The following is a 72,089-nucleotide window of genomic DNA, read 5'->3' as shown; positions in this document are numbered from 1 at the left end:
TCCTGTGGGTCGACGGAATCTTCCCCCTGCAACCGCAGGCACCAAAGAACTGCATTACCGGTACCCTGGGTCTCCTCTCAGCACGACGAGCGAGGTCCCTTGAATCCAGCAACTCTGTCCAAGTGACTTCCACAGTCCAGTGACTCTTCAGTCCAAGTTTGGTGGAGGTAAGTACTTGCCTCCCCACGCCAGACTGCATTGCTGGGAACCACGTCTTTTGCAGCTGCTCCGGCTCCTGTGCACTTTTCCAGGATTTCCTTTGTGCACAGCCAAGCCTGAGTCCACGGCACTCTAACCTGCATTGCATGACCTCCTGAATCATCCTCCGGCGGCGTGGGACTCTCTTGTGCAACTTCCGGTGAGCACCATTTCACTCCTCTTTGTAGTGCCTGTTCCAGCACTTCTCTTGGTGCTGCCTGCTTTTGAGAGGGCTCCTTGTCTTGCTGGATGCCCCTTCTGTTCCCAGACGCAATTGGCGACATCCTGGTCCCTCCTGGGCCACAGCAGCATCCAAAAACCCTTACCACACAATTTGCAGCTAGCAAGGCTTGTTTGCAGTCTTTCTTCAGGAAAACACTTCTGCAGGACTCTTCACGACGTGGGACATCCATCCTCCAAAGGGGAAGTTTCTAGCCCTTGTCGTTCTTGCAGAATCCTCAGCTTCTACTGCCTAGTAGCAGCTTCTTTGCACCCACAGATGGCATTTCCTGGGCATCTGCCCATCTCCGACTTGCTTGTGACTTTTGGACTTGGTCCCCTTGTTCCACAGGTCCTCTCGTCTGGAAATCCATTGTTGTTGCATTGCTGGTGTTGGTCTTTCCTGCAGAATTCCCCTATCAAGACTTCTGTGCTCTTTGGGGAACTTTAGTGCACTTTGCACTCACTTTTCAGGGTCTTGGGTGGGCTATTTTTCTAACCCTCACTGTTTTCTTACAGTCCCAGCGACCCTCTACAAGGACACACAGGTTTGGAGTCCATTCGTGTTTCGCATTCCACTTTTGGAGTATATGGTTTTTGTTGCCCCTATCCCTATGTGTCCCCATTACATCCTATTGTAACTATACATTGTTTGCACTGTTTTCTAAGACTATACTGCATATTTTTGGTATTGTGTACATATATCTTGTGTATATTTGCTATCCTCATACTGAGGGAACTCACTGAGATACTTTAGGCATATTGTCATAAAAATAAAGTACCTTTATTTTTTGTATATCTGTGTATTGTGTTTTCTTATGATATTGTGCAAGTGACACTAGTGGTACTGTAGGAGCTTCACTCGTCTCCTAGTTCAGCCTAAGCTGCTCTGCTAAGCTACCAATATCTATCAGCCTAAGCTGCTAGACACCCTATACACTAATAAGGGATACCTGGGCCTGGTGCAAGGTGTAAGTACCCCTTGGTACTCACTACAAGCCAGTCCAGCCTCCTACACCTGCTCTCTTGGGGGTGAGGGTTGGTTCATGCGTTTGTATGATGTATTCTGAAACTCCATGTCTACACTCTGTAAGTCAAAACATTTTCAGCTTTCTCGCCCCAGAGCACAGATCTGGCCTCCACTGGAGGATTGCTGTGATGAGTCTTTGCTGACAGGTTACTACCTTTCATACACACTTCTACTATGCACTTCACTTTCTAGGCTAGTTAACACTGCACACTCTATAATAACACCATTTAGGCATTTTTCTAAGTGATTTGAATTGAGTAATACTCATTCTTTTGCTGTGTCACAGAGAGCAATCTTTTTCAATACCATGAGAAGGTCTGGTTTTATTTAACCCATCAGATTGGTTCTGGACCGGGAACCTTAGACCCCTTGCATGCCAATCATTAGAGGAGTCCTGCAAAGTATTTAAGTTAGGAACTACCATGGAGTTCCTTATTCAAAAAAATCCTCCTCAGAATATCCTCTGACCACTTGCCCTATAGACTGGCCTGAACTTTTCAAAGACTCATATCTCATTTCCACCCCCATCTCAGAGGCAACAAGTTTTAGTTAGCCTCAGCATTCTACTGTAACTGGGTCATATGATCAGCATTACTGCAATGAAGCACCCCAAACATTCTCATTCAAACACTCCTATTCCTTCAAAACAAAGAGTAGTAAGGAGTGAATCCCCACTGCCTTCAGGGAATGCTTCTTAGTTTATGAAATGTGGGATGTGAGATGAAAGTTATTTAAACTCATAATAGAGCCAAGTCACTTTCAGAAGATTATGTACATGTCTTATTTGAGAGATTTGGTTAATTTTGGAGTTTGGGGATAGTTGTCTGTTCGGGCCTACTGATTAATCTATATTGCTGTGTCTTCTGGTTTAGCTGAAAAGGATTTAGCTTCAAAGGCATGTTGGGAAAGTGGTTAGGATATTTTCCATTATATTATGGTTTCTATAGAATATGGATCTGTGGGCAGACAAATGGGGTAAAACAGGCAACCTTTAGTGTACACACCACAAAGAGGTGCATTTGAAGACACCTAGATCAAGCAGAATGCAAGCCAATTTCTGATATTAGAAGGTTATTGATAAGGTTGTGAAGTGGTAACAAGTCTGGTCCTATACATAGTGAAGCAAGATACAACTGGTTCTGAAGAGCATCTCAGGTGAAGTAGAAGATAATTAGTGGTTGGCTTGCACATTGCCTTCTGACAAGAGAGTTATGATATGTCCTGGTCTGACTAACACCATAATCAATCACAATCAATCAATCACAATATTTTTAAAGCGCGCTATGTACCCGTAAGGGTTTCAAGGCGCTGGGGGGGAGGGGGTTGCTGCTATTGGTCGAAGAGCCAGGTCTTGATGAGTCTCCTGAAGGTGAGAAGGTCCTGGGTCTGTCGTAGGGGGGTCGGGAGGTAGTTCCAGGTATTGGCGGCGAGGTAGGAGAAGGATCTGCCGCCGGATGTCTTGCGTTGGAAGCGGGGAACGATGGCGAGGGAGAGGCTGGCAGGGCGGAGTTGGCGGGAGGGGACGTAGAAGTTGAGTCTCTTGTTCAGGTAGGTGGGTCCGGCGTTGTAGAGTGCCTTGTGAGCGTGGGTGAGGAGCTTGACGGTGATCCTCTTGTCCCCGGGGAGCCAGTGGAGGTCCTTCAGGTGGTGGGAGATGTGGCATCGGCGGGGTACGTCGAGGACCAGTCGGGCGGAGGCGTTTTGGATGCGTTGGAGTCGTCGGAGGTCTTTTGCTTGGATGGCTTTGTAGAGTGCTTTGCCGTAGTCTAGTCTGCTACTGATGAGGGCCTGAGTCACAGTTTTTCTGGTTTCCGTTGGGATCCATTTGTAGATTCTACGGAGCATGCGGAGGGTGTTGTAGCAGGAGGAGGAAACTGCGTTGACCTGTTTGGACATGGCGAGGGCGGAGTCGAGGACGAAACCGAGGTTGCATGCGTGGAGAGAGTGCATAAGGAGAAAAGAGTCATCATGAACACTCATGTTGAAGCTAAAACGATCTGAACAGGGACAGTCTGGTTGTAAATGGCAATAGAACAAACTTAATTGTGACAATGTCATGATCTCCTTGTGAATGTGTCGGTCCTGAGTGGTGATTTTCAATTGTGAACCAGGAAAACCATTTATAAAATGTCTGCGGTTAACACTTTAGAATATGTAGCATGGCCATTTTACTTAGGCTCTCAGCAGTTTCAGTGGGAGGTAAACAACATTGGTACTTCACATCTGCATTGATAAATGGCACCTTCATTATTTGTTATCACATGGTACAATAATTCTGTGGTATGAAATTACTTATCAATCTAATTGTTTTGTACTCAAGAATGCAGAATTGGTGTTTTCCCATCCAAGTTCTGCAGAAATTCCCCCCACTCCCATGCAGGCGGTGCCTGTGTGTAAATTGGCTGGAGGGTAATCAGCCACAAGACCGGGAATGGCGCTGAAGGCTCCCAGGAGCTGGCAGGGCAGAGCAGGAGCTGGAAAATGTAGGCAACTACATCTACAGAAAGCGGTCACTGCCACAAATCAAGTGAGCGCCCCCTAGAGGGCTTTGTTGCGAGAAAGGCTTGTCTCAGACAGAGAACATTCGTTCAGCAGTCAGACCCAGTGAGGCAGCCTCCATGAAGAATGAAGCGCGATCTTCAATAGCAGATATCTTTAAGGCTCTTAGCATGGTGAAAGAAGTACTAGAGCTGCGAAAGAAAGAGCCAGATGGAATGTGTTTTCCCCCTTCAGAGGAACAGCAGAAGAGAGTGACAGTGGAAGGAGAACCTAACCCCCCTAGTGGGGTTACCAAGGATCTAGTTACACAAGACCTACCATCACTGTGGCTATGGGCATCAGTCCTCAGGTCAGTGTGCACAATAGCTCACTTTCAGCCTCAAATGTGTTTTTTTCTGCATGTGGTCATAGCTTGAATACAGAGACTAATGCAGAGACTGAAGCTATTTCAAACCGAGCAACCTATACTTGTGGGGAAACTTAGCTCTTAATTTTAAGTACCAAAGGTATGACATATTGACAAGGGCAATGTGCAGTCTGATCAAAGCCAAGTTTTTGACTTACTTAACATTACTGGGGCTAAAGTGGTTAAATCAGCTGACATTGGACAGATAGAGTCTGGAGAGAACTTTTTTCCCTTGTCGGATCTTGCCAGAGACTCCGATGACTTCCGTTTTCTGGTAGAGGAAGACTCTGACGGCAGCTATTGTACTTCAATCAGGGATTGAGGGATACAGTCTGTGTTAGGAAATCAGAGAAAGCAAGCTCAGAGAAATCTTTGAAGGGGAAAATGGAAAGGAGAAGGACTATGAAGTCCTCTGCTCTAGGATGAAGTGGGACTATTCTTCGACTCAACAAACCTATGTAAACTGTTATAATCCTTCACAAGGTTCTCTTATCCACTTAGCCGGGTCTCCAGAGTTTCCATCTCTAGATTTGATTAATCATACCATGAAGCAACATCATGAACAGACCCGATGTGCCAGTAGGAAAGCTAGGGTTGCCAGCAAGAAACTTAAGACATCAGTGAGGAGAATTGCCAAGGCCTGTACAGATATTAGTGAACAAATAACTGCAATTGAAACTCGAACCACAGCATTAGAGACTGGTGTAAGTGCAGTGTTGAAACAGTCCTCTGTGCAAGAATCGCAGATTACAGATATCCAGTGGAAACTGTAGGATTTCGAAAACTGTCAACGGCGCATCAATCTGCAGATAATAGGGACTAATGAAGGTGTGGAAGGCAACCTTATGAGGACCTTTCTAATTAAAGTATTTAAAGGTACCTTTGCTGAACTGGGAGATGAAGGTACACAGGGCCCATTGGTTTCCGCTACTTATAGAAAGTCAAGGGGAAGGCTGCTAACAGTCAGGCGCATCCCAGGGCCATTATGTGGTCCGGGATTCCTTAAAGGCAGGAATAGGAGGAGAGACATTAAGTTTTAATTTAAATAAGGAGAGAATGCAATCCTTGCAATTGAGAGCTGTCAGGGAGGAGTTGATTTTATTGGAATCTCCGCTAATGAAAACAGCTAAAGATGAATTACTATTATGTGACACATCAGAAAGGAAGTTGGTGGTGAGGGCTAGAATTACCCAATTTTATTTGGAGGAGGTAGGGGGTAAATTCCAGGTATACTGCCAGAAGTGCTATGAATTTAGTGAAAAGGTTGGTAAATCACTAGCTCTTAGAACAAGGAAGAAGATGGCTTACAGTAATATTTAAAAAAATAAGGGACACCCATGGACAATTGGTCAAAGGAACAGCAGCTGTACTGGGGATGTTAAGGGACTTTTATAAGAATCTATATGAGCAGGAGGCTAACCATGTGGACAATGGGTTAAGCCAAAACTTGGGATATGTTTTGGGCGGACAGTTGGAAAAGCTTGCGGCCCCAACGACTTTAGATGAAATCGAGGTAGCTTTTGGCTTGTTGGCTTTAGGGAAGGCTGCTGGACCAGGTAAAATTCCTGTGGAATTTCATAAGGTGTTTTTTCAGGAATTAAGGAATTATCTTTTTGATTTGTTTAAGGGAGTTCAGAGTGGACTCCAGGCCCCGGCATCTTGGTCAACTGCTAATAATATTGTCTTTAGGAAAAAAGAGACAATTCCAATTGAACCAGGGTCATACAGGACTATCTCCCTAATTAATAAGGATAATTAGCTTTAGGTGAAGGTTCTTGCTTCCAGACTCAGTATGGTGATAAGAAATCTGGATTCTCACTGGCAGCACAAGAAGATGGACTACTGGCCATGTTAGACAGATAATAGTGCTATTTGGTAGGATGGAAGTTTCTAGGGCTCTCATGTTCCTGATCTTACTTGATGCTGAACAAGCCTACGACCGGGTGACATGGGACTACCTATGAGCAGTACTTAGGTGGAACAATATAGACAGCGGCTTTATTGGAGCTATTTGTGTTTTATATAAAAATCCTACTGCAAGACTTCAAATTGCAGGGCTAGAATCAGAAGGATTTTCAATTGTAAGGGGCACAAGGCAGGAGTTCCCTTGTTTGCCCCTGCTCTTTGCTCTATATATTGAACCAGAAATAAGAATGTTATTATACAATAAATTAAATGTGCCACTGGAAACGTATGGGTTTAGCACTAAGATACTAGCATATACAGATGATATTGCCTTCGTAACACCAGAGCCTGAGGCTGCATGTAACCGGGCGAACGGAGTAAACGAGGACCTCGGGTCAATAGAACGGTGCCCAGGGGGACCACCAGGGGAATAGCGTGCCGACATAAGCCCGTACCAGGGAATCGCCAGCAAGAAGGCAGGGGCGCACGGACAGGAGGAGAGAAGGAGGACACTGAGGGAGATCGCGTGAGGGAAAAGAAGCGAGAAATGGAGCGAGAGGGGATCTACAGTGCCAGGGAAGATGAGGATCCGAACTGCGACTCTCACGCAAGGGAGGAAAGGGCAGAACACCTCACAGGAGAAACAGAAGAAGCGGACACTTTGGAATACGAGGAAGAAGGTGGAATTCAGAAGCCCCTGATAAAGCCAGCAGCCTGCCATGACCCTGGGGGACGTGGCAAGCCCAGGTACGTGAACATATATGGGGCTCTGCCACCAGGTTATTCAGGAAAAGAAGTGGGGGATGGTAACAGGAAGTAAAGAGAAAGGAGTCCTATAAATAAAAGGAAAACAAATTAAAAACACACAAACAGGAAAAAGGGAAGAAGAATTAAGTGCTTACTGCAATGCATGTGGGAACACCTTCACTTTTATGTATGTTTGAGCACAAATACCTTTTAAAGAAGCACCTAAGGCACTAGACCCTCACTTGACCCCCCTCCCTCCTTTATAGGGAGCAATAAAATATATTATCAGAATAAACCACTTACCTTCCGCCACAATATCGTCTGTTCTTTTTCCTCACGTTCCTCTATGACGGCTGCCTTAAATCGAGTACCATCTGGAAGACACAGACGGGAGATTGATTGGAAAACATTTAAAGACGATTAGGAAAAAGGAGATAAAAGAACAAACAGAGAAAGAAAGACCAATACGAATACAATGTGCTGTTAGGGAGAGAGACATTAACAGGGATTTCTGGAGAAACATAAATAAACAAATTCTGGTTGTGTAGAGCAAACATATGTGACTCAGTCTACTTTATCAAATGACATCTAAAGGAAGACAGGACCCTTACTAGTGACATACTTTCCTAGAAGAACCCATAACACTGCACTAATAGAAATTGAAAAGAAAACTGAAAGATTTGGCAATGTGTCAGGATATTTTTTAAATCAGAAAACATTTCTGATATTTGCTAATGAAATGGTATTCGTTTAGGTCGAATGGAGGACTGAACAAGTGAAATATTTGGGAGTTAAGATAACAAGCAAAATGGACTGTGTAGTTGAAAGAAACTTTGCTCCGGTGTTAGCCAACACTAAGCGAGAACTGCAGAGCATGAAGAATCTACATCTTTCAATAGTAGGGTGATGTAATGTTATTAAAATGGTCTTCCTTCCCAGGGTATTGTACTTTTTTAGGACTTTTCCAATGGAATTTGAACATATTTGTCCGAAACGTATGGAAGAGATTGCTAAGGCTCAAAGGGCTGTTAAGTAGTTAGTGCTGCCAAGGGAGAGGGGTGGATGAGCTGTGCCTTATTTTAAATATTATTATTGGGCTGCCACCTTCCAATTGATGCAAAAGTTAATAATAGCAGATCATTGTGGTAAAGCGCTAGGGGAAGATCTCCCTCCAGTTCAAAGCTTGATCTGAGGAAATGCAGCAGTCGCTGCTTTTTTTTTTAGAATAGTGGAGCCAAGTTAACAAGTGAAGCATGGCATAGGAATTGGTCATTATAACTACTACACACTGCTATGGAATGCTAATATCCTCCCAGATATTTTTCAAGATAATTACTGTAGTAAACGGGCTCAAGTTGGAGCTCAGAAAATTGGTGACTTTTTTTTACAGATAAACAAATTAAGTCCTGGAAAATTGAAAGATGAATTTTCTCTTGATAAAGGGTATTTTTTTACATTTCTTCAATTTAGAGTTTTGTGGATGGAACCTCTTGGGAGAGTCTTTGTGGGGAGAAAATCCCAGTGATGGAGCTGCTTAGGGGATCAGCGGGCTGCAGTATCAGCAACCTTTATCAGCTGCTCATGAAATTATGCAGGATGAGTTGTGAAACAAGCAGAGAATTGGAGTTGATGGGTGAGTTCTAATTAAGCTCTATTTTTAGAATCTTTTGAATTGGGTCAGCTGGTACTCCTCTCTGCTGGACCCCAGCAACAGCACTACTAGGACGCTATTTAATTTACATCATACCCCTGCCAGAATTGCAAAATGGGGATGCAATGTTGGTATCACCTGCCCATGATGTAATACCTCTAATGCAAACTTGGGATATATGTTTTTTAGCTGTGTTAAACTTGATATACTTAAAAAATAAATAGTTAACTATCTGGAAGCCATTTAGGCTCAGAAAATTTGTTCAACACTCCAAATTGTATTACTAGGAATTGATTACTGTGAAAATATCAGCCAATATCAATCAATATCAATATTTTGTATTTTTTGCCATGGCAGTGGTCCAGAAGTGCATTGCATCTGATTGGTTAAAACCCGATCCCCCAACTTATCATCAATGGTTGGCTCGAATACTCTCAAAGTATTATCAAGAGATAAGTGTGTATGTCCATAAAGGCCCGGCTGCTGAACAAAGCGGTTGAAGAGTTAGGAAGTGCTGCTTAAATTATGATATTTGGGAGGAACTATTTTGAATCAAGTATAGAGAAATTACATATCAAATACATTTGGTGGAAAAGGTAATGATGAGCTATGGTGCAATGATTGAAAAGATCATAATCATGAAATATTGTAATTATTTTTTTGTTGCCTTTGTGTATCCTCTTGTGAGCTAAATAATATAAATTAAATTAAAAACAAACACTCCCTATTCTTGCAAATATTTTCAAGGCAAATATAGCTGTAAAAAAATAAATGCTGTTTTTCACAACATCTGTTTTCATTTACTTCTACATAACTCAAAGCAGAACGAATACTGATTTACAAGCAAGTAAAATGTAAAATGATCAGCAAGGACTAAACTATTTGCACAAGCACAAGCTAAAATAGGTAACAAAAAAGTCTAAAAAAAGATTGAGATGAGTATTGTTTTATATTTTTTTCTGAAGGTTAAAGGAAAATGTGCCATAGGGTGGGGATCTCCCAATTATAAAGTAAAAGGACTATTTCAAATGTTTATCAAACCTTATAAAAAAGATTTGTATGCTGCTAGGCCTCCAACCCTCCCTCCCCCAGTGCAGAACCCTTTTTTGTCTATTTGGGGGTAGTTCACACATAGGCCTCCATAACTCTTTCTCCATATAAGCGATCCATGCCAAATGTGTGTCCTTTTTTCCTATTTTACCTATTTTTGGTGTTCTGAACCTAATTCCAGTTTGTGGTGGAAACCAGCTTGAAACCTATGGGTGATTTATAAAACTTAGACAAAATTGTGAATTCAGAAAGGGGTCATAAGTGTAGATCTCTCAAGGTTTTCCCAAGGAAATGAAAAAATTGACATTTGAGACAACATTTTCAGCTGTAACTTTTTGTCACAATGTCCGATTGACAAATGCAATATTCTATTACATCCACTAGACTCCTCTGGTTGGAGGGATATTTAGAGTTTGTGGGTTCTTCAAGGACACAAGTTACCTAGAGCAAACAACTGAGCTACACAATACAATGGTTTTTCAATGAGTACCGAGTATAGACCAATGCTTATAGAAAAATAGGCAAAGTGAAAAATGTGTATCAAAGAAACATATGTATTTCTATAATGGCCACAAGCTATAGAGTGTTGGAGAAGTAGTTACTTCTAGAGCTCCAAATGTCTGGGTACCTGAACTAGAGTATGACTTAAAGGGTATTTTTCAAAATGTCATTTTTCTTATACACTTGCTTACATTTAAAAGGCACAAATGCAGTGAAACACAATTGGTAATAACAAATGCTCTACTATTCTATGTTCCTGCAAGTCTATCAATAAAAATTATACCTCAATTGTATGGGTAGGCCTAGTACTTGCGACAGGAAAAGGCCCAAAATGCAACATAGACGCATCACATTTTTCCACTGAAGACTGCCCCTCTTTTTCCAATCAGTGAGGGGATTTTGAACCCTAGCTCAGCCGGCACCTACAGAAACCTAGTCAACCTGTACATATTTGAAAACTACACACCTATGGGTATCCAGAATGGGCTGACTTGTGTACCTCTCACCACATTTTACATGTCAGATTTTGGCAAAGTTGTGCACTGTAATATTGTTTAGAGCCAAACCTCCCCCCCCCACTCACAAGATGGTACCAGACCTAAAGGCAGCATCCCTGGATACATCTGGACCTGTTGAAGACCGGATGAGCACTGCACCTGTTGTTGAATCTATTGAGAGTTCTCCAAGGGCTGGATATGCTCCCACATGTAACCAGGACAGAAGAGTGGACCCCAAGACTCCAAAGACTAGCTGGCTAGCCTCCTGTAAAGCTACAGGAGCATAGAATCTACAAGAAGACAAAAACTTCAAGAGCCAAGCTGACCATTCCCACTGGCTTTGTTCTCAGTCCTGCTGGTGGCTTATGGGAGAATGAGTCCTAATCCCAGCTGGTGGTCCTGGTAAAATAGCAAAACTGTATATTTAGAAAACTTTTCAGAACTTTTCTCCAAATGAATCAGAGGCTATCACCGGACCTCTGCTGAACCATAATCACTGGTGTTGAACTGGTCAGACTCAACTTACTAGTTTGCCCAGTTGAAAGGATTCTGACTTCCCAATACGATTCTAAGTCTGAACATAAGGGACTTCACCTGGACCAACAAGCAGCACACTGACAGAGACAACACCTTCTCAGGCCCTGATTTTGGAATTCATCTGCACTGACATTTTTTGCTTTGGCCATTAATAGCCTCAAACACCCCTCAGGAGTTGAGGCTCCCCTTGAGGACCTGTGCTTCAGCCAGCTCATTGTATACAGCTTGAAGGATGAACTACCTATGACCTCACAATAGAAAATGTTTCTACAGAAAAACAACTAAATCAGAAGGTAAACTTTCCAATGGGATGAACATTGTTCCTGTATTTGACCTGTGCTCCTTTGCACTTGGCCTCAATGTTTGGCTTTGTTCGGGTCCAGCAATACAGGAAACCCATGGTTTGCGCTTTGCATTTTTTGGTGCTAGAATAATCTAAAAATGTGAAAAATCATATCTCTGGGACACTACAACCGTTTTATCTAAATTTTGGTGTATATTTGTTCATTAACATTTACCCTAATGTTACATATTGAGTGGCATTTCATTGTTGTTTTTATCTACTTTTGATTTTTTCTTTTTACTGATAAATGCTATATACATTTCTCATTAGTTAAGACTGTCTGCTATGTGTTATACCTAAAATGCCTAAAAAGTGTTAAGGTTAGGTTTGAATTATTGAGACCTAATTGGATCTAGTAAGGAATTATACCATTGTTACTCGAAGAGGACTATCATCCACTTCATCTAATAATTGATAATCCACTCTCTCATCATCAAGAACCAGTATTTATATTTAAATTACATACATATAAATATGTATATAGTTAAGACCATGTTTCCATAGGAAAAGCATTTTTTGACTTACCTATATTTGATGGATCTTCAAAAAAAAGTTTAAAAAAAGTGTGCTGGTACTTCTTGTGCATGGAAAGCTTTGGGGTGATCCATCAGCGAGAGCAGAGAAAAAGGGGTGTAAGAAAAGGGTGTTTCCAATGTTAATTCCCATAGGAGTTTAAACCATGACCACAGCCCGAACCGATGGATGGAATTACACCAAATTTGGCAGAAAGGTAGATTTTGTTCCACAGATTACGCGTTTTGTTATTTGGTGTAAATCCATTCAGTAGTTGCTGAGAAATTCAAGGAAATCAAAATTTGTATTTATAGGCCCACAGTTCCTCCCCGACAACTTTGTAAAGAATAACAAGCTTGTGTAGGAAAATGCAGAACTCTGATTGGTTGCCAAACCTTTAACGGGGAAGTGCTGTCAACCATCTTGGGACTCTTCTTCAGCCACATCCCTGAAAAAAAGATGTAAAAAAGTAAAAGGGCCAGAGAAGGGGCACCCTGGACTCTTAGTTCGGGTGCTTGAGTCCTAGAGGGACCCCGCCAGGGCAAAAAAGCACTTTTTCCAAAAGATGTTTGCTGCTAATTTGCAGCAAATAAACATAAAAAATGGGAAACAAACAGGTGTATTCTCCCGTGTTTGTTTATTCTAAAGACTCCGGGTGGGCCATGTCCCGGGGCATATAAAAATAAAGGAGTGGGTGCACAGGGCCCGCCTCCTAGGGCATTTTTATGCCCCGGGGGCCACCACTTCCCTGGGGCGCTTGTAAATTATAAAGAGGGGGCATAGCAGACCATCACTGGTCTCAGGGAGCACCACCTCCCCGGGCCTTACTTAAAAAAAAAAGTTGGGGGCCACATGGACCCTCAGGTCCTGAGGACAAGTACCTCCCAGGGGCTTTAATAATAAAAACTGTGCGGGGAGACCATGCAGTCCCCCCCCCCAGACCCAGTCCCCTTCGGACCCAGAGAACACCAACTGCCTGGGGCTTATTTTCATATGGAGCGGGAAGGCCGTGTGGACTCCCCCGTTCCCCGGGAAACACCACCTCCCAGTGTTTAAGAAGGAGGAGAGCCATGCGGCCTCCCTCCTGGAGCCAATAATGGCTCTGGGGACAGCCATCCCCCAGAACCAGGTCCTGCTATGTCCCAGGGTGCCTGTCCCCAGGACACAGCAGTTTTCTTTGACTCGGCTGGTGCTTTGACAACTGTTGTAAAGTAAGCGGATGTTTCATCTCTATCCCTGCCCGCAGACAAGCAGGCAGTGAAAGAGATTAAACTATTGCTCTTACATGGAGGGAGCTGTATGTTTAGCAGCTGCCTTCTTGTGAAAGCAATGCTGGATCCCACAGGAGGTGGGGAGAAGACCAGAACTGTGGGGGCCTTGAAGCTCCCACTGTGGTCCAGAAAGAAAAAGAAAGAGGCAGAATTAGTGTCAGAAACAAGCAGAAAAAGGCAAGATAAAGGTGAGCAACGAGCAGTGAGAGGCAGAATAAAGTTCAGCAATGAGCAAAGGAGGCATGATAAAGGTGGGAAATGAGCAGAAAGAGGCAGAATAAAGCTTAGCAACAAGCAGAAAGGCAGAATAAAGATGAGCAACAAGCAGAAAGAGGCAAAGTGAACATGAGAAACAAGCAGAAAGAGGCAAAATAGAGGTAAACAACAAGCAGCAAAAGGCAGAATAAAGGTCCAAAACAAGAAGAAAGTGTGAAACAACCAGAAAGAAGCCTAATAAAGGTCAAAAAGTAGCAGAAAGAGGAGGAATAAAGGGCAGAAGCGAGCAGAAAGAGGCAAAATGAAGAAGAGAAGCAAGCAGAAAGAGGCAAAGTAAAGGTGAGAAGTGAGCAGAAAGAGGCAAACTAGAGGTAGGAAAGCACCAACAAGAAGCAAAACTAAGGTGAGAAAAAGCATAAAGGGGAAAATAAAAGTCATCAACAAGCAAAAAGAGACAAAATAAAAGTGAGAAACGGACAGAAAGAGTCACAATAAAGGTGAGACACACGGAGAAAGAGGCAAAATAAAGGTGAGCAACAACAAGAAAGGAGCAGAATAAAGGTCAGAAATGAGCAGAAAAGGGCCAAAAGGGTGAGAAATTAACAAAAAGAGGCAGAATCAAGGTCAGAAAGGAGCAAAAAAGGCAGAATAAAGGTCAGACACAAAAGAAAGAGGCAAAAAAAGATTAGAAATGGGTAGAAAGAAGCAAAATAGAGGTCAGAAACAAGCATCAAGAGGTGGAATAAGGGTCATGAGCAAGAAGAAAGAGGCAAAAGAACAGACAGAACAAGTAGAAAGTGGAAACACAGAGAGTAGGAGTGAGCAGAGAGGAGGCAGAAAACAAGCGGAAAACAAGCAGAGGAGGTACACAAACAAAGGCAGCAGAGTGTAATAGACTATCAGCAAGCTGGACAGAAGAACCATCACAGGGGGCCTGGCAAGGGTTAGTGCTTGAAGACACTTCTTCATTGGGTGAAATGTTTACTCCAATAAGAAAAAGTGTATTTATGCAGAAGACTTCTCTGTTTCCCGAGAAGAGTCCTCTGCTATAAAGAACTCTGTACAAGTGGATTAAAAGCCTTTTGGAAAAGTCGCAAGACAATCCAAAAATACACCTACAGCACAGTTTTCAAACTGGATTCTAGAAATATTGGTGATAAATGCACCCACTCAGAGGCTCACCCACCCACTGACAGACACACTCAGTCACTCATACACCCACTCACAGATCCATTCAAGCACTCAGTCACCTACTCACAGACCCGCTGAGAGACTCACACACACTCACAGAACCACTGAGAGACTCACCTAAAGACTCACACCCTCATGCATCAGCTCAGAGACTCACATACAGACTCACACCCTCATGCACCGACTAACAGACCCACGAAGACACTCCCACACCCACTCAGACACTGAGGCACACACTCACAGATACACTCAGACACTCACTTTAAGATATATATATATATATATATATATATATATATATATATATATATATACATATATATATTATCAAACCATTACCACACCCATTCACAGACCCACACAGCCACTCACACGCCCACTGACACACACACTCACACACTTATACATCCACTTACATTTCTACAAAACCACTAACACACCCATTCACAGACCCACAAAACCACTCACACATCTACTCACAGATCCACACCAATACTCATACATCCACTCACACACCCACTCACACACCCACTCTCAGACCCACACAGCCACTAACACACAGTCACATACCCACACAACCATTCACACACCCACTCACCCACTCATACAACCACTTACACACCCACTCACAAACCCACAAAGTCACTAGTACACCCACAGACAGATCCACACAGCCACTCATACACCCACTCACACACCTGCTTGCATATTCACACACCCAGTTACACACCCATACAACCACTCACACACCCATTTAGACACTCATACACCCACTCCAGACCACAAAACCACTCACACCCACTCACAGACCCACACAGCCACCCACACATGTAATCACACACCCACTCATACACTCACACACCCACACAACCACATACAATTTCACACACCCATGCAGCCACTCACAAACACTCACAAAATAACAGCATGGGATTGGTTGCATACTGGGAGTTGGCAGCAGGCCCTGTGACCAACTAAACACCAGCAATGGCCGAAACCCATGCACAGTAGTGCTTGGATTAATGTATGGTAAGTAAATATTATGCTAAAAAACCCTCAAGAAACTCTATCTTGGGCCCTAAGATAAGTATAACTCTCGTCCTCACCATGCACTTTTGATTACCGCACATATTACATCAGTCATGACATCTTCTATAACATAATTGATAATGACACTGCAGCATTTGAAATGCAATTACTGATGAGAAAACTGCGCATGGTGAGGGCACGAGTTATAGTTACCTTAAGGCATGAGAAAATCACAGTAGCAATTAATATGAAACAGGTAGGAAGTGGGCATTCCTAAGCTCCTCTCCGAATTCTTTCCACCCTGGAAATGGTTGTAGATTTATCCCAGCAACACAAAAAGATGATGGAAAGAATGCTGAACATTGTCAAACATTCACCCCAAGTTACACATCTGGGATTAATACATTGTTTTTTTGCTCACCATGTTACTCCACCTTGGACCCAGACAAAATCAAATCAGTCTTGAACCTGTTCTCCATGGGAATAGTTTAGTATGAACTGCCAAGTCAGGTCCTCCCTGGACTGGAAACGAGAATCCTCGGACCGGTTTTGTGGTATCACCCCTCACCAGCCATGCTTGCTTGAACTCAGTGGCACAGTGAGCACTGGACCCACATCTGGGCATACCCTTCCCACTCAGGACAACAATGGACACATGCCTGTGATTGAGGGCGCATGTTTGAAAAGTTTCAGCACTCTGTCAATCATCTTTTTATGTTGTTACGGAGATTGACCTCATCCAAAGGTTTGAGTAAATCCCCTTCCAGGTTTGGAAGGGGAATGCATCTTATCAAGGGTTAGTGCTTGAAGAGACTTCTTCACTGGGTGAAATGTTTACTCCAATGAGAAAAAGTGTATTTATGCAGAAGACTTCTCTGTTTCCTGAGAAGAGTCTGCTATAAATAACTCTGTAGAAGTGGATTAAGAGCCTTTAGGAAAAGTCACAAGACAATCTAAAAATACACCTACAGCACAGTTTTCAAACTGGATTCTAGAAATATTGGTGATAAATATACAGCAAGCGTTGAAGCTGAAATAGAAACCCCTGCCAGGACTTTTACGTTTTTGGCAAATGGTGATCAGTATGTGTAGTTTGGATAGTTATCAGAATAAAGAAAGGTCACATTTTATTTGTATTTTCCAGATGTGCTGCCAAGTGAGACTGAAACACAGACTCTAGCTAGCTAAAGGGAGCTATTGCACAACACACCGTATTGTTTATTCGATAACTACGTCAAAACTATACATCGTAAAAATGGAGAATGGAGAAAAGAAAAATACCAAAAAAGCGAATTAGGACGTAATCTAAATGTAATGTTTGTAGATGTTTCTTTCACATTTAGAGTTCTACTGTAGAATGTTCAGTAGAGGCTATTGGAAGGCACCTCTTATGACTGTATATGAGTAAAGGTTTAATTGTAATCAAACAAAGATTTGGTGGAGAATAATGTCTCCCAATAATTTAAATTTCACTTGAGGATTTTCCACCAGATGGCTTTGAGCTGCCCTGTGTGTGTATCTGTGGTTGTGTGTCTGTGTGTAGGTGTGCGTGCGTGCCTCTGGAATACTGATTGTGCATTATGTTCTTCGCCCAGCTTGCTGGTGGGTGCCCCTGACTTCAGTAACTTGTTTTTCATCCACTAAATACCCAATGCTACTAGTGCACAATGTATGATACACAAAGTACAACGTTCAGGAGGATGCAAGGCAGAACGGGCTATGCCTGGATTCAGATGTGTGAGCCATCTCCCCAGGGTGCTGATCGTGGTATCAGAGTCACGTCTTGGAAAACAGAGAGACAGGAAAACAGTGAGAAAGGGAGAGAGAGAGAGAGCAGGTAAGAGGGTAGAGAAAGTGTGTGTGTGTGTGTGTGTGTGTGTGAGATACTGATATAGATGTACCGTAAGTAAATAATTTAAAAGAAATGAGTCGAAGGCGTTGTGAAGAATGTAATTTCTGCCATTTTAGTCAGCTTTGTTGCAACCACATGGCAGGATGGCTATGAGAGTTAATTTATATTTATTAGACATCAAGAGATACTAGAACAGATCGCAAAAAAAACACAGCTCTTCAGTGCTTATCACAGGCTGTACCATCTCACACTTCACAAAATATTTAAAAACTACCAGGTATAAGGAGAGATGCAGCAGAAGTCTCTAGATTGATAGACACAGGCCGTGGCATTTAAGATCAGCTAATATACATGAAATAGAAAGCAGAAAATAAGTGTTGAAAAGAGAAGATAGTGTTAAATATTACAGTAATGCACTACACTAGGGTTCATCATTTACTATGTATGACCCTTGCTTAGTTAACTATTTCACAGCTTGGGCTCCAGCTGGTGTAACCGCCCAGATACACCAGAGGCGAAAATGACAACACTGCACTGAAGGTGGGTTCATTTACTTCTGCAAACATATGAACTGCTACTGTTGTTTTTGGACTGGTAAGTCCTTAGAAACGTCGGTGAAAAGTTTTAGTTACACCTTTGCAGTATATAGAATCTGGAGATGTTGGTAATAATCTCCAAATCAGCAAAAACAATGTACATGTCCCTCTGGTGTGGTGCACTATCAACACAGGGCTTAACTGGGACCCAAATCAGCTCTGTAAAGATATCAATTCTGTCCGTAAACAGCAGCTAGGAAGCCACTCATTACAAGGAGTTTGATGAGGTCCTTCTCTCAAACAATGACCTCAAATGATTGGCCAAGAGGGGGGAATTTACAGAATATTATTGCTTTAAGTATTTGCCAAAAGGGATGTTCTTCTACAGTGGTTTGTTACATCAACCTACAACATTTTTAATCCAGGATATTGACTAGGTCTGTATTGTCTAAGTAATTTTACTAATTTTACTAATTATATATATTATTATTAAAGTGTGATACCTTCCGTCAAATTCAAATGTAGAGGTGGTTTGCCTAATGGGACACATGGCAAGGTCCCATAAGTCCCTCCCAGTAGTGACATCACTTCTCCCCCATGTGGCCAGAAAGCAATGACACATGCAACTCCTGACCCGGTAGTTAGGTAGCCGGTAGTCCCACCCCAGAAATGAAGTCATCAATGGCTTCTGAGCCATAAATTATGTTGCATCATGCCGCCCACTCCAAAATGAATGTAATTTCCAGCACAGGTGACAAGGAGGGTGTAGGAAAGTACTATCTTGCCTGGCATGTTACCCCCATATTTCACTGTATATATGTTGTTTTAGTCTATGTGTCACTGGGACGCTGCCAGGCAGGGCCCCAGTGCTCATAAGTTTGTGCCCTGTATGTGTTCCCTGTGTGATGCCTAACTATCTCACTGAGGCTCTGCTAACCAGAACCTCAGTGGTTATGCTCTCTCATTTCTTTCCAAATTTGTCACTAACAGGCTAGTGACTAAATTTATAAATTCACATTGGCATACTGGTACACCCATATGATTCCCTAGTATATGGTACTGAGGTACCCAGGGTATTGGGGTTCCAGGAGATCCCTATGGGCTGCAGCATTTCTTTTTCCACCCATAGGGAGCTCTGACAATTCTTACACAGGCCTGCCACTGCAGCCTGAGTGAAATAATGTCCACGTTATTTCACAGCCATTTACTACTGCACTTAAGTAACTTATAAGTCACCTATGTGTCTAACCTTCACCTGCTGAAGGTTGGGTGCAAAGTTACTCAGTGTGTGGGCACCCTGGCACTAGCCAAGGTGCCCCCACACCGTTCAGGGCAAATTCCCCGGACTTTGTGAGTGCGGGGACACCATTACACGGGTGCACTGTACATAGGTCACTAACTATGAACAGCGTCACAATGGTAACTCGGAACATGGCCATGTAACATGTCTAAGATCATGGAATTGTCACCCCAATGCCATTATGGCATAGGGGGCACAATTCCATGATCCCCCGGGTCTCTAGCATAGTACCCGGGTACTGCCAAACAGCCTTTCCGGGGTCTCCACTGCAGCTGCTGCTGCTGCCAACCCCTCAGACAGGTTTCTGCCCTCCTGGGGTCCAGGCAGCCTTGGCCCAGGAAGGCAGAACAAAGGATTTCCTCTGAGAGAGGGTGTCACACCCTCTCCCTTTGGAAATAGGTGTGAAGGCTGGGGAGGAGTAGCCTCCCCCAGCCTCTGGAAATGCTTTGATGGAGCCCAAAGCTCCTCCAGTGTGCCCCAGACCTCTGCCATCTTGGAAACAGAGGTGTTTGTGGCACACTGGACTGCTCTGAGTGGCCAGTGCCAGCAGGTGACGTCAGAGGCTCCTTCTGATAGGCTCTTACCTCTCTTGGTAGCCAATCCTCCTTCCTTGGTAGCCAAACCTCCTTTTCTGGCTATTTAGGGTCTCTGCTTTGGGGAATTCTTTAGATAACAAATGCAAGAGCTCATCAGAGTTCCTCTACATCTCCCTCTTCACCTTCTACCAAAGGATCGACCGCTGACTGCTCCAGGACGCCTGCAAAACAACCAAAAAATTGGCAAGACGACTACAAGCAACCTTGTATCGCTTCATCCTGCTGGCTTTCTCGACTGTTTCCAAGGGGTGCATTCTCTGGGGGTAGACTGCCTCCTTTCTGCACCAGGAGCTCTGAAGAAATCTCCCGTGGGTTGACGGAATCTTCCCCCTGCAACCGCAGGCACCAAAAGACTGCATCATTGGTCCTCTGGGTCCCCTCTCAGCACGACGAGCGTGGTCCCTGGAACTCAGCAACTCTGTCCAAGTGACTCCCACAGTCCAGTGACTCTTCAGTCCAAGTTTGGTGGAGGTAAGTCCTTGCCTCCCCACGCTAGACTGCATTGCTGAGTACCGGGTGATTTGCAGCTGCTCCGGCTCCTGTGCACTCTTCCAGGATTTCCTTCATGCAAATCCAAGCCTGGGTCCCCAACACTCTAACCTGCAGTGCACATCATTCTAAGTTGTCCTCTGGCATCGTGGGACTCCCTTTTGTGACTTCGCATGGACTCCGGTTCACTCTTCTTCCAAGTACCTATTCAGGTTCTTCTGTGGGTGCTGCCTGCTTCTGTGAGGGCTCCCTGACTTGCTGGGTGCTCCCTCTGTATTCTCCTCTAAGTGGCGACATCCTGGTCCTTCCTGGGCCACAGCAGCACCCAAAAACCTCCACCGCGACCCTTGCAGCTAGCAAGGCTTGTTTGCGGTCTTTCTGCGTGGGAACACCTCTGCAAGCTTCACCGCGATGTGGGACATCCATCCTCCAAAGGGGAAGTTCCTAGTCCTCTTCTTTCTTGCAGAACCCCAAGCTTCTTCCATCTGGTGGCAGCTTCCTTGCACCCTCAGCTGGCATTTCCTGGGCCCCTGCCCACTCTCGACACTGTCGCAACTATTGGACTTGGTCCCCTTGTCTTACAGATACTCAGGTCCAGAAATCCACTGTTGCTGCATTGCTGTTGTTTGTTCTTCCTGCAGAATCCCCCTATCACGACTATTGTGCTCTCTGGGGGTAGTAGGTGCACTTTACACCTACCTTTCAGGGTCTTGGGGTGGGCTATTTTTCTAACCCTCACTGTTTTCTTACAGTCCCAGCGACCCTCTACAAGCTCACATAGGTTTGGGGTCCATTCGTGGTTCGCATTCCACTTTTGGAGTATATGGTTTGTGTTGCCCCTATACCTATATGCTTCTATTGCAATCTACAGTAATTTTACACTGCTTGCATTACTTTTCTTTATATTACCTGAATAATTTTGGTTTGTGTACATATATCTTGTGTATATAACTTATCCTCATCCTGAGGATACTCACTGAGATACTTTTGGCATATTGTCATAAAAATAAAGTACCTTTATTTTTAGTACTTCTGTGTATTTTGTTTTCTTATGATATTGTGCATGTGACACCAGTGGTATAGTAGGAGCTTTGCAACTCTCCTAGTTCAGCCTAAGCTGCTTTGCCATAGCTACCTTCTATCAGGCTAAGCTGCTAGAAACACCTCTTCTACACTAATAAGGGATAACTGGACCTAGCACAAAGTGTAAGTACCTCTGGTACCCACTACAAGCCAGGCCAACCTCCTACCCATGACCCCTGACCCAGAAGTCACACTGTCATCACCCATGGCTCCTGACCCAGTAGTCCCACCCTGGAAATCACACTTCCTATAAGGTTTAACCAAAAAGCAATGTCCTTGAAATCACCTCACCTTCCGTCATACAATTTGAAGGAAGTGACATCTGGTGACCACAAAGGTTCTAAAAGTTCCAAACTAACTCTGCTCTTTGACATCAACCCACACTGTAATGTACAGAAATTACATAGTTGGTGGCCACCAAGCATTACCCCCCCCCCAACTTTTAACAATACCCCACCGTAAAATGCATGGGAATTGCAGGAACTAGTGAATTTCAACATAAGGGTTCCAAAGCCCAGACCGGCAAAGGCAATACATTTTCCAACTATGTTTTTTGAAAAAGTGAGGGCTCACCTAGAGCTATTTTTTTTTACTATGTGGAATAGGCACAACGTCTTTAATGACAAGAGCTGCATTGCAGACATGATCAATTTCCTTTATGAAAAGAAAGACAAATGTGAATATGCAAGAATGTGAAAATGTGATATCTGTGTGTATGTGTGTGTGTGTGTATCACTTAGGAAAGCTTTCTATTTGAGTGTTAATGAATTTTTGCATGCCCATTTGTGTATGTGCATGTATGCCTGTGTTTTTTTCATGCAGGTGCACTTTTGTATTTGTTAATTTGTGCTTGCACCTCTGTGTGTGTGTGTTTTGTGTGCGCACCTGTGTGTGTTTAAGCAAGCATGCAGGCATGCATTTGTGTGTTGGACAATTTGTGCATATAATATGTGAGGGTGTATGTGTGTGTGTGTCTTCATATGTCTTGGTATGCAGTGCACCTGTAAAGAGGCTCTTGTTATAGTGTCTTATAAAAACATAATTTTTTTCCGTAGTAGTGTAGCTAACAGGAAAAATGCATCTTAACCCTTTCAAATGTGCACGTAAAATAAATTAATTCAGGGCACTTTCAATAGTGCAAGAATCAGAAGTGATCTCAGGCCTTTTCTTATTTTTTGGACATGAATCTGTCTCGGATGATCTCATTGTAAAACCCTAAGTATGAGTAAACATAAAAAACAAGACTCTTTTGTACTCAAATCTCTCTTGGATGGCCTTCTTGCTCACAAAAATGAAAAAAAACAAGTAACTGTTGAACATAACAAATGCTCACTTATGGTTCAGTTTTAAACAGGTCTATTTTTAAGGCTTCACAAAAGCAGCAGAAAACACAAAAACATTTACTTTTGCTTTGGGCACAAGTCTCTGGAATCACAATTTAAAATCCACATTTATGGTTAAGTCAGCTTTTAAATTACAATTCTGAAAAAAACACTTTTAGAAAGCTTTTTCGTACTTTAGCCATTTGATACCTGCTGCCTGTCTCTCAGTGATCTCATCCCTGGGTTGGGTGATGGCTGGGCTTTGTGTATTCCCCCTAGACAGCCACAACCAATAGAAGCTTATATATGACTTAATGGGCCATCCTGGCAGGATGGGAGGGAGGAGCTGGGCCTAGCCTTAGTAACACCTGAATCGGCAATGTCTTGTCCCAACAAAAAGGGCTGCATACCCCCTGTAGTGAATCTAGAGCCAGAGATCGAAGTTCAGGCCCTCTCTGCACTTAAAAGGCCTGTCTTTGAAGTTGCCTCCACGCCAGACACCACCTCTTTAATACACTACGGGACCTATGAACACTCTGCCAGGAAGAGGGACGGCTGTGCTGCTGAAGGACTGCCACTCTGATAGACTGCTGCTTTGCATTTCTGTGCCATCTGCTGCCTGATGTTCCCCTGCCTAGATGAGAAGGACTGTATCACTTTAGCCCAGAGTGACTCCAAGGGCTAGCTGACTACCCTTCAGATCTGATGTCTCAAGGACATACAATTTTTTCCAATTAATCTACTTCAACACCTGGACTCTGGCATCTATGAGTCTGTCCTGCAAAATTATGCCACCCCAGTCCTGGATCCTTGGAAGTGGACCTAAGGTGTGAAACCATTGCATCTTCTGCTGAATGACGCAGCTCTGAGCCAAACCAACGCATCATCTCAGCTGAGAGGTGCATCTTTGAAGAGAACCGATGCACTGCTGCTGTTGCGTGGACTGGACCCAGCGTATCGCCTCTGAAACTGCCAGTGCATGATGCTTTTCCCAGTGCAAGGTGCACATATCCCTGTCGACGACAGCCTCGATGACTATACCAAAACTTTGCATCGCAGCTTACCCACTCATCTTAACCAAAACTTTGCCATGACTCTGCAAAAACTCCATGACACTGGTCTTCAAATTGTATGCCCTGTCAATAGGATCCTCAACATTGACACATCAGTATCTCACATCACAGCCTTGCTGCTTTTCAGAACCAACGCATCGCCTCTGCTGCGCAACACATCTTTGACTCAAAGCCACACAATCCTCTGCGACCTCAGAATAAGGTACTTTTGTTCAAAAGGCCTAAATGGCTCCCTGTAGCCAGTCCATGCACCATCACAGTAGGCCTGAACTTTTGACTTTGTCTCGGTCTTGAGCAATGAGATAGACACTTTTAACACTTTACGCTTCTTAGCCTTATTTTTTACTACAACTTTTAAAAATCAATATCTCAAGTTCTAGTTATTGGATTTTTTTTCATTTTTTTCTTGCTTTGATTTATTAAAGTCCTGTCTTTCTTTCTAACTTGGTGTGGTTTCTTTTTTTGTGGTGTCCTCACTGTTTTACTGTTTGAAGTGTTGAACAAATACTTTTGAATATCCAAAAACAATCAGTCCTTTTCAAGCTCCATTCTTTGCTGTTGGTCAGACGTCAAAACCCTGTCCAGTCCAAACTGGATTGGTAATTAAAATCCAATGTATTACATAATTAGCCATTCTCACAGTTTTAAACATTTGTTGTATCTTAAAGTTCAAAACAAATTCTTTCATAATCTAAACCTGGCTTTCACACATAAATAAGTGCAGCAGAAAAGCCCAGACCATTGATTCAGCCGATGCTAAAGCCTGAGGGATTCAGTGAAACTGACATTCCAAAACTGAATGAAACAGGAAGAACGTTGAAGAAACTGGCATGCACCTGATAGCGACTCCAACTCCACAAACAGGAGCAACAGCATTGCAAGCATCACATACCTGTGGACCTCCTGCCTCCTGTCATCCCAGCCACTAGCATGCATCATCTTCAGGTTGAAGATTCCCTTTTTTCAAGATGGCTGAGGCTCAATTACTCTTAAATATTCTTTATTACACACAAAGCTGCTCTTTCTTCATCTGCATTATTATTGAAAAAGCAAAATTTCCTTACATAAAAAAACTAAAATAGGAATCGGAAATCTGACAGGAAGCATAGCGGACAAGTTTTCAGGTTGCGTATGTGTGACAGTTACAGGTTTCCAGTGCATTGATGAGTGACATTTTACTGCCATTTTGACTAACACTTCGTACAGATAAGGTTGAATCTGCATCACCTTTCATTGTGTAAATCTGTGTCCTGTGGTGATTAATGAATTTTTACCACAATCCATGACAAGTGATACCCTGTCCCAATACAACACACAAGGTAGCAGTCAGTTTTTTTACCATTTGCAGGTGTGAACCATTCCACTCATACTTTTAGTAGCTCGTTGTTTAGTGTTGTAAGCACCTTGAGAGCCTCATGCTTCCTAAGAGGAGCATGGGAGCGAAGGGGCCTTTTTTTCCTTTGGCCCTGGCTGTCCTAGGGCCTTATTTAGACTTGTTCTTAACACTACTCAGATTTCTAGAAAGTGATAAAACAAGGGTAATCTTCAGGTGGTATTTCCTGGGCAATACTATCCCTAAAGCTAAGTAAAATAAACTGTACGTTTTCCACCAGATTCAGCACTTTGTGGAAATTTTAGATTCTGCATTTGCACAATCCAGTATTTCATTTTTGTTACCTCCCAGGACTCTCTTGACATCACCTCCTCTTCCTCTCTGTCTCCACCTTGCAATTTCCAATTGATTCCTCTGTTCTGTTTTAATTGTTGTCTTGTTCCTCCTCTTTTTACATCCCACCATTCACCCTTCACTCCTGGGCTGTCAATATCATTCTCCCTCTCCTTCCAACATAGAGACATATTTAAGAGCCCCTAGCGCCATTCCAGCGCCATATTAGCTTCATTTTTTACGCTAATGTGGCGTTAGAAGGCCAAAAATGTGGTGTCATATTTACAAATTGGTGGGCCAAGTACAGTGTATGCTATGGGGGCTTTCCCCTGTTAGGTGGGCTAAAAACTTGGTGCAAGCAAATCTTAAAGATTTCCTTGCACCCTTCTTTTTGGCACTTTTAGCACCTGCTCAGAGTAGGCATTAAAAGGAGGCTACCACTGGGTACGATTGGCCTCTAGGTGGTTTGCAGGAGTAGGATCAGAATTCTTAATGCTAATCCTGCAGAGCACCGGACTAGCATCAACAATTCTTATGCTAGTTCCCTAACTACCACCATTGTGCACCGTAGAGCGCACATATTGTGGTGTTAGGGGGTATTAAGGGGAGCAAGAAAAGTGGCACTGCATTGGGTACAGCACAATTTTTTTTAATTGCACCTCTGTCTTTCTTCTCACTCTATCTTTTACAGCTTGTTGCTTCTTCATTTTCCCTTTTTTCTTCCTCTCTTAATCTTGTTGCTCTTCTAGCTATTGTTTTTTTCTGTCCATCCTAATATCTGTCCCTCTCTGCTCCTCTTAACGATCTTGCCTCCCTTCCTGTTTTTCTGTCTTTCTCCTTAGTATATCTCTCTCCTCCCATCACATCCCTCTCCCTGCTCCTTATGTATCTGAGGGGCATATTTAAACTTTTTGCCAGTTTTGCAGCAAAAATATTAGCACCAGCTTGCTCCATCCCACAGTGCCAGCCGGAAGCCATATTTATGGAATGGAGCAAGCCAGCTAGCTAATATTTTGACGCTAGCGAGGTGGGGGTGGCGGTATGGGGTGAGGAGATTGTGCACCAAAAAATGACGGTAGGCTGGTTAGTGACAAAAAAAATGCTGCTAACCAACCTTGCACCCTTTTCAGACGCACAACCATCCTAATGCGTGACTCCTGCCTTAGAAAAGACTCAAAAGCCAGCACACGGGACCAGTGTCCCCTGGGCATGGCCATTGCACCCAGTGCCATGCAGGGGGGCCCTCATAAGGGCCCCCAATGGAACTTAAAGAAAATCCCCTAATACCTATCCATACTTATCCTACATACCTGGGATAGGGTCCCCCATCCTCTTGTGTCCCTATGGTGTGGGTGGGCGTGTACCTGCGGCTTGAGGTGGGATCCTGTGGGACTATTCCATGGTGTTCGACCATGGAAATGGGTCCACAGGTCCCCTAATGCCTCATCTGACCCAGGCATTAATTATTTTGGGCCTCATCAGGGGAGATAAATATGGCGCTATCTGGATAGACCCATTTTTGGATGAGAAAGTCTTCCTTGCAGCTCATTGACGCAAGGTAGGTTCAAACATCTAGAAAATGGTGCAAATCAAATATGTTGATGATAGACGTGTCTACCGTCAAAATATAAATCTGGAGTTAAGTTTGCATCAAATTTGCTTTGAAAAAATGATGCAAATTTGGTGCAAAGAGAGTATAAATATGGCCCTTATTTTCCTTTCTTATGAATATGGTCTTTTTTTAATCCTTAGCATGTCCATGCAAGTTTCTATTTCTGTAACGTCTTTTAACCAGCTTATCTCCTAACCCAAAGACTTCACAGTAACATGAGAGCCCTTTTCAAAATAGATTCCACCATTTTTCTTTTCCAATGCATAAATGGCAAAAAATTACAAGTTTAAGCAAGTGCTACTGATTAAGAATATAACTTAATTGGGCTAACAGTACCATTCAAAATAATTATTTGGGCAAACAAAAGAAGAATGTACATCAAAACAAATGCACAGTGCTGCTTTTCTAAGGCATTTTTTCTAGACCTGTTCATTACTGTGGCCACAGGGGGTCAGCGGACTGCAGGGCTGCAATGCTGGGGAATGCAATTGGTAGAATCTTATAAGTATGAGGGTGAGACCTCCCAGCTCCTTTGTACAGGGATGCTCAGGCCAAACTGCTTATTTGCATGCCAGGGACAAGCCTTAAGATTTGATTCATGAATTGAGCAGAACTGGGACAACTCTAATGTTGATCAGATGCTATTACAGCCAGGTGGTCCCCGCAGCCCCCCTACTCCGCCACAACACATGTGGAGGGCAGGGGAGTTGTTTTCCAATCTGGGCAGTGGCGATGTCTGCCTGGAGGCTGAGGGGTGGGAAGAGGTAGAAGGGTATCAGAACTTCAAAAACTTCCTGCCTTGAGCCAAACAGGCATGCTGGGCTCTTCTGAAGAGCAACACAACTCTTTTGCGCCTGTACATGAGGAGGTGCCATTCCAGCAAGGAAAAACAAAGGGTCAAACACACCACATTGTGGGATGGTGCCCGGCAAGGCTCTGTCCCCCAGATGCACCTTAAGGCTGTCACTACCACATCCCAATAGTGGATTGTGCATGTTTACCAAACCACCTGCTATGTTAGAGTGAGAGGCGGCTGGGCTCAGCATGATTAAAGCCCTGATACCAATAATAATACAGAGTTGTCCATATCAGATTAGTAATAATTTAGAGCCACAGTGTATTTCTAGATAGCAACACAGCACACTCACTGCCAGCACACTTGCTGCTTAAACAAGCATTTGCAATGCAATAGTTCTTGCATATGCTTGAGTTACAGCTATTGACATTGCAAATGCATAACTGGAATCTAGCCACATACCTTGGTTTACCCTGCTACATAAGTTGGTCCTATCTGCCATATAATTCCAGTGATCCTGCATATAACTAAAGGGCTAGCAAAGCCTATTGCAATATTACTTCAAAAAGGCCCCTTAAAACACAATCTATTCCCATCTGTAAAACAAAAGTGGAAGCCATTAGAGAGCTTAAAAAGACACTAAATGGTGCAAAGGGGTTATTATTTTGGGGTCCCTACTAACCTAGTTTGGGGATCCAGTGATGATCTAGATAGACAAATGTTTTGTAAAAGGAATGTCATGCAAAGGTTTATGGGGTGCAATTCTGAGAGCGTGAATATTGTAGTAGGTTGACTGTAATGCTCAGAGAAGCTCCTAGAGGACAAAACAATAAAAATAGCATTTAAAAAAATTATGTCATGCAACCATAATATCATCCCCTAGAGGGCAATAAGAATCATGATCATGTAACCATATAGTTAGCCCCTAGAAGGCATAACCACATGAAAAGAGAATGGCAGAAAATAAAGCAGTGTAAAACACTATATTTAGCCCCTAGAGGACATAGTGCATTTCAAATTCTCTTGGCTAACAGGCCTACTGCAATGACATAACAAACAAGGCCCTTAAAACACAAACATACTCCCAGCTACAAAACAAAAGTTCTACCTATGAAAGAACTTGAAAAGACACTGAATGGCAGTAGGGGTTATTATTTTGGGGTCCCGATTAACCTAGTGTGGGGACACAGAGATAGGTAATTAGAAAGATCTCCTCATGTTATATGTTTTGAAAGCCGTCCCATTGTCCTCTGACCACAACAGGCCGAGTAAATGTTTTGTAGAAGGAATGCCCTGCAGTACATTATGGGGTGAGTTAATGCGTGCTGCAAATATTGTAGTATGCTGACTGTAATGCTCAGAACCACCCCTAGAGAACACCACAATAAAAAATAGCATTTGTAAGAAACATGGTCATTTAACCATGTAATTAGCCCCTACAATACATAACCACATGAAAAGAGAATAGCAGAAAGCAATGGAGTATAACCACATAGTGAGCCCCTAGAGAGTGTAGTCATTACACTTCTTCAGGACTAACAGGCTTACTGCAATGATATTACAAACAAGGCCCTTAACCCACAAACATCTCCCAGCTGTAGAATACAAGTTTTAACCATGAGAGAGCTTAAAAAGATACTGACTGGTGGGAGGGCTTGTTATTTTGGGGTCCCCACTGACTTAGTGTGTGACCCAGAGACGAGTAACTAAAAAGAGCCCCTCATATTGAACATTTTGAAGGTGGTCCCATTGTCCTAGGACCACTACAGGCTGAGTTACAGGCAAAAATGTTTTGTAAAAGGAATTCCCCCCAGAGAATTATGGGGCGATTTTCCCCAAGTGTAGTGAACATTGTAGTATCAGCTCTCTCGATGTACCAAGAGAGCCGCCTTGATGATTTCTGTGTTTTTAACATAAAGCATTTACCAATTACAAGGAATTTTTTTAAGGCATGGAGCTCGAAGGTGAGAGACAAAAGCAAAATTGAAATGACTCCAATTAGGTAACAGTGTGAACAATTTGATGAGCGCTCCAATACAGCTGATTGAGTTTGCTCGATAGGTGGGAGGTGGTGGTGGGTGCAGCTGTCATACATATAGCTAAAGCATTCTGTGCAACGCTGCAACACTTATGAAAAAAAGAGTTTGCCTCAACAACAGATGAACAATGCAAGCAGAAGGTAAATGTTGTTGAGCGGTTTTCCTCTGCGAAAAACAGAAGTGATGTATTGCTGCATGAACCACTTAGGAGGCAGCAAAGAACAGTGACACTGGACTAAACCAATGGTAAACAGCAGGTGGGAGCAAAGTCCTTTATTCAATACAACAGGTCTTCCTAGCAGCGCCTGCAAGCTGCCTAGACTTGACCATAAAAATGCAACTCCTTGTTCACAGTGCCTAGCAGTATGGTCAGGGCAGTCCTATAAATGCATGACTATTGCTTTTTAGTTCGGTGATGCGCACACCACACTAAAATGTGTTAGTCTAACCCCTGATGTGTAGTACTTGGCAGGACAGAGAAAGGGTATCCACTCCACCCATAGTGTTTTTTTGAGAATGGACTGAGACTTTCTACATGAAACATGGACATATTTATTTAAGGTTTTATTAGACAGGGTCCATACAGTGACTTGGATTCAGATTATTTTGCCTTTATTTAAATGGACCTTAATATGGATTGACTACTTCTTCCTCTAGTAATAGAATATTTTAGCATAGCGGGCAAGTTTCCCAGATTCATGTTGACATGCAACTCCAGCCCAGGAATTTCCCTTTGCATTGTGGGACTCGTAGTTCCATTTTATAATGCAATAAACAAGAATATTAGTCCCTGGATTCATAGAAAACGCCTGGACTGGATCAGCAAATCATGCATGGACCTTGTGTGTAATTACACTTTCACCTTTGAGGTCTAGATATCTCTTTTTTTCTGAAATTAAATACTTTCCTTCATGAATAATGAGTTGCTGCTCAGTTAGAGCATATAGGCCTCAGACTCCATCTTGTCTGTGACGACAGTTGCCAATGTTTTGTATCATGCAGAGGAACGTCAGTATAATAATGACAAATGTACCTTTCCCAGAGAAGAAAAGAATGTCAGCACCATTTGAGCAACATTATGTGCACCCAAGGTCTGACCTAGCTGTCTGAGTAGAATTATGAGAAAATCCTGAACTTATTTGTTGTAGTACAGGTAGAATTCATGCAAAGCTCCATGTCATACAATTATGGGAGACTTTTCAAATGTATTCTGGTGCAACTGGTTCACTATGCTTAATTTTGATCCGTCCTTGAGGTTGGAACCATGTACAACAGTGTTGAATGTGTGAAATCCTTTATTTAGAACCCTATAAAAGCACTGGCATTTTGGAAGATAGAAATATATTTTGTCCCTGGCCCTTGCCTGATCCATGCTTGATTACTCTCCCTTTTTATACTCTATATCTTGGTGTCCTGAACTTTTCTAAGTTCTTAAATTGAATTTGTATTCTGACTGAGATATGCATTCTGTTCTTTTGACTTATTGTTTGGCTATACTATTTGATACATTGCTTGGCTTAAAATTAGAAAATACACCTTTAAGGTTGAAGCTTACTTTGTCACTTCTGTAAGGCCAAATAGATTCCACCTCAAAATTTTCACTGTCATTTAGAATGCCACAAGAGAGACAGGGCCAACAAGGAACATCAAAGTCCTACAGGGACTAACACCACTCCTGGTTCACCAGTCGTACAAACATAACTGAGTAGAGAATGACAACAGTATTTTACAGCTGCAGTAAGCCTGTAGTGAAATGTTTAATATACAGGTCATTTTTCTTTTTTTACGTCTGAGGGTCACTTCTTTCTTCATTGCCATTTGCAGTCTTGTATCGTTTCCCATTTTAACTGGAAAATCAAAGACACAGGTCATTGGCAATACGACATAGTTTTAATCACAATAACAGCCAGGAGACAGTCAACCCTCTGTAGGAGGCTAACCTGGTTTGTTGTGGGTACCAAAGGTCCTTACACCTTACACCAGGTCCAGTTATCCCTTATTAGTGTATGTAGTCAGTGTCTAAAAGCCAGGCTCTCTAGTGGTAGTGCGGATGAGCAGCCAAGGCCTAACTAGGACACATGCAGAGCTCATGCAATATCACTGTAGTCACACAGTACACACACATGAAAGAAAAATACTCAGTGGCACACAAATAAAGGTACTTTATTTTGGTGACACACTTGCCAAATATACCATAGAGAGTATACTCCCTTAGGAGGTAAGTAAAATACACAATATATACATTAGTATCCAAAAACAAGTTAGTTAGAAAACAGTGCATACAGTGAAAATCACAATAGTTAGAAATGGTCATGGGGGAACACAAACCATATACTAGGAAAGTGGAATGTGAATGTCAGTTTCCCACGTAGGCAAGTGTAGTATGTAGAGAGGCGCTGAGAGTATAAGAAAACACCAAAGGAAAGTAATTGAACTCACCCCAGAGCCCAGGAAAGAGGGAGTAATTCACAGGAACGCTCCTACTACACAGAAGAAAACGAGAAAGAAGATAATGGAAGAAACAGAGGAGACTGCAAGATACCAACAGTGGATTCCTGGACCAGAAGGCCAGTAGAAGAAGGGGACTAAGTCCAAGAAGCACAGAATGGTCCAGGAAGAACAGGCCCCCCCCTGCACACTTGGATGAAGGTGCAAAAGTGGAACCACCGGTGGAGAACAACAGTCAGTACTGCATCCAAGAAGACGGATGCAGGTTCCTGGTTAGTGCAGGTGATGTCCTACGCTGGCAGGATGATAGCAGTCTGGTTTCTGTCACTTGATTCTGTCAACAAGCCTTGGTAAATGCAAAGCTTGTAGTTAGCAGAAAATGGTGCTGCCTAGGACCAGGAAGGACCAGGTAGACTCTACCCAGGAGGGAGAGCCAGAGGGGTCTCTCAGCAGTCCAGAGAGCCCACAGAAGACCAGACAGTGAGACTAGGAGTCCCACAGGTCAAGGACAAAGAAGGTGCAAAAGGAGGCTCATGCAGCATTATAACAAAGAGGACCATGCCGCCGGAGAACCACACAGGAAGCTGTGCGTCACAGGAGGGAGTGCTGGGGCCAAGATCTGTGCTGTGAATGAAGAAGGTCTTGGAAGGTCAGACACAAGCCTTGGCAACTGCAAATCATGCGGTGCACTGAGGTATTGTCTTGCATATGGACTCCCACTCTTACCTTCACCAAATTTGGACAGCTGGATGTCAGGACCATCAAGACTCCTTCAGTCCACCACCCCTGATGCTGGATCCATGCACTTCGTCAGGAGAGGGGACCCAAGTCACCAGTCGGTGATGCAGAGGGTGCCTTCAGCAGCAGGGGAGTGATACCTTCACTCCTAAGGAGATTCCTTAAGTCTTCTGGTGCAGGCTGAGGACTGGATGTCCTCTGAAGATGCACAACCAGGAAACAGTTGCGGTTGGTGGCAGGAGCTGAAGATACATTGTTGCAGAAATTGTCCTGGCTTCTTTCTTGCAGTTTTGTAGAGTTCCTGGAGATCCAGATGCAGTGTCTTCGGTGAGAAGGTGAAGTAAAGGATGCAGAGGATTTCTGCTGGAGTCCTGCAATCTGAATCTGAAGAACCACCCAAAGGAGAGACCCTAAATAGCCCTTAAAGAGAGATTGGTCAGCTAAACAGGTAAGCACCTACCAGGGGAGGGCTCTGATATTACCTGCTTGCACTGGCCACTCAGATGTTCACAGATGTTCCCTGCCCATCTTGAAACCAAGATGGCAAAACCCAGGAGAAGGAGATCTGAGCACCACCCCTGAGGTGGTGATGGACAGGGGAGGGGTCACTTCCCTTTCCTTTGTCCAGATTCACGCCAAAGCAGGGACTGGGGGTCCTTTAACTGATGTAGACCGGGTTATGCAAGGAGGGCACCATTTGTGCCCTTCAAAGCATTTCCAGTGGCTCTAGGAGGCTACCCCTCCCATGCCTGTAACACCTATTTCCAAAGGAAGAGGGTGTAACATCCCTCTCCCTAAGGACATCCTTTGTTTCTACCTTCCTGAGCTCAAGTTGTACAAGCAGCAGGAGGGCAGAAATCTGTCTGAGGGATGGCAGCAACTGGGACTGCCTGGAAAACCTCAGAAGGCTGGAATGGCAGTACTGTTGTTTATCTTAGGAGCACCCAGAGTGCAAGGAATCATACAACCAATGCTTGGAAAATGCTTAGGGTATGATTCCAACATGTTTGATACAAACATGGGCATATTCGGAGTTACTGTTATGTAGCTAGACATAGATGGTGTCCTATGTCTAGTACACATATAAAATGGCATCCCCTGCAGTCACGAAGTCCAGGAAAATGGTCCTTGATGATTTGAGGGCACCTCTGCTAGTGCAGGGGTGCCCTGACACACAGGTAATCTGCACCTAGTCTTCAGGGCTGGAAGGCCTGACATATAGATGACTTATAAGTGTATTGTTGCAGTGTAAATGGCAGTGAAAGGGTGCATGCACCATTTCACACAGGCTGCAATGGCAGTCCTGTAGAAGCCTTTGAATGGGCTTCCTATGGGTGGTAAAAGAAATGCTATAGCCCACAGAGATCCCCTAGAACCCCAATGCCCTGGGTACCTAATACCACATACTAGGAACTTATAAGGGGTGACCAGTGTGCCAATTGCGGATGAAATACTGTTTTACCAGTATGCAGTGATACATTTTAGAGGAGAGAGAGCATAATCACTGGGGTCCTGGTTAGCAGGATATCAGTGACACAGTCAAACACACTGACATCAGGTAGAAATTGGGGGTGACATAGCAAAAAGATTGTACTTTCCTACACCCCTTGAGGCTGAAAATTCACTCAATCTTGCAGCACACAGGTAGCTCCTTTTACACAAAAACCACAATGAGTCAGGCATCTTATATTTGCAAGACATACTAAAAACAAGTTTCAAGGATGCGGTCCCTTTCATGCAGCTTACTGGTATATTCCCGGATACCTCATGCCCCATGTATTTTGTGCATTTCTTCCCTAAATTTGCCCCTTTTATCCTCAACACATACTAACCTTGGAGGTTTTCAGTTCTTTACCTTCTCCCGCACTAGGCAAGTTCCTGTCCTTTGGTGGGTAGTGAAGTTATCTTCCTTCCTGTGTTACTGGTTTAAACTGTTTTCTGAACACGTGATGTTCTAAAGCGCCCTGCTATCTTGAGGGTGAGGATCGGTTCATGCGTTTGTATGCTGTATTCTGAAACTCCATTTCTACACTCTGTAAGTCAAAACGTTTTCAGCTTTCTCCCCACCAGAGCACAGATCTGGCCTCCACTGGAGGATTGCTGTGATGAGTCTTTTCTGACAGGTTAATACCTTTCATACACACTTCTACTATGCACTTCACTTTCAAGACTAGTTAACACTGCACACTCTATAATAATACCATTTGGGCATTTTTTCCAAGTGATTTGAATTGAGTAATACTCAAATCATCATTCTTATGCTGTGTCACAGAGAGAAATCTTTTGCAACCCATCTCTGTCTCTTAAATCCATATACTGTTCTCCAGGTTGTCAAGCGCCATTTTCAATACCATGAAAGGGTCTTGTTTTATTTAACCCATCAGATTGGTTCTGGACCGGGAGCCTTAGACCTATTGAATGCCAATCATTAGAGGAGTCCTGCAAAGTATTTAAGTTAGGAACTACCATGGAGTTTCTTATTTTAAAAATTCCTCCTCAGAATATCCTCTGACCACTTACCCCATAGACTGGCCAGGACTTTTCAAAGACTCATGTCTCATGTCGACCTCCTTTCTCAGAGACAATGAGGTCCATATTTATACTTTTTGACGCAAAACTGCGCCGGCAAAAATATTACCACCGGCTAATGACATTTTGGCGTCATATTTATACTTTCACGCACGGCGGCACAAACCACAGGTGGGAGTCATTATTTTTGACGCACACCGCAGCGTCAAGATGTAAAGCAAAACTACATTAAATCGGCGGAAATGACTGTGAGTCGATTTACGACACTGCAAACCGGATATTCACGTTTTTTGACGCAATAGTGTAAAAAAAAACGTGAACACCGCCATTACACCAGAGGAGAGCCAAAATGGATCCCAGATGCCACTACAAACCCCAGGAAGATGACAGCAGACCAGGAACCAGCCAGGACCCAGACAAGAACCAGGACACTTTTAAGAAGAAAAGAAAGTGTCGCTTTAGTGCAGAGGAGCAGGACATTCTGGTTAAAGAGGTGACGGAACACCAGCACCAACTGTTTGTCACCTCAAAGTTACCATTCAGTAGGAGAGAGGCAATATGGCAACAAATTGTCGACAAGATTAACAGTTAGGCTGAAGTACGCAGAATAGTCATTGAGTGCAAGAAAGGCTGGCATGACTGCTAGCGCAGGACAAAGGAAAAGATGGCCAGGAACAGGAAGGCAGCACTGCAGACTGGAGGTGGGAGTTCAGCACACCAGGAGGCCCTGGACCACATGGAGGAGATGGTTGCAGCCGTCATCCCTGAGGAGATCGTCACAGGGATTCAAGGACAGGACAGCGCAGACTACCAGGAGACAACGCACATGCAGGGTAAGTCGCATGGGAAACTAAAATGCACTTATGTCAATGGTGAGCGGGGGGAGATAGCGACTACTAAATGCATGGAAGTCATCTAATACATGGAGTGGCATGGGTAAAGGGGCACGGCATGGGGGCATGGCCCGTTCTGAGAAGACCTGGGGCACACCATTACACAACACCAACAACAGTCCCATGGGGGCATGCTGTCATGCCAACGATGGAGCAAAGGGAAAGCCACGCCAGGAGGGAAGGCCACAACGTCAAACTGACATCCTGGCACATGTCAGCCACCATACCCCCTACATTAACGAGGGCCCTCTTAACAACCTCTAGCCATGCCAACAACTGGAATGTAACTGCGACAACAGTTGCCAATACCACCTCTGCTCTGTGTGCAGCTCAAGTAGCCAACAACAGTAACCTCCCCATGGATCATACACACCTAAATTAAGGGGTGAGGATGACAACTTCAACAATCCCCAGAAACAAGACAAAGGCCCAAGTACTCTCAAATGTCAATGCCCATAGTTGTCGCAAACATCAGCCAATGTAAACAACAATAGGAGCTACACAGCATTAAGGACTGCACCCATGCTGCATATGTCTGAGTCCATCCTGTGCCTGGGTAACAATGCAACATCCCAAATGTCATACTGCTCAGACAACAGCATTGAGTGGGGGGACACATGTAATTGGTCACTGAAATACACCTGCACAGTCAGAGGAAGAAATAGGACACTGATACGATTATCAGGGCAATCCAATGTAACACACATTCCCCAACATCAGCGGGACACATTACCAATGTCAACATCCATATTGGATCATAACATTGCCACACATAGGATATGCCACATGTCAATTACATTTAAGTGGATGTGAAAGATCAGAGATTGGGGCAGGTCCAGATTGTTAAGTGTGCTGCTAGGGCCATAAGTACACCCACAGCCAGTGAAAGGTCTCACCATGAGAATGGATGTTGACGGAGGGTTGAGTAGGAAAAGAAGGTGGCAATTCTCTATTTGGCATAAACCAACACCTAGAGGCAATGAGGCTGACAAGTCTGATAACTCAATAACATACATGTGACACACAGGTGGGCCATAGGCCTGGAAGAATGCCCATCTGAAGGACTGGAGAAATTGCCACAAAACAAGATCAAAAAGTCAATTCATCAAAAGGCAGGCACGTCACATCAAAATTGCCACAACACAGACACACTAATTGTACCCTGTTTCATTGCAGAGGAAGATGGATCTCCTGTGGATATGCCTGTCCCAGATTTCCCTGATGACATGGATGACAAACCGATAAACATTCCCCAGGAGACTATCCAAAAGGTCCTTGACACCCTCCAGACCCCACCTTCAGTCACAAGGAGGAGCACAGAACAAGCAGCCATCGCAGAGGATCCGCCCACCACCCCAATTGTAAGATCTGCCAGCTCCAATACAGCTGAGGACAAAGACAACACAGGCACCAGCTTTGAGAGAACTGTAGTTGGATTACAGCAGGAGCTGGCCAAGGAGGTGCGGGTGGGGATGCAAACTATGGCAGCCAGCCTTGAGGGGATGCGTTTGTGCATGATGTCATCTGCAGATCGGGGAGCAGCTGTGCAAGCCCTCACATCCATACTGCAAGGACTACAAGAAACTGTCAAGGAATTCACCACTGCAGTAAGGGAGTTGCCACAACACCTCGCACCCCAAACCTTCCTCAAGAACCAGCAGACCCTCCTTGCTGCCGGACTGCCCTTAAGACCTTCACAGGGAGCAGCGACCGGGATGTCTGACTCTACGTCTTCTAACACTGAGGTGTGTGTTGCCCCTTCACAACCAACAAGGACAGAGAAGGCAACACACACATCAGAAGAAGAAGACATGGAACAGATAACATTCACAAGGAAAATGACCCGGAAGCACTACGCTTCGTAACTTGCCGGTCTTGCAACAACTTTACTCAAGCACTGTTCTGCAAACCACTGTATATCTTGTCACCCAGCCCAGTGATTGTCTCTCTCCTACTCATTGGCAAATCCGGTCCCTCTGCACTGTCTGAAACATCATCCCCAGCATGTCAAAAGCATTTCCGTAACCCCTTGTGTAGGATCAGAATGTAAGATATCACTAAAATGGACTCACAATCATGGACAATGTGCAGATAGCACTACAGCACTTTTCAATAAATAGCACTTACACAACAAATCTGTCTCTGGGTAATGTGACATATCAACTGTGCAGTAGATATCTGAAATGTGCCTACTGTCAAATTACGTGGCTTGTCAATACAACCATCCTGATAATATGTAGTCAGATAAATCTGCACATTGCCCATGATTGCATCATACTCTGCCCATCCTGAGGGACAAATCTGATGAAGTGAGAAACCATACACCACCATGCTGTGTTGGACAGAAGAATGCTTCCTCAGGGGATAACTAAGTCATCAAATAGTGGCCGCAAAATGTTGTCAACATGCAAAAATAACACAATAAACATGCCACACTATTCTAAGTAAACACTACAAAAACTGCATAAATGAAGGTGTCTGAGTTAGCATACAAATAGGTAATCATGCCGAACTGTGTCACAAATGATGTATGAGGGTCATGAAGAGAAGAATACAAGATTGCCAATGAGAACTCATCTTATAAGGGTGTCCATGATCATCACACTGCAGTTAGACCTAAAACTGTTTCCCCAATACCTCAACAAAGTCTGGAAGCACTGTTTGTGACTTTGAAAACACACTTATCAACAGAAACACATTGTCATCCATATTAACTGTGATTGGTGGTTGCAACAAAGGGTCGACACTTTGCAAGGTAGCTCTGGGCTGGCTGCCAATCATACAACTCAGTTGGGATTTGTTTGTAGCATAGGATACAGATGTTATAGTACAAAATTGATGTCCACATCAAAAAGTCTAGAGGTTGGCCCTCCGGAGGGTCCTCTTAATGGACTTAACATGCCGGTTAATGTGGCGCACATCCTGGCTCAGTGTGCTCAACTTGCGCAGCACTTTGTCCATCTTACGGTCCATTTGGTTGAAGGCTGCAGGGTCAACAGATGGAGCAGTGGCAGTCTGTGTACCGGTGGAGGACGTCTGTGTGGGTGTGGTGCAGGCCTAGAGGGTTGTCCTGCACCGGTGGCAATGCTGGGGCCTGGAAGTCCAGCAGATGTTGGACCAACAGTGGCAGCTGTGGGTGGGGCCACCTGGCTCGGATTGGTGGTTGTGCTGGTGGTGGCTGTGGTGGGCAAAGTAGGCCCACCCTGTAGGAAGGCTCTCCATGCCCCGGAGGCCCGTTCATGGCGATAACGCCAGGCCTTCCTCTGGAACCCCGACTCCACCAGCAGGATGTGCTGGTATCGCATGGCCCGGCGCTGAAATTCACGGACCTGGTCTGGAGTAATGTTAGCAGCTGTGTAGACAAATGCAGATATTCTACATTAGTAACTGCATTGTGTGAAATGGCACAGGAGGTTAATCAGACAATACATCTACTGTACTTGTAACAGCTCATATCACAATACAGATCATTGAATGTCCCTGAGGAAGTACATGGCAGGCCATACTACAAAGGTCACATCACACATAGCACATCCATAACCTACAAGATGGGTAACAACTGGCTTTGACTTGCAATCTGAGTTCTGGCAGTTATGAGCTGACAATCATGCTGCATATCCTCCGCCAAGTCCTGTGCTACAAATGTCAGTGTACGGAAAGCAAAACTAAAGCCACATGGTCTGCAAGTTGTAACTGGACTTGCCAGTATAGTACTAAGTGCCAAACCTGAGTGTGTATACTAGTTTGCAACCAAACCGTCACTTATTCACATGTATGTGTAACATACTGGTAGCATGAGTACTAGGTACCCCATTCACAAACCCATGCCCGTGTTTGAGGGGGGGGGTGGATAAAGTACTATAATTTGCCAACAACATGTACACCGAGGAGTGTATAGAAAACTCCATACAAGTTTGTCTCTACAGACACACCACAGGTCAGGTGTATCAACAATTAGGAGTCAGCAAACCCTAAAGCACTCATAGGGCCAAATATGTCAGGAAATGCAGAACTTGGTACACACCATATATTTCCAGTGAGTCCTGACTTACATCAGACACAGAGTTGCCAGAACACCCATGATCATGAATTGCATGCACACCTAGGCCATTGCACTCAAGTTCCACATAGTTGTAGCACTACATGTGGTAGTACATGCTGCTAGGAGGTTCTACCTACTGTTTCAAAATTACGTAGGTAAATAGGGGAGCAGATGTCTATTGAAAAGCAATTTGCTGTACCAATCTTAGAGAATGTCTGACAGGCTGACTAAATCGGAGCTGACTTCCAGTGCGACTCTTTGTGATACAAGTGTCATCCACATGACTGACCCCTGTACCCACAGTGGGGCCTACAGGAATGGCCTTCAATCCCTACATGATACCATTGGATACGCATTGGCCAACTCAAAACATGTGAGAAACTGAATTCCCACTCATGGAACAAGAGAAAAGCTTGCCCAACGCATCATACCTTGCTATGTGTCCCGCTCACACGAGTCCATAACCAGCAAACACAACACATAACAGACATATCAACACTTACTGGAGTGGTCGAGGTCCTCAAATGTCGCCACCTCTCCCACAGTGTAGGGTGGCAGTCCACCTGTAAGGTATGGAAGGAAGAAATGTGCTCAAAATCTGTGCACAGTGCAACAATTTCATAAACATATACAATGTGTAGGCTGAATAAGGAAGTGGCAGCCATTCAGACATGATGGTACTGCATCTGATATATCACGGCCAACTTGTACATAGCATGGGTCTCCTATGACAGTTACACACATATCTGCACACATACATTGGTCCTAACTATCATGTGGTTGCAAACATGCCCCGTAATTGGTGAGCAGAAAAAAATATGGAGTGTAATCGTCTCATCATGTGCATCCAAGAGAGACATCCAAAGCCTGGTTACTTGAGGACTGCATTACCAGTCAAACATGCCTTGTGGCCATGACACATTTATTACACCTAGGTCCAATGTACAGAGGGAGGGGCAGGGACTTTTGAAAGCCATCCTGTTGTTACAGTTTATTCATTTGATGTGGCCCAGCTGTGGTGATTTGCACCAACCATGGAGATGTGAAGCCATGTGCATACACTTGGACTGCCATCCATATTTGGAATGTGGCACAACCAACTCCAACAAACATTCTAAGATGTTAGCTGAGGGCACCTTTCACCTTTTCACAATGTTTTCAAATCCAGAACTGACATGTATCCAAAAAGATCAAGGAACACAATAATCCCACACATTCATAGTACTTCTGTGAATGCTTTCCGTGAAGGCAACACTCATTTTCTGCATAATGTAGTGATTCTAAAGTCAGTCTAGCAATTTTGTCAACAAAGTTGGCCTAAATGTTGGTACATCTGTACTTTTCTGTCAACAGTACCATATATAGACATGATTGGCTCCTATTTTGTTTGCTTTTCTGACAAAAAGGCCGCACCAATTTACTTCATGGAAAAGTAACCTGTAAGTTTGCTGAGCACATGCTACCTGACAGCTAGCAATTGTGATCCTTGCCATACTGCATCAATGATCCCTTTATATTTCCACAGCATTACACACAGTCAGCAAGTTAGCTGGCAGACATTGTACTAATCCCCTTATGTCACTACAGAGCTGTTAATCGTGTCCATTAACATGATTCGTACTCACCAACAGTGCCACCAATCATGATTCACAGGTGGTCCAAGAGATCCTGCTCCCTGGTGAAGAGTTCAGCCCAACGGTGCTTCAGCTGGTGGTCACTCCTATGGCTGGTATACACACGCTGCAGGTGATGCAGCACCTTTCCCTACTGGATTCTGCGTGCCTCTGTTGGATACCCATGCATCACCCTGCACCCTGCCTGGATCATGAGCGGCAAGAAATGCGTCACAAGCCAGATGAACCCCCCATCTCCTCTTCCCCCATCCGACCAAGACGTGGCCTACCAGACATACTTGGAAGTGAAAGGGAATAGGGGTAAAATAAATAGTAAGGGGAAAAGGCGGAAAGTAGGGGCACAAAGACAGATGAAAAGTAAACCTAAGCACTAAAAGAGCCCAACTATCCCCAAATTAACACTACCCACAACAGACTCCCACAAACGAGAAATACACAAGATAAATGGACAAATGTAGACAAAAAACAGTACTACAGTATACACATACAAAATGTATTTCACAAAAGGACTTTACAGATAGCACACAGGACAAATACAGCACAAAATCTCTGGACAACACTCTCTACACAGCCACACAGTCTAGAAGGATCATGGACTGCAAAGTGAAAGTGAAAGTACACCCACTGTACATGATCTGTAAACAGGATATCCTATTACATCACTTCCTGTATGAAAAGTCCCGCCTTTTTTGCGTTATGCGTCATATTTTTTTAACCAAAACTGTATTTGCGTCATTTTTTTTGACGCACAGAAGTGAAAATTAGCCCGCATCCACATAATAGTACATGGCCTGTACAAATATCTGGATGCGGGCTAAATTTCACTCCTATGCGTAAAAAAAAATTACACAAATACAGTTTTGGTAGACAAAAAATGACGCATAACGCTAAGGACGTCAAAATTACAGTGCATTTACTGGTTTTGGGCAATTTTACTTGTTTTTTGGTTATGTTACATTTGGGACACATCAGAGATAGGCTGATTGAAGACAGTATGGTGTTGATGGTGTATGTTCACATGTGTGACATCATACTGCAGCAGACCATGATCTGCTACTTCCTTCACAGTATTTTTACGGTTGGCTGACGCAATAGTTGGTCATAAGTGTGGCCTACATATATGTGTTTCAGAAATGGTGCATGTTTGGCATAAGGAGAGGATAGCAATGTGACGCACATATGTACAATACCTAAATGCCTTGGGCTCAAAGTGTGTGCTTTGGCAACTAATGTATTTGTTGACCAAGTGTGTGTGTATCACATGAAGCATATTTGTACATATGCTTGTATGAATTTGACGTCCATGTGTCCAATCCCTAGAAGCAAGTAATTGTGGAAATGAGCGAGGGCATGTGTTAGTCATACATGTAACAACACCCGTAAAGTGGACTTCCAAGTATTAGGGTCACGTAGACACCACATGTGACATAGCATGCCCCAGATGGATGGCAGATGCTTGTTCATGTCAATGGTCCACATTTTCTAGAACCTATGTCCTAGAGTATTGGTAAGTGCTTCCTAGGCACTAGTTGGTGAATCCCACAGTGAATCATACACATGCATTGAGGAAGTGGGTACCATGTTGTTTGCACAGACAGACAAGGATGAATCTCAAATGTATGATGACACCACAGTTGAGGCCATAGAAGTGAGCCCCAACTATCAAGTGGCTGTGGTGGACAGAATACAAGACAGCATGTGTCCACATATTTCCAGTGATCAATTGCACATAGGTGTCTTGTTCATGTGTGTGGTCCAATGATGATCCTGTACATTGTTTGGGGTGTAGTTTGTCACAGTTCCGCCCAGGACTCATCATGAGTCAGTGGCAGCTATTCCTGTATCTACTGAGTATCCTTGGTTGATCAATGTGAGTAAAGTGGATGTGGACATGTGAACCAACATGTGGATGGTCCCACCCTGTCACTAAAGACGTGTAATGAGACAGTCAACAGGGCAACCTTGGTGTGCTGAGTGAGATAATTTCTCAGGTGTCATGTTCCGGCAGGTGTCATTTCAACATTTGTACACAAGTTGGCCTCTGCACTTCCCACTGCATCTGGGAACATCATGGCCTCTGTGCTGATTGTTCTCGCAGCTATTCACAACACACGGCCCATCACTATGTTGTGAGCACTGTGATTCTGTGTGTGAACTGTCATGGTCCTGACATTTGTGTATTATTCATGGACATTATCAGAGGTTGCTGGTTGTGCTGAAAGCCCCGTACCCAATCCTTGCCTACGGCCCTGGGACACTGTCACACTTTGTCATTCATGCATAAATGCAACCCAGACAAGGGATGGGCCATGAATTTTTCTTTTCCAAGAGGATGTAACTCAAATGGTACAGTTAAAAGGCAGATGATGCTATACAATGTATTTGTGTATGCATTGAAGAAGCCCATGCCCAATACCCCCTGATGAATGAGAGGTTTGCTAATGCAAGTGTGGTACATATGTAGACACAGGGATACTTTAGTGTGATGCACAAACAGTTGCCAGTCAGGCTGACAGAATGCAAGGTGATTCAGGATCAAGCTACTTGACAAGTTACATAATCAGTGGTCTGACTATGACTGTTTGGAGGACAAACTAGAGAGCTGCCATGTCAAACTGTGTATGTCCTGTGTTTTTGAAGGTGACAAATGCACCCAGTGGCTGTGTTACACGGCTTAATTAGTATCAATGCTTAACATTGGATTTGACATAATGGCAACTCCTATGCTGTTCCAGGCATCAGCAGGGGCAGTGTTTTTTTAAATGGGTGGTGTGCATGGAGGTGATCACAGGTGTGGGCTGTATCTGTTTCTCACCAGTCCTGTAGGTGAGACTTGCATTCTAAGGGCCAACAGACGTTTTCACAGGGGAAGCAATCTACATGTGCTAACAGGGCTTTGAAACTAGAAGACAGTGTATAAATTAACCTGAAGTACTTGCAGTCAGGTCAGGTCCATACCATAGGAAAGGGTGTAGCACACTGGTTTGCTAATGTTGGTCTGTGTGTGTAGAGGAGGGAATATCAGGGTACACATCTTAGTATTCCAGGGACCTCTTCCAACAGGTGGGTTGTGGCCAGGTGCATGAGTGTGTCAGGAGTTAGGAAATGGTCTGACATGTAATTGGAATGTTATGTGTGCAATGCTGCTCATATGTGTGGCACTTGTGCTGTCTATGTTCTGCTTCTATGGGACTCTGGTCACAGATATTCCTTGCAAATATTGGATGCAGTTGGACTTACTGCTGTCAAGGGTCTGGTCAGGCATTCTTGTTACTGATGCCAAAGCACATTGACTGCCTCATGTATGAGGCTTGTTATCCCCTTATTGAGTGATGGTGTCTTAGTTGTGTGCCATATGCTGCGTTGGACCTTGATTTCAACATGTATGTGTGAAATAGTTGTGGTCCTCTGCTATTGGTCTTCAAAGGAGAAATGTACATGATATATGTCACTAACAGTGTGTGTGTATGTGACCATTGTATGTTAGGCATCACATTAACTCTGGGATGTTCTGTGTCCTACTCAGTATCTCAGCAATGCTCTATGAGGCAATACTCTTATTCTGATAAGTAGAGATGAAGGTGTGCAAAAATGAATAGCCAGACCATTATATGGTGATTATAATAGGTGTTTATTGAAATTAGTTAACTAAAGTGTTGAAGGTGATTATATTCAAAAGAAATTGTTGACGATCTGTTGCCGCCTGCGTATACCAGCGGCCGTATTCTGTAGTTCCCCCGCATGTTGCAGGCCAGCATCCTCCTCTTCCTCCTCTTCAGGCATGTGTGGCTCTGGTTCCAGGAGGGGAATGTTTCTCTTGATGCAAATGTTGTGCAATATTGCACATGTTAGGATGATCCGACACACCATCTCAGGGGAATATAGGAGGCCACCACCAGTGATGTCGAGGCACCGGAACCTTGACTTGAGGATGCCAAAGGTCCTCTCGACAATGCTGCGTATCCTCCAATGTGCGTCATTGTAGGCACGCTCTGCAGCAGTACTTGGGTTGCCAAATGGTGTCATAATCCATGGCTGGATGCCATACCCCTGATCAGCTGCAAGAGAAAATGTTTGGGATCATGTTGATGTAGCTGGCACTATTGAAATGACCCTTCATGGCAGTAGTTGTCTTGTGTTGTCTGTGACTCTTTTGTGTAATAATGTAGCATCCTAGGCTTGTAGGATGTACCATCTGCATTGTGTTGTTTCCTTGGCTGAACAAGTGTTTGTCTGCTAACCGTGTGTCAGCAGTATGTTTTGGGATTTGCAGTACAGTGTGCCCTCCAGAGCATTGTGACTTGTGATACAGGTGTCCGTATGTCTTCACTGGGGGTGAGATGATAGTTCCATACACAGTTAAATTTGACAGTGTTGTTAACACGTTCATATCAATGTACCCTGGACATCCCATACCTTTAGACTTAGGCAATGGATTAATGTAAAGGTCATTGGGACACTTACATTTTGCAATGTGAAATTTGTGCAACCCACTCCACACGTTGTGATCTTTGACGTCTTAACATTGGGCTATACAATAATTTCCGATGTGTGACAGGTTTAATGGTGACCTAAGAAACATGGCTAGCGATGTCACGTTCTCAGTATGTTCTTGTTCACATGTTGCTGTTGTGGAGTATGTGTTGTGTGTCCTAGAGGGTTGCTGTGCAGTGTGTATATAAGTAGGTTTTTGTACTTACCAACAAGTAGTCCATTGCCATACCGTCCATCCTGGAAGTGTTCAATGATGGTGCAGTGACGGAAGATGTATGAGTCATATACACTCCCAGGATATTTAGCCACGATGTTTGTGATCAATCCCTGGTGATCTACTGAGGCCTGCACGCTGATGGAATGTGTGTGCTTCCTGTTGCGGTAGAGGTGCTCAGTTGCAGCAGGTGGCACAAGGCGTACATGTATGCAGTCGATTGCACCAAGGACGTGTGGGAAGCCACTAATGAGATAGAACCCCTGTTTTGTTTCCTGCTGCTTCTGCAATGTGTTAGGGAAGCAGATGTGGTGGGGTGTCAGTCCAATGATGGCATCCAGTACTTTGGGTAAAAAGGCAGAGAATGATGGTTGTGATATTCCACCACCTAGAGCACCAGATGTTTGGAAAGAGCCACTTGCCAGCATGTGAAGTACGGCAAGCAGCTTTGTTTCTGTTGGGATGGTGCGGGGTGTCACCAAAGTGGGGGCCAACTGCGGGTCAATGTTGCACAGGCAGCTGCTTAATGGCGTGCCAGTTCTACTGGTACCTCTGGATGATGTTGTGTTCCGTGAGGCCCTGAAGGGTGGTTCTGGGGTGGAATATCCTCTCCTGCTTTCTGCGCTGCCTTTGGGATCCCTGCTGGTGTTGTTGAAGCTGCTGTTGTTGCTGCTGGGCTCTGCGTCTGCGTGCACGCTGGATTAGAATCACCTCCATGGCTCCCTGTTGCTGCTCTGCTGTTTTTTCTGTGTGTGCTGATTAAATACAGGTGTGTTTGCCCCATTTTAATGCCTGCCCAGACCCAGGCGTTAACTTTGGACGCAAATCAGGCTGTGCGTCAATTTCTGGCTCCGCCTCCCACCTGTGCGTCATTTTTGCCCGAAAGCATAAATACGATGCACGGCCGCTTCAGCCATTTTTTGGATGGGAACGCCTACCTTGCATATAATTAACGCAAGGCGGGTTGCCGCATCTAAAAATGACGCACACGGTGGAATTCTGTCATCCGCGGGCTCGGGCATCAAAGTTTAAATATAGGGCAATGTTTGCACTGATTGTGCGTCTAAATTTTTGACGCACAATCGGCGCAGAAGGAGTATAAATATGCCCCTTAGTCTTAGTCAGCCTCAGCATTCTACTGTAACTATGTCATATGATCAGCATTACTGTAATGAAGCACCCCAGACATTCTCATTCATACACTCCAATTCCTTTAAATCAAAGAGTAGTAAGGAGTGAATCCCGACTGCCCTCAGGGAATGCTTCTTAGTTTGTGAAAGGTGGATTTTGACAATTGCACACCTTAGATGAAAGAGAGTTATTTGAACTCATAATAGAGCCAAGTCACTTTCAGAAGAGTATGTATATGTTGTCTTATTTGCGAGATTTGGTTAATTTTGGAGTTTGGGGAAAGTTGTCTGTTACAGTCCACTGATTAATCTACACTGCTGTGTCTTCTGGTTTCGCTGAGAAGGTTTAAGCTTCAAAGGATTGTTGGGAAAGTGGTTAGGTTGTTTTCCATTATTTTATGGTTTCTATAGAACATGGATCTGTGGGCAGACAAATGGGGTAGAACAGGCAACTTTTAGTGTGCATACCACAATTGAAGACACCTAGATCAAGCAGAATGCAAGCTAATTTCCGATATTAGAAGGTTATTGATAAGGTTGTGAATTGGTAACAAGTCTGGTCATATACATAGTAATACATGGTCATACTGGCTCAGAAGAGCATCCCAGGTGAAGTAGAAGATTATTGGTGGTTGGCTTGCACATTGCCTTCTGACAGGGGAGTTATGATATGGTCTGGTTTGACTAACACCACAGAGAGAAAAAAGTCACCATTAACACTCATGTTGAAACTATAATGATCTGAACAGGGACAGTCTGGTTGTAAATGGCAATACATCAGACATAATAGTGTCAATGTCATGATCGACTTGTGAATGTGTAGGTCCTGAGTGGTGATTTTCGATTGTGAACCAGGAAAAACATGTATAAAATGTCTGAGGTTATCACTTTAAAATATATAGCATGTCAACTTTACTTAGTCTCTCAGCAGTTTCAGTGGGAGGTAAACAACATTGGTACTTCACATCTGCATTGATAATTGGCACCTTCATTAATTATCACATGGTACAGTAATTCTTTGGTACGAAAGCAATTTTTTTGCACTCAAGAATGCAGAATTGGATTTTTTACCCATCCAAGTTCTGCAGAAATTCCCCCCTACTCCCATGTGGTCCGTGCCTGTGTGCAAATTGGCCGGAGGGTAATCAACCATGAGACCATTAGCTGGGAATGGCGCTGAAGGCTCCCTGGAGCTGGCAGGGCAAAGCAGGAGCAGGAAAATGTAGGCAACCACATGTACAGCAAGCGGACACAGCCACGAATCAAGTGAGCGCCCCCAGAGGGCTTTGTTCTCAGAAAGGTTTGTCTCAGGAAGAGAACGTTCATTCATTGGTCAGACCAAGTGAGGCAGCCTCCATGAAGAATGGAACGCGATCTTCAATAGCAGATATCTTTAAGGCTCTTAGCATGGTGAAAGAACTACCAGAGCTGCGAAAGAAAGAGCCAGATGGAATGTGTTTTCCCCCTTCAGAGGAACAGCAAAAGAGAGTGACAGTGGAAGGGGAACCTAACCCCCCTAGTGGGGTTACCAAGGATCTAGTTACACAAGACCTACCATCGCTGTGGCTATGGGCATCCGTCCTCAGGTCAGTGTTCACAATAGCTCACTTTCAGCCTCAAATGTGGATTTGCCTGCATGTGATCACAAGACCTGGCTCTTCGAGCAGTAGCAGCACCCCCGCCCCCTTCAGCACCTTGAAACCCTCACAGGTATGTATGGCGCTTTATAAACAGATTGATTGATTGATTGATTGATTTCATAAAGGCGGGAATAGTAGAGAAGAGACATTACGTTTCAATTTAAATAAGGAGAGAATGCAATCCTTGCAATTGAGAGCTGTCAGGGAGGAGTTGATTTTATTGGAATCTCCTCTAATGAAAACATCTAAAGATAAATTACTATTATGTGAGACATCGGAAAGGAAGTTGGTGGTGAGGGTTAGAATTACCCAATTATCTTTGGAGAAGGTAGAGGGTAAGTTCCAGGTATGCCAACAGGAGTGCTATGAATTTAGTGAAAAGGTTGGCAAATCACCAGCTTTTAGAACAAGGAAGAAGATGGCTTACAGTAATATTTAAAAAAATAAATAAGGGATACACATGGACAATTGGTCAAAAGAACGGCAGCTGTACTTGGGATGTTAAGGGACTTTTATAAGACTCTATATGATCAGGAGGCTAACCCTGTGGACAATGGGTTAAGCTAATACTTGGGATATGTTTTGGGAGGACATTTGGAAAAGCTTGCGTCTTCAATTACTTTAGATGAAATTGAGGTAGCTTTTGGCTTGTTGGCATTAGGGAAGGCTGCTGGACCAGGTAAAATTCCTGTGGAATTGTATGAGGTGTTTTTCATGAATTAAGGAATTATCTTTTTGATTTGTTTAAGGGTGTTCAGACTGGACTCCAGGCCTGGCATCTTGGTTAACTGCTAATAATATTGTCTTTAGGAAAAAAGAGAAAAATCCAACTGAACCAGGGTCATACAGGACTTTCTCATTAATTCTTAGGGATGCTTAGCTTTAGGTGAAGGTTCTTGTTTCCCACTGTTAGCACAAGAAGAGGGACTACTGGCCATTTTAGACAGATAATAGTGCTATTTGATAAGATGAAAGTTTCTAGGGCTCTCATGTTCCTGATCTTACTTGATGCTGAAAAAGCCTACGATCAGGTGACATGAGACTACCTATGAGCAGTACGTAGGTGGAACAATATAGACAGCGGCTTTATTGGAGCTATTTGTGTTTTATATAAGAATTCTACTTCAAGACTTCCAACTGCGGGGCTAGAATCAGAAGGATTTTCAATTTTAAGGGGCACAAGGCAGGGGTGCCCTTGTTTGCCCCTGCTCATTGCTCTATATATTGATCCAGTACTAAGAATGTTATTAAACAATACATTAAATGTGCCAGTGGAAACGTATGGGTTTAGCACTAAGATACTAGCATATACAGATGATATCGCCTTAGTAACACCAGAGCCTGCATGTAACAGGGTGGGAAACCCTGATGGAGTAAACGAGGCCTCCCAGCCGATAGAACGGTGCCCCAGGGGTACCACCAGGGGAATAGCTTGCCAACATTAGCCCGTACAAGAGGATCGCCTGGAAGAAGGCAGGGGAGCACGGATGGTAGGAAAGAAGGAGGACACCAAGGCAGATCACGCGAGGGAAGAGAAGTGAGAAACGGAGCGAGAGGGGATTCACAGCACCAGGGAAGACGAGGATCCGACCTGCGGCTCGCCCGCCAGGGAGGAGCGGGCATAACACCTCACAGGAGAAGCAGAAGAAGCGGGCACTTCGGAATACGAAGAAGAAGACGGAGTTCAGAAGCCCCTGATAATGTCAGCAGCCTGCCATGACCCTGGGGGACATCGCAAGCCCAGGTAAGTGAACGTATATGGGGCTCTGCCACCAGGTTATTCAGGAAAGGGAAAAGAAAGGGGGGCAGTAACAGGAGGTGAAGAGAAAGGAATAAAATAAAAAAAATTAAAAAACACACACACAGGAAAAGGGAAGAAGAGTTAAGTGCTTACTGTGACGCATGTTTTGTGTGAACTCCTTCACTTTTATGTATGTTTGAGCACAAATACCTATTAAAGAAGCCCCTAAGGCACTAGACCCTCACTTGACCGCCCTCCCCCGTTTATATGGAGCAATTAAATATATTACCAGAATAAGCCACTTACCTTCTGCCACGATATCTTCTGTTCCTATTCCTCACGTTCCTCTATGACGGCTGCCTTAACGCGAGAACCATCTGGAAGACACAGACGGGATACTGATTGGAAAACATATAAAGAAGAAGAGGAAAAAGAAGGAAAAAGAACAAACAGGGATTTCTGGAGAAACATAAATTAACAAATTCTGGTTGTGAAGAGCAAACATATGTGACTCTGTCTACTTTATCATACAACATCTAAAGGAAGACAGGACCCTCCCTAGTGACATACCTTCCTAGAAGAACCCATAACACTGCACTAATATAAATTGAAAAGAAAACTCAAAGAATTGGCAATGAGTCAGGATATTAATTAAATCAGAACAAATGTCAGAAATTTGCTAATGAAATGGTATTCGCTTAGGTCAAATGGAGGACTGATCAAGTGAAATATTTGCTGGACCCCAGGCACAACACTACTAGGACGCTATTTAATTTACATCATACCCCTGCCAAAATTACCAAATGGGGATGCAATGTTGGTATCACCTGCCCATGCTGTAATACCTCAAATGCAAACTTGAGATATATGTTTTTAGCTGTGTTAAAATTGATATACTTAAAAAATAATTTGTTAACTTTCTGGAAGCCATTTTGGCTCAGAAAATATGTTCAACACTCCACATTGTATTACTAGGAATTGATAACTGAGAAAATATCAGTCAACATCAATCAATATCAATATTTTGTATTTCTTGCCATGGCAGTGGTCCAGAGTTGCATTGCATCTGATTGGTTAAAACCAGATCCCCCAACTTATCATCAATGGTTGGCTCGAATACTCTCAATGTATTATCAGGAGATTAGTTTGTATGTCCGTAAGGGCGCGGCTGCTGAAAAAAGCAGGGCGAAAATCTGGGGTCCAATTTCAATGTGGTTGAAGAGTTAGGAAGTGCTGCTTATATTATATTTGTGAGGGACTATTGGGAATGAAGTATAGAGAAATTACATTTCAAATAAATGTGTTCAAATGTAATAATGAGATATGGTGCGATGATTGAAATGATCATAATCATGAAATATTGTCATGATATTTTTGTTGCCTTTGTGTATCCTCTTGTGAGCTAAATAATACAATTAAATTAAAAGCAAACACTCCCTATTCATGCAAGTATTTTCAAGGCAAATATTGCTGTAAAAAAATAAAAAATGTTTTATTTATTTCTACACAACTCAAAGCAGAACGAATACTGATTTACAAGCAAGTACAATGTAAAATGGTCAGCAAGGACTAAACTATTTGCACAAGCGCGAGCTCAACTAGGTAACAAAAAGGTCTAAAAAAGATTGAGATGAGTATTGTTTTATATTTTTTTCTGAAGGTTAAAAGAAACCAATGGTTGGGATCTCCCAATTTTAAAGTAAAAGGACTATTTAAAACGTCTATCAAACTTTATAAAAAATATTTTTATGCTGCTAGGCCTCCAACCCTCCCTCCCCCAGTGCTGAGCCCTTTTTTGTCTATTTGGGGGTAGTTCACACATAGGCCTCCATAACTCTTTCTCCATATAAGCGATCCATGCCAAATGTGTGTTCTTTTTTCCAACATCCTGGGAATTCTAAAGGTGCCCAGTGTTTGTGGATTCCCCTGGAAGGGACTGAGGAAAGAGGCAAAATATAGAAAAATTGTGAGTTGTATTTCAGAAAAAGGTGTCCCCAAAAATGGCATCCACAGATGGTTTGCTGCACTGAAATCATCATCTTCCCAGTTTTCAGGAACATGCAGAGATGAATCAAAAAACCTAATTGTGTACCACAGTTTTGGCATTTTACCTATTTTTGGTGCTCTGAACCCAATTGCAGTTTGTGGTGGAGACCAGCTTGAAACCTATGAGTGATTTATAAAAATTAGACAAAATTGGGAATTCAGAAAGGGGTCATAAGTATAGATCTCTCAAGGATTTCCCAAGGAAATGAAAAAATGGACATTTGTGACAACATTTTCATCTATAACTTTTTGTCACAATGTCCGATTGACAAATGCAATATTCTATTACATCCACTAGACTCCTCTGGTTGGAGGGATATTTAGAGTTTGTGGGTTCTTCAAGGACACAAGTTACCTAGAGCAAACAACTGAGCTACACAATACAATGTTTTTTCAATGAGTACAGAGCATAGACCAATCCTTGAAGAAAAATAGGCAAAGTGAAAAATGGGTATCAAGAGAAACATATGTATTTCTATAATGGCCACAAGCTATAGAGTTTCGGAACTCTAGATCTCCAAATTTCTGGGTACCTGTACTAAAGTATGACTTAGAGGGTATTTTTCATAATGTCATTTTTCTTATATACTGGCTTACATTTAAAAGGCACAAATGCAGTGAACCCCAATTGGTAATAACAAATGCTCTATTATTCAATGTTTCTACAAGTCTATAGATAAATATTATGCCTCAATTGTATGGGTAGGCCTAGTGCTTGCAACAGGAAAAAACCCAAAATGCAACATGGACGCATCACATTGTTCCACTGAAAACTGCCCCTCTTTTTCCAATCAGTGAGGGGATTTTGAACCCTTGCTCAGCTGGTACCTACAGAAACCTAGTCAACCTGTACATGTTTGAAAGATACACACCTATGGGTATCCAGAATGGGCTGACTTGTCGACTGTAAGATCTTTTAGAGCCAAACTTCAAGGAAGTCTTCACAAAGTAGCTTGGGCTGCTCCGGGGAACGTGTTCCTTATTCTTCAGGTTGTTTCCCCCACACACAAGATGGTACCAGACCTAAAGGCAGCACCCCTGGATATATCTGGACCTGCTGAAGACAGGATGAGTACTGTACCTGTTGTTGAATCTATTGAGAGTTTTCCAAGGGCTGGATATGCTCCCACATATAACCAGGACAGACGAGTGGACTCCAAGACTCCAAAGTCTAGCTGACTAGCCTCCTGTAAAGCTACAGGAGCACAAAAGCTACAAGAAGACCAAAACTTCAAGAGCCAAGCTAACCATTCCAACTGGCTTTTTCCTCAGTACTGCTGGTGGCTTCTGGGAGAATGAGTCATAATCCCAGAAGGTGTTCAACAGGTCTTGGTACATTGGTGGTTGTTAGAGTGTACTCTATCACACTCCAAAATAGCAGAACTGTACATTTAGAAATACAATTCTGAACTTTTCTCTAAATGAACCAGAGTCTATCACCGGACCTCTGCTGAACCATAATCACTGTTGTTGAACTGGTCAGACTCAACTTACTGGTTTGCCCAGTTGAAAGGATGACTTCCCAATACGTTTCTACGTCTGAACATAAAGGACTTCACCTAGACCGACATGCAGCACACTGACAAAGACAACATCTTCTCAGGCCCTGATTTTAGAATTCATCTGCACTGAGAATTTTTGCTTTGGCCATCAACAGTCTCAAACACCCCTCCGGAGCTAAGGCTCCCCTTGAGGACCTGTGCTTCAGCCAGCTGCTGTCAACAACCACATCATCGGATAGAGCTTGAAGGATGAACTACCTATGACCTCACCATAGAAAATGTTTCTACAGAAAACCTACTAAATCAGAAGGTAAACTTTCCAATGGGATGAACATTGTTCTTGTATCTGACCTGTGCTCCATTACACTTGGCCTTAATGTTTGACTTTGTTCGGGTCCAGCACTACAGGATACCCATGGTCGGCGCTTTGCATTTTTTGGTGCTAGAATAATCTAAAAATGTGAAAACTCATATCTCTGATACACTACATCCATTTACTCTAGATTCTGGTGTATATTTGTGCATTAACATTTACCCTAATGTTACATTTTGAGTGGAATTTCATTGTGTTGTTTTTATCTACTTTATATTTTTTCTTTTTACTGAAAAATGCTATATACATTTCTCCTTAGTTAAGCCTGCCTGCTATGTGTTATGCCTAAAATGCCTAAAAAGTGTTAAGCTTAGGTTTGAATTATTGAAACCTAAGTGGACCTAGTAAGGAATTACACTATTATTACTCGAAGGGGACTACCACCCACTTCATCTAATAATTAATAATCCACTCTCTCATCATCAAGAAACAGTATTTATATTTAAATTACATACACATAATTATGTATATAGTTAGGACCATGCTTACATAGGAAAAGCATTTTTTGAATTGCCTATATTTGATGGATTCTCCCAAATGTTTTTCAAAAAAAGTGTGCTGGTACTTCTTGTGCATGGGAAGCTTTGGGTGATCCATCAGCGAGAGCAGAGAAAAAGGGGTGTAAGAAAAGTGTGTTTCCAATGTTAATTCCCACAGGAGTTTAAACCGTGACCACAGCCCGACCCGATGGATGGAATTACACCAAATTTGGCAGAAAGGTAGATTTTGTTCCACAGATCATGAGTTTTGTTATTTGGTGTAAATCCATTCATTAGTTGCTGAGAAATTCAAGGAAATCAAAATGTGTAAATATAGAGCCACAGTTCCTCCCCGACAACTTTATAAAGAATAACAAGATCGAGCAGGAAAATGCAGAGCTCTGATTGGTTGCCAAACCTTTAACCAGGAAGTCTTGTCAGCCATCCTGGGACTCTGCTTCAGCCAAGTCTCTGAAAAAAATATATAAAAAAAGGGCCAGAGTAGAGGCACCCTGGACTCTTAGCTCGGGTGCTGGAGTCCTAGAGGAATCCCGCCAGGACAATTGCTAATTTGCAACAAATAGACATACAAAATGGGAAACAAACAGGTGTGTTCTCCCGTGTTTGTTTATTCTAAAGACTCCTGGTGGGCCAGGTACCGGGGCATATAAAAATAAAGGAGACCCAGTCCCCTTCGGACCCAGAGAACACCAACAGCCTGGGGCTTATTTTTATATGGAGCGGGAAGGCCGTGTGGACTCTCCTGTGCCCCGGGAACCACCACCTCCCAGTGTTTAAGAAGGAGGACAGCCATGTGGCCTCCCTCCTGGAGCCAATAATGGCTCTGCAGATAGCCACCCCCCAGCACCAGGTCCTGCTATGTCCCAGGGTGCCTGTCCCTGGGACACAGCTGCTTTCTTTGACTTGGCTGGTGCTTTGACAACTGTTGTAAAGTAAGCAGATGTTTCATCTCTATCCCTGCCCGCAGACATGCAGGCAGGGAAAGAGATTCAGCTATTGCTCTTACATGGAGGGAGCTGTATGTTTAGCAGATCCCTTCATGTGAGAGCAATGCTGGCTCCCACAGGAGGCGGGGAGAAGACCAGGACTGTCGGGCCTTGAAGCTCCCGCCGTGCTCCAGAAGGAAAAAGAAAGAGTCAGAATTAGGGTCAGAAACAAGCAGAAAAAGGCAAGATAGAGGTGAGCAACGAGCAGTGAGAGGCAGAATAAAGTTCAGCAACATGCAAAGGAGGCATGTTAAAGGTGGGAAATGAGCAGAGAGAGGCAGAATAAAGCTTAGCAACAAGCAGAAAGGCAGAATAAAGATGAGCAACAAGCAGAAAGAGGCAAAGTGAACATGAGAAACAAGCAGAAAGAGACAAAATAGAGGTAACAAAAACAAGCAGCAAAAGGCAGAATGAAGGTCCGGAACAAGAAGAAAGAGGGAAAAAAGTGTGGAACAACCAGAAAGAGGTTTAATAAAGGTCAGAAAGTAGCATAAAGAGGAGGAATAAAGGTCAGAAGCGAGCAGAAAGAGGCAAAATGAAGGAGAGAAACAAGCAGAAAGAGGCAAAGTAAAGGTGAGAAATAAACAGAAAGATGCAAACTAGAGGTAGGAAAGCACCAACAAGAAGCAAAATTAAGGTGAGAAACAAGCATAAAGAGACAAAATAAAAGTGAGAAACTGACAGAAAGAGGCACAATAAAGGTGAGACAGATGGAGAAAGAGGCAAAATAAAGGTGAGCAACAAACAGAAAGGAGCAGAATAAAGGTCAGAAACAAGCAGGAAAGGGCCAAAAAGGTGAGAAATGAACAGAAAGATGCAGAATAAAGGTCAGACACAACAGAAAGAGGCAAAAAATAATATTAGAAATGGGTAGAAAGAAGAAAAATAGACATCAGAAACGAGCATCAAGAGGCAGAATAAGGGGCATGAGCAAGAAGAAAGAGGCAAAAGAACAGACAGAACAAGCAGAAAGTGACAACACAGAGAGCAGGAGTGAGCAGAGAGGAGGCAGAAAACAAGCAGAAAACAAGCAGAGGAGGTACAAAAACAGAGGCAGCAGAGGGTAACAGACTATCAGCAAGCTGGACAGAAGAACCATCACTGGGGGCCTGGCAAGGGTTAGTGCTTGAAGAGACTCCTTCACTGGGTGAAATGTTTACTCCAATGAGAAAAAGTGTATTTATGCAGAAGACTTCTCTGTTTCCCGAGAAGAGTCCTCTGCTATAAAGAACTCTACACAAGTGGATTACTAGCCTTTAGGAAAAGTCACAAGACAATCCAAAAATACACCTACAGCACAGTTTTCAATCTGGATTCTAGAAATATTGGTGATAAATGTACCCACTCAGAGGCTCACCCACCCACTGACAGACACACTCAGACACTCATGCACCCACTCACAGATCCATTCAAGCACTCAGTCACCTACTCACAGACCCGCTGAGAGACTCACACACACTCACAGAACCACTGAGAGACTCACCTACTGACTCACACCCTCATGCACCAGCTCAGAGACTCACATACAGACTCACACCCTCATGCATCGACTAACAGACCCACTCAGACACTCCCACACCCACTCACAGACCCACTCAGACACTGAGGCACACACTCACAGATCCACTCAGACACTCACTTTAAGATATATATATATATATATATATATCATCAAACCATTACCACACCCATTCACAGACCCACACAGCCACTCACACGCCCACTGACACACACACTCACACACTTATACACCCACTTACATTTCTACACAACCACTCACACACTCATTCACAGACCCACCAAACCACTCACACATCTAATCACAGATCCACACCAATACTCATACATCCACTCACACACCCACTCACAGACCCACACAGCTACTAACACACACACTCACATACCCACACAGCCACTCACACACCCACTCATACAACCACTTACACACCCAATCACAAACCCACAAATTCACTAGTACACCCACACACAGATCCACACAGCCACTCATACAACGACTCACACACCTGTTTGCATATTCACCCACCCACTTACACACCCATACAACCGCTCACACACCCATTTAGACACTCATACACCCACTCCAGACCACAAAACCACTCACACCCACTCACAGACCCACACAGAAACTCACATATGTAATCACACACCCACTTATACATTCACACACCCACACAACCACACACAATTTCACACACACATGCAGCCACTCATAAACACTCACAAAATAAAAGCATGGGATTGGTTGTATACTGGGAGTTGGTAGCAGGCCCTGTGACCAACTAACCACCAGCAATGGCCGAAACCCATGCACAGTAGTGCTTCGATTAATGTATGGTAAGTAAATATTATGCTAAAAAAGCCCTCAAGAAACTCTATCTTGGGCCCTAAGATAAGTATAACTCTCGTCCTCACCATGCACTTTTGATTACCGCACATATTACATCAGTCATGACATCTTCTATAACATAATTGATAATAACACTGCAGCATTTGAAATGCAATTACTGATGAGAAAACAGCGCATGGTGAGGGCATGAGTTATAGTTACCTTAAGGCATGAGAAAATCACAGTAGTAATTTATATGAAACAGGTAGGAAGTGGGGATTCCTAAGCTCCTCTCCGAATTCTTTCCACCTTGGAAATGGTTGTAGATTGATCCCAGCAATACAAAAAGATGATGGACAGTATGCTGAACATTGTCAAACATTCCCCCCAAGTCACACATCTGGGTTAAATACATTGGGGGTCATTTTGACCTTGGCGGTCTTTTTTAAAGACCTCTGAGGGACCGCCGTGTGGAAGACCACCAGTGGTGGCGGTTTGCCGCTCGGCCTATTATGACCGTTGGCAGCTCTCCGTCCTTTTATGGACGGAGAGCCGCCAACAGCCATACTCGCAGGAGGCGGGGAAGTGGAGGTTGCTCCACCTCCACCGCCACCGCCACGCCACGCCAACAGAACACCGCACAGCGAATCACATCCTGTGATTCGCCGTGGCGGTGTTCTGTTGGCGGTGTGGTGTCGACAGAGCTGCCCCATGGCTCCCGTCCCCTCCCAGAGGATCGTCGGACCAGGTAAGTCGATCGTCCGTGAGGGGAGGGGGTGGGGGGGTGTTGTGTGTTGTGTGGGTGCATGGGGGTGTGAGTGTGTGTATGTAGAGGGGGTGGGTGAGTGCGTGTATGCCTGCGGGGGTGTTGTGTGTATGGGAATGAGTGCGTGTATTTCTGTGGGTATGTCTGTATGGATGTGTGCGTGTATGTTTGAATGTGTGTGTGTGTGGATGACTGTGTGTGTGGATGTAGGCATGTATGTCGGAGTGTGTGCGTGTAAGTATGTAGGTGGTGCCTGCGTGCGTGTCGTGTGGGTATGGGTGAAGTGATGTTGGGGGTCGGGGTGGGGAGAGGGATCCTGCCACCTTTGGGGGGTGGCAGGGGTGGTGGGGGGATAGGATAGGGAGTCGGGGTGGGGGAGATCCCTATCAGTGCCAGAGAAAGGAATTCCCTGGCACTGATAGTGCTTACCGCCATGGATTTCATGGCGGTTCAAACCGCTGGAAATCCACGGCGGTAAGCTGGGTCTAAAAACCGCCGGCAGTATAGTGACGGCTGCCGGGCTGGAGATGCAGGTCTCCAGCCCTGCGGGCGGAACAGAGAACCGGTGGATGACCATGGCTGTAACCGCTATGGTCATAATTCCACAAAGTAAGACCACCAGCCTGTTGGCGGTCTTACCGCCGGTTCTCCGCCTTCCGCCAGGGTCATAATGACCCCCATTGTTTTTTTGCTAACCATCTTACTCCACCTTGGACCCAGACAAAATCAAATCAGTCTTGAACCTGTTCTCCATGGGAACAGTTTAGTATGAACTGCCAAGTGAGGTCCTCCATGGACTGGAAACAAGAATCCTGGGACCGGTTTTGGGGTATCACCCCTCACCAGCCATGCTTGCTTGAACTCAGTGGAACAGTGAGCACTGGACCCACATCTGGGCATACCCTTCCCACTTAGGACAACAATGGAAACATGCCTGTGATTGAGGGTGCGTGCTTGAAAAGTTTCAGCACTCTGTTGATCATCTTTTTGTGTTGTTACGGAGATTGACCTCATCCGAAGGTTAGAGTGACTCCCCTTCCAAGATTGGAAGTGGAATAGATCTTATCAAGGGTTAGTGCTTGAAGAGACTTATTCATTGGGTGAAATGTTTACTCCAATGAGAAAAAGTGTATTTATGCAGAAGGCTTCTCTGTTTCCTGAGAAGAGTCCTCTGCTATAAAGAACTCTGTAGAAGTGGATTAAGAGCCTTTAGGAAAAGTCACAAGACAATCTAAAAATACACCTACAGCACAGTTTTCAAACTGGATTCTAGAAATATTGGAGATAAATGTACAGCATACGTTGAAGCTAAAATAGAAATCCCTGCCAGGGCTTTTACGTTTTTTTTTTTTGGCAAATGGCGTTCAGTATGCGTAGCTTGGATAGTTATCAGAATAAAGAAAGGTCCCATTTAATTTGTATTTTCCAGATGTGCTGCCAAGTGAGACTGAAACACAAACTCTAGCTAGCTAAAGGGAGCTATTGCACAACACACGGTATTTATTGTTTAGTCGATAACTACGTTAAAACTATACATCGTAAAAATTGAGAAAACTAAAATACCAAAAAAGCGAATTAGGACGTGATCCGAATGTATGACCCTTGCTTAGTTAACTATTTTACAGCTTGGACTCCAGCTGGTGTAACCGCCCAGATACATCAGAGGCGAAAATGACAACACTGCACTGAAGGTGGGTTTATTTACTTCTGCAAACATATGAACTGCCCCGTCACTACTACTGTTGTTTTTGGACAGGTAAGTCATTAGAAACATCAGTGAAAAGTTTTAGTTGCACCTTTGCAGTATATAGAATCTGGAGATGTTGGCAATAATCTCCACATCAGCACAAACAATGTACATGTCCCTCTGGTGGGGTGCAATATCAATGTAGGGCTTAACTGCGACCCAAATCAGCTCTGTAAAGATATCAATTCTGGCCATAAACAGCAGCTAGGAAGCCCACTCATTGCAAGAAGTTTGGTGAGGTCCTTCTCTCAAATAATGACCTCACATGATTGGCCAAGAGGGGGGAATTTACAGAACATTATTGCTTTATGTATTTGCCAAAAGAGATGTTCTCCTACAGTGGTTTGTTACCTCAACCTACAAAATGTTTAAACCAGCATATTGACTAGCTCTATATGTATGTAATTTTACTAATTATATATATTGTTAGTAAAGTGTGATACCCTCCATCAAATTCAAATGTAGGGGTGGTTTGCATAAGTCCCAAATGTCCCTCCCAGTAGTGACATCACTTCTGTCCCATGTGGCCAGAAAGTGATATCACATGCAACGCCTGACCTAGTAGTCTCACCCCAGAAATGAAGTCATCAATGGCTCCTGAGCCATAAATTATGTTGCATCATGCCGCCCACTCCAAAATGAATGTAATTTCCAGCACAGGTGACAAGGAGAGTGTAGGAAAGTACCATCTTGCCTGGCATGTTAACCCCATATTTCACTGTATATATGTTGTTTTAGTCTATGTGTCAATGGGACCCTGCGAGGCAGGGCCCCAGTGCTCCTAAGTTTGTGCCCTGTATGTGTTCCCTGTGTGATGCCTAACTGTCTCACTGAGGCTCTGCTAACCAGAACGTCAGTGGTTATGCTCTCTCTGCTTTCCAAATTTGTCACTAACAGGCTAGTGACTAAATTCACCAATTTACATTGGCATACTGGTACACCCATATAATTCCCTAGTATATGGTACTGAGGTACCCAGGGTATTGAGGTTCCAGGAGATCCCTATGGGCTGCAGCATTTCTTTTGCCACCCATAGGGAGCTCTGACAATTCTTACACAGGCCTGCCACTACAGCCTGAGTGAAATAACGTCCTCGTTATTTCACAGCCATTTACCACTGCACTTAAGTAACTTATAAGTCACCTATATGTCTAACGCTCACCTGGTGAAGGTTGGGTGCAAAGTTACTCAGTGTGTGGGCACCATGGCACTAGCCAAGGTGCCCCCACATCGTTCAGGGCAAATTCCCCGGCCTTTGTGAGTGCGGGGACACCATTACACACGTGCACTGTACATAGGTCACTACCTATGTACAACGTCACAATGGTAACTCCGAACATGGCCATTTAACATGTCTAAGATCATGGAATTGTCCCCCCAATGCCATTCTGGCATTGGGGGGACAATTCCATGATCCCCCGGGTCTCTAACATAGTACCCGGTACTGCCAAACTGCCTTTCCGGGGTCTCCACTGCAGCTGCTGCTGCTGCTGCAAACCCCTCAGACAGGTTTCTGCCCTCCTGGGGTCCAGGCAGCCCTGGCCCAGGAAGGCACAACAAAGGATTTCCTCTGAGAGACGGTGTCACACCCTCTCCCTTTGGAAATAGGTGTGAAGGCTGGGGAGGAGTAGCCTCCCCCAGCCTCTGGAATTGCTTTGATGGTGCCCATCTCTGCATAAGCCGGTCTACACCGGTGTAGGGATCCCCCAGCCCTGCTCTGGTGCGAAACTGGACAAAGGAAAGGGGAGTGACCACCCCCCTGACCTGCACCTCCCAGGGGAGATGCCCAGAGCTCCTCCAGTGTGTTCCAGACCTCTGCCATCTTGCAAAAAGATGTGTTGGTGGCACACTGTAGTGCTCTGAGTGGCCAGTGCCAGCAGGTGATGTCGGAGGCTCCTTCTGATAGGCTCTTACCTCTCTTGGTAGCCAATTCTCCTTCCTTGGTAGCCAAACCTCCTTTTCTGGCTATTTAGGGTCTCTGCTTCGGGAAATTCTTTAGATAACGAATGCAAGAGTTCATCAGAGTTCCTCTGCATCTCCCTCTTCACCTCCTACCAAAGGATCAACCGCTGACTGCTCAGGACGCCTGCAAAACCACAAATAATTTGGCAAGACGACTACTAGCAACCTTGTATCGCTTCATCCTGCCTGCTTTCTCAACTGTTTCCAGGTGGTGCATGCTCTGGGGGTAGCCTGCCTCCTTTCTGCACCAGGAGCTCTGAAGAAATCTCCCGTGGGTCGACGGAATCTTCCCCCTGCAACTGCAGGCAACAAAAGACTGCATCACTGGTCCTCTGGGTCCCCTCTCAGCACGACGAGCATGGTCCCTGGAATTCAGCAACTCTGTCCAAGTGACTCCCACAGACCAGTTACTCTTCAGTTCAAGTTTGGTGGAGGTAAGTCCTTGCCTCCCCACGCTAGACTGCATTGCTGGGTACCGCGTGATTTGCAGCTGCTCCAGCTCCTGTGCATTCTTGCAGGATTTCCTTCGTGCACAGCCAAGCCTAGGTGCCCGACACCCTAACCTGCAGTGCACAACCTTCTGAGCTGTCCTCCGGTGTTGTGGGACTCCCTTTTGTGACTTCGTGTGTACTTCAGTTCACTCTTCTTCCAAGTACCTGTTCAGGTACTTCTGTGGGTGCTGCCTGCTTCTGTGAGGGCTCCCTGACTTGCTGGGCGCCCCCTCTGTCTTCTCCTCCAAGTGGCAACATCCTGGTCCCTCCTGGGCTACAGCAGCACTCAAAAACCTTTACCGCGACCCTTGCAGCTAGCAAGGCTTGTTTGTGGTCTTTCTGCGTGGGAATACCTCTGCAAGCTTCATCGCGAAGTGCGACATCCATCCTCCAAAGGGGAAGTTCCCAGTTCTCTTCTTTCTTGCAGAACTCCAAGCTTCTTCCATCTGGTGGCAGCTTCCTTGCACCCTCAGCTGGCATTTCCTGGGCCCCTGCCCACTCTCGACACTGTCATGACTATTGGACTTGGTCCCCTTGTCTTACAGGTACTGAGGTCCAGAAATCCACTGTTGTTGCATTGCTGGTGTTTGTTCTTCCTGCAGAATCCCCCTATCACGACTTCTGTGCTCTCTGGGGGTAGTAGGTGCACTTTACACCTACCTTTCAGGGTCTTGGGGTGGGCTATTTTTCTAACCCTCACTGTTTTCTTACAGTCCCAGCGACCCTCTACAAGCTCACATAGGTTTGAGGTCCATTCGTGGTTCGCATTCCACTTTTGGAGTATATGGTTTGTGTTGCCCCTATACCTATTTGCTCCTATTGCAATCTACTGTAATTTTACACTGCTTGCATTACTTTTCTTGCTATTACCTGCATAATTTTGGTTTGAGTACATATGTCTTGTGTATATAACTTATCCTCATACTGAGGGTACTCACTGAGATACTTTTGGCATATTTTCATAAAAATAAAGTACCTTTATTTTTAGTACTTCTGTGTATTGTGTTTTCTTATGATATTGTGCATATGACACCAGTGGTATAGTAGGAGCTTTACATGTCTCCTAGTTCAGCCTAAGCTGCTTTGCCATAGCTACCTTCTATCATCCTAAGCTGCTAGAAACACCTCTTGTACCCTAATAAGGGATAACTGGACCTGGCACAAAGTGTAAGTACCTCTGGTACACACTACAAGCCAGGCCAACCTCCTACCCATGACCGCTGACCCAGAAGTCCCACTGTCATCACCCATGGCCCCTGACCCAGTAGTCCCACCCTGGAAATCACACTTCCTATAAGGTTTAACCAAGAAGCAATGTCCTTGAAATCACCTCACCTTCCGTCATACAATGTGAAGAAAGTGACATCTGGTGACCACAAAGGTTCTAAAAGTTCCAAACTAACTCTGCTCTTTGACATCAACCCACCCTGTAATGTATAGAAATTACATAGTTGGTAGCCACCACGCATTCCCCCCCACCTTTTAACAATACCCCACCGTAAAATGCATAGGAATTGCAGGAACTAGTGAATTTCAACATAAGGGTTCCAAAGCCCAGACCGGCACACGCGATACATTTTCCAACTATGTTTTTTGAAAAAGTGAGGACTCACCTAGAACTATTTTTTTTTTAATGTGGGGAATAGGCACAATGTCTTTAATGACAAGAGCTGCGTAGCAGGCATGATCAGTTTCCTTTATGAAAGGAAAGTCAAATGTGAATATGCAAGAATGTGAAAATGTGATATCTGTGTGTCTGTGTGTGTGTGTATCACTACAGGAAAGCTTTCTATTTGTGTGTTAATGAATTTGTGCATACCCATTTTTGTGCATGTATGCCTCTGTTTTTTTCATGCAGGTGCACTTTTGTATTTGTTAATTTGTGCTTGCACCTCTGTGTGTGTGTGTTTTGTGTGCGCACCTGTGTGTGTTTAAGCAAGCATGCAGGCATGCATTTGTGTGTTGGACAATTTGTGCATATAATATGTGAGGGTGTATGTGTGTGTGTGTCTTCATATGTCTTGGTATGCAATGCAACTGTAAACAGGCTCTTGTTACAGTGTCTTATAAAAAACATTTTTCCATCTTAATCCTTTCAAATGTGCAGGTAAAATAAATGAATACAGGGCATGTTCAATAGTGCATGAATCAGAAGTGATCTCAGGCCTTTTCTTATTTTTTGGACATGAATCTGTCTCGGATGACCTCATTGTAAAAACCTAAATATGAGTAAACATAAAAAACAAGACTCTTTTGTACTCAAATCTCTCTTGGATGGCATCCTTGCTCACAAAAATGAAAAAATCAAGTAACTGTTGAACATAAAAAATGCTGACTTATTGTTCCTTTTAAAACAGGTCTATTTTTAAGGCTTCACAAAAGGATCAGAAAACACAAAAACATTTACGTTTGCTTTGGGCACAAGTCTCTGAAATCACAATTTAAAATCCACATTTATGGTTAAGTCAGCTTTTAAATTGCAATTCTGAAAAAAAAAACACTTTTAGAAAGCTTTTTCTTACTTTAGCCATTTGATACCTGCTGCATGTCTCTCTCAGATCACATCTCTGGGTTGGGTGACAGTTAGGATTTGTGTATTCCCCCTAGACAGCCACAACCAATAGAAGCTTATATATGACTTAATGGGCCATCCTGGCAGGATGGGAGGGAGGAGCTGGGCCTAGCCTTAGTTACACCTGAATCGGCTATGTCCTGTCCCCACAAAAAGGGCTGCATACCCCCCTGTAGTGAATCTGGAGCCAGGGCTCGAAGTTCAGGCCCTCTCTGCACTTAAAAGGCCTGTCTTTGAAGTCGCCTCCACGTCAGACACCACCTCTTCAATACTCCGGGACCTATGAACACTCTGCGAGGAAGAGGGACGGCTGTGCTGCTGAAGGACTGCCACTCTGATAGACTGCTGCTTTGCTGGACTCTTGCATTTCTATGCAATCTGCTGCCTGATGTTCCCCTGCCTAGATGAGAAGGAGTGTATCAGTTTAGCCCAGAGTAACTCCAAGGGCTAGCTGACTACCCTTCAGATCTGATGTCTCAGGGACATACAATTTTTTTTCCACTTAATCTACTTCTACACCTGGACTCTGGCATCTATGAGTCTGTCCTGCCAAATTATGCCACCCCAGTCCTGGATCCTTGGAAGTGGACCTAAGGTGTTTTCTCTAGTGAAACCATTACATCTTCTACTGAATGATGCAGCTCTGATCCAAACCAACGCATCATCTCAGCTTAGAGGTGCATCTTTGAAAAGAACCGATGCACTGATGCTGTTGCATGGACTGGACCCAACATATCACCTCTGGAACTGCCAGTGGATGATGCTTTTCCCAGTGCAAGGTGCACATATCCCTGTCGATGACAGCCTTGATGACTATACCAAAACTCTGCATCGCAGCTTATCCACTCATCTTAACCATGACTCTGCAACAAATCCATGACACTGGTGGTCTTCACATTGCATGCCCTGTCAACAGGATCCTCAACATTGACACATCAGTATCTCACATCACAGCCTTGCTGCTTTTCAGAACCAACACATCGCCTCTGCTGCGCAACACATCTTTGACTCAAAGCCACACAATCCTCTGCGACCTCAGAATAAGGTACTTTTGTTCAAAAGGCCTAAATGGCTCCCTGTAGACAGTCCATGCACCATCACAGTAGGCCTGAACTTTAGACTTTGTCTCGGTCTGGAGCAATGAGATAGCCACTTTTAACACTTTACGCTTCTTAGCGTTATTTTTAACTACAACTTTTAAAAATCAATATCTCAAGTTCTAGTTATTGGATTTTTGCCATTTTTTTCTTGCTTTGATTTATTAAAGTCCTGTTGTTCTTTCTAACTTGGTGTGGTTTCTTGTTGTGTGGCGTCCTCACTGTTTTACTGTTTGAAGTGCTGAACAAATACTTTTGAATATCCAAAAACAATCAGTCCTTTTCAAGCTCCATTCTTTGCTGTTGGTCAGACATCAAAACCCTGTCCAGTCCAAACTGGATTGGTAATTAAAATCCAATGTATTACATAATTAGCCATTATCACAGTTTTACACATTTTTTGTGTCTTCAAGTTCAAAACAAATTCTTTCATAATCTAAACCTGGCTTTCACACATAAATAAGTGCAGCAGAAAAGCCCAGACCATTGATTCAGCTGATGCTAAAGCCTGAAGGATTCAGTGAAACTGACATTCCAAAACTGAATGAAACAGGAAGAACGTTGAAGAAGCTGGCATGCACCTGATAGCGACGCCAACTCCACAAACAGGAGCAACAGCATTACAAGCAGCACATACCTCTGGACTTCCTGCCTCCTGTCATCCCAGCCTGGACTGTAAACACTAGCATGCGTCAACTTCAGGTTGAAGAGTCCCTTATTTCAAGATGGCTGAGGCTCAATTACTCTTAAATATTCTTTATTACACACAAAGCTGCTCTTTCTTCATCTGCATTATGATTGAAAAAGCAGAATTTCATTACATAAAAAAACTAAAATCAATCAGAAATCTGGCAGGAAGCATAGCGGACAAGTTTTCAGGTTGTGTGTGTGTGACAGTAAAGGGTTTCCAGTGCATTGATGAGTGACATTTTACTGCCATTTTGACTAACACTTCGTACAGAGTTCAACAAAGCAGTTATTAAATGTATATTTACATTTAATTGTATTAAATGTTGTGAAGTAAATATTTTGTGAAAAATGTGATAAGGTTGAATCTGCATCACCTTCCATTGTGTAAATCTGTGTCCTGTGGTGATGAATGATTTTTTACCACAATCCATGACAAGTGATACCCTGTCCCAATACAACACACAAGGTAGCAGTCAGTTTTTTTACCATTTGCAGGTGTGAACCATTCCACTCATACTTTTAGTAGCTCGTTGTTTATTGTTGTAAGCACCTTGAGACCCTCATGCTTCCAAAGAGGAGCATGGGAGTGAAGGGGCCTTTCTTTCCTTTGGCCGTGGCTGTCCTAGGGCCTTATTTAGACTTGTTCTTAACACTACTCAGATTTCTAGAAAGTGATAAAACAAGGGTAATCTTCAGGTGGTATTTCCTGGGCAATACTATCCCTAAGGTTAAGTAAAATAAACTGCACGTTTTCCACCAGATTCAGCACTTTGTGAAGGAAATGTTAGATTCTGTATTTGCACAATCCAGTATTTCATTTTTGTTACCTCCCAGGACTCTCTTGACATCACCTCCTCTTCCTCTCTGTCTCCACCTTGCAATTTCCAATTGATTCCTCTGTTTTGTTTTATTTGTTGTCTTGTTCCTCCTCTTTTTATATCCCACCATTCACCCTTCACTCCTGGGCTGTCAATATAATTCTCCCTTTCTTTCCAACATAGAGACATATTTAAGAGCCCCTAGCGCCGTTCCAGCACCACATTAGCTTCATGTTTTACGCTAATGTGGTGTTAGAAGGCCAAAAATGTGGTGCCATATTTACAAATTGGTGTGCCAGGCACAATGTATGCTATGGGAGCTTTCCCCTGTTAGGGGGGCTAAAAACTTGGTGCAAGCAAATCTTAAAGATTTCCTTGCACCATTTTTTTTGGCACTTTTAGCATCTGCTCAGAGTAGGCATTAAAAGGAGGCTACCACTGGTTACAATGGGCCTCTAGGTGGTTTGCAGGAGTAGGATCAGAATTCTTAATGCTAATCCTGCAGAGCACCGGACTAGCATAAAAAATTCTTATGCTAGTTCCCTAACTACCACAACGAGTAAATGTTTTGTAGAAGAAATGTCCTGCAGTACATTATGGGGTGAGTTAATGCGTGCTGCAAATATTGTAGTATGCTGACTGTAATGCTCAGAACCACCCCTAGAGAACACCACAATAAAAAATAGCATTTGTAAGAAACATGGTCATTTAACCATATAATTAGCCCCTACAATACATAACCACATGAAAAGCGAATAGCAGAAAGCAATGGAGTATATCCACATAGTGAGCCCCTAGAGAGTGTAGTCCATTACACTTCTTCAGGACTAACAGGCTTACTGCAATGATATTACAAACAAGGCCCTTAATCCACAAACATCTCCCAGCTGTAGAATACAAGTTTAAACCATGAGAGATCTTAAAAAGACACTGACTGGTGCGAGGGCTTATTATTTTGGGGTCCCCACTGACTTAGTGTGTGACCCAGAGATGAGTAACTAGAAAGAGCCCCTCATATTGAACATTTTGAAGGTGGCCCCATTGTCCTAGGACCACTACAGGCTGAGTTACAGGCAAAAATGTTTTGTAAAAGGAATTCCCCCCAGAGAATTATGGGGAGATTTTCCCCAAGTGTAGTGAACATTGGAGTATCAGCTCTCTCGATGTACCAAGAGAGGCGCCTTGATGATTTCTGTGTTTTTAACATATAGCATTTACCAATTACAAGGAATTTTTTAAAGGCATGGAGCTCGAAGGTGAGAGACAAAAGCAAAATTGAAATGACTCCAATTAGGTAACAGTGTGCACAATTTGATGAGCGCTCCAATACAGCTGATTGAGTTTGCTCGATAGGTGGGAGGTGGTGGTGGGCGTGGCTGTCATAGATATAGCTAAAGCATTCTGTGCAACGCTGCAACACTTGAAAAAAAGAGTTTGCCTCAACAACAGATGAACAAAGCAAGCAGAAGGTAAATGTTGTTGAGCGGTTTTCCTCTGCGAAAAACAGAAGTGATGTATTGCTGCATGAACCACTTAGGAGGCAGCAAAGAACAGTGACACTGGACTAAACCAATGGTAAACAGCAGGTGGGAGCAAAGTCCTTTATTCAATACAACAGGTCTTCCTAGCAGCGCCTGCAAGCTGCCTAGACTTGACCATAAAAATGCAACTCCTTGTTCACAGTGCCTAGCAGTATGGTCAGGGCAGTCCTATAAATGCATGACTATTGCTTTTTAGTTCGGTGATGCGCACACCACACTAAAATGTGTTAGTCTAACCCCTGATGTGTAGAACTTGGCAGGACTGAGAAAGGGTATCCACTCCACCCATAGTGTTTTTTTGAGAATGGACTGAGTCTTTCTACATGAAACATGGACACATTTATTTAAGGTTTTATTAGACAGGGTCCATACAGTGACTTGGATTCAGATTATTTTGCCTTTATTTAAATGGACCTTAATATGGATTGACTACTTCTTCCTCTAGTAATGGAATATTTCAGCATAGCGGCCAAGTTTCCCAGATTTATGTTGATATGCAACTCCAGCCCAGGAATTTCCCTTTGCATTGTGGGACTCGTAGTTCCATTTTATAATGCAATAAACAAGAATATTAGTCCCTGGATTCATAGAAAATGCCTGGACTGGATCAGCAAATCATGCTTGGACCTTGTGTGTAATTACACTTTCACCTTTGAGGTCTAGATATCTCATTTTTCTGAAATTAAATACTTTCCTTCATGAATAATGAGTTGCTGCTCAGTTATAGCATATAGGCCTCAGACTTCATCTTGTCTGTGACGATAGTTGCCAATGTTTTGTATCATGCAGAGGAACGTCAGTATAATAATGACAAATGTACCTTTCCCAGAGAAGAAAAGAATGTCAGCACCATTTGAGCAACATTATGTGCACCCAAGGTCTGACCTAGCTGTCTTAGTAGAATTATGAGAAAATCCTGATCTTATTTGTTGTAGTACAGGTAGAATTCATGCAAAGCTCCATGTCATACAATTATGGGAG

Source organism: Pleurodeles waltl, chromosome 5 (assembly GCF_031143425.1).
Source record: "Pleurodeles waltl isolate 20211129_DDA chromosome 5, aPleWal1.hap1.20221129, whole genome shotgun sequence".
Classification (NCBI taxonomy): domain Eukaryota; kingdom Metazoa; phylum Chordata; class Amphibia; order Caudata; family Salamandridae; genus Pleurodeles; species Pleurodeles waltl.
Note: the sequence above shows the minus strand (reverse complement) of the source record.